This window comes from Gastrolobium bilobum, unplaced genomic scaffold (genome assembly GCF_033153095.1).
Source record: "Gastrolobium bilobum isolate Gb01-03AN ecotype WA unplaced genomic scaffold, APGP_CSIRO_Gbil_v1 utg1533, whole genome shotgun sequence".
NCBI lineage: Eukaryota > Viridiplantae > Streptophyta > Magnoliopsida > Fabales > Fabaceae > Gastrolobium > Gastrolobium bilobum.
In genome coordinates, this window is record NW_026897265.1 from 251,429 (window position 1) to 306,046 (window position 54,618).

Here is a 54,618-nt window from a genome sequence, read left to right on the forward strand (position 1 = left end):
GACTTTGCCAAAGTCACCCTACCAGCAAGAGATAAATTTGATTGCTTCCAAGAATTTAATCTTCTGTTAATTCTATCCAACACATAGCTAAAAGACCTTTTCCCAATTATTTTATGCTAGTGTTTGTATTCTTAAAACCCAAGATTAAGAGGCTATCAAAAAAAAAAGCCAAGATTAAGTACTTGAAAAATGTTGCTTATTTTATATTATATATTTTTAAATAATTAAAAATTTAAATTAAGGGAAGACGTGACTCTTTATAAGATTTGAAAAAAAATTGCTTAAAAAAAAAAAGATTTGAAAAAAATCAACAATCTATGAATTTCATATTAAATTCTTAAAATACAACATAATGTTTGGAAAAGTTAATTTGTTAAGCGAGTTTATTTTTTGAGTTAAATAACATTTTAGTTAATGGAAGTAGTTATGATCAGTTTGAAAATTGGGGTTTACTAATCTCATGTTACATGAGATAGTACTCTCATGTGAGTGATACAAATATGTGGGGTCCATAATTTAAAAAAAAAAAGAAAAGAAAAGAAAAAATTGGCACAAAATTATATGGATCTATGACATGAGATAAATATCTTTTTTTTTGGAAATAATAGGAAATTAAAACAAAAACACAACAAAAAGAAACTAGGCACAAAGCCTAGACCAGTGAACACCTATAGTGTCACCATACAGACTATCAATACAACCTGACGGTGGACAATCAAATTCCTGAATTACCCAAGAGAAACCATAAGAGTAAGAGGCTAGAAAGTCCGCTACTCTATTTCCTTCACGGTGAATGTGAGACATATAAATCTGCCAATCTCGCTGCATCAAATTTCGAATACGATTCACCAAATTAGCCGCAGGGTAATCATGGTGGCACCCATTTGTAATGAGCTGTTGAGCTGAAAGAGAATCTCCTTCGAGCCAAACTTGCCTAAAACCTCTATCCCAAGCTAGCTCCAATCCAACCAAGCAAGCCCATAACTCAGCATGCAAAACTGTACCTGAGCCTAAATTTTTACAGAATCCGACGATCCAAGTTCCTGAGGCATCGCGAAAAACTCCTCCACACCCAGTCCTAGTACCATTAGCATCACATGCACCATCAACATTAAGCTTAACCCAATCCACATGAGGACAACACCAAGCAACCAATCTCTCTATTCGATTCCTTGGTTGATTGCCCGCTCCAAAAATAGGGTTAGCTACAAGAGCGACACTATCTCTGAAACCAATTGCTGAACGGATAAGTGAATAAGCATTCTGGCGATCACCTTCAAAAACCCAAGAATTCCTACATTTCCAAATTTTCCAGGCTAAGATTCCAAATAAAAGAGGCCAGTCCGACCCCATCCCCCAATCCTTCGAGCTGTCTAAATTAGAAATGATCCAATTGTGCAGGTTGAGGTTGAAAAATTCACGCTGATTTATATGAGGCATTATCATGCACCATACTTCCTTTGATTGTGGACAGTCGCGAATAGTATGAAGGATAGTTTCACTAGACTGATTACATCTAGGACACAGATCTGAAAGAGCCATATGACGGCGGAGTCTACAAACATTAGTCATCAGCTTCTCCCCTGCCATTAACCAAAGAAAAAAGCGAATTCTTTCTGGCCCCTGCCATCTCCAAACACTTTCCCAAGGAAACTGTTGAATTGTAGTATCTTTGATGGCTAATATTGCATATGCTGACTTAACAGTAAACTTGCCATCTGTCGTTCCATTCCAAAATAAATGATCCTGGCCATCTTGACTAGAAGGAGGAAGAAAATTCATAAATCGATGCAGCACAGAATCTGGAAGCAATTGTCGAAGAGAATTCCATTTCCATTGCCCCAATTCATCCACGTAGTCCACCACCTTCTGAAGAGTATCACTAATAGAAAACTGAGAACCTGCATATGAGATCAAAGGACCACAATCGGGCAGCCAGCTATCAAGCCAGAACAAAGTGGACTGACCATTGCCTAACTGCACCCGACTATGATCCATTATAATATTCCAATGACGCGTAATTCCCTTCCAAAGCTGGGAGCTGCTGTTTGGAGCATGAATAATTGGTGTCATGCCTGCCTCCACATTGTACTTAGCACGTAAGAACTTTGACCACAAGGCATCTGGATGACATGAGATAGATATCTTATACAACATAAGACTATCATTTCCCTTGAAAATTTTAAAACATGTTATCATTTATGTTATTTTTGAATTTATTAATTGATTCATTGATTATTCTACTTAATCCGAATATGTTGGACCCGAGTAATTCCCCCAATATAATTTTTTCCATTCGCATAAATCAAACTCAAAACCTGAAAAAACAACTTACCCCTAGAAATTCATCATCATCATTCTTCATTTTTTTTAGGTAAACATTATTCTCATTTTCACATTCGTGTTAAATGGATTAATGAGAGGGATAATTGAAATATGACCACTAGGAAACGATGGTTATAAATATTTAGGAAATATCCTAAACTCAAAAGGAATTTATTTCTATCAAAACAATAGTCTTAATTATGTTGGAAATTATATTTACAGGTGAATTATATTCGTGGCACATAAAGAATTTAACGTACAACACTTTCGTTAAAAAAATCTTACTTATTTACGGATTAACATGTTTAACAGATTATTATTTTAGGATTTGATGTTGAGTTTTAAAAATTTAGAAGAAATTAATGTAAAATGAGTAAAAAAAATTTAAATTTAAAACAATTATTTCAAAAAAAGATGGTACCGAGGTTTTATTTAAGGGGTTTAGTATTTGTCCTTTTAAAGGACATAGAATTATGTCATTTAAATAATAAAAAGGCACAAGTAATAAAAATTATAGGAGAAAAAGTAAGTTATTTTTTTAAAATTTAAATAAAAAATATTAAGTTGTGTCTTTCTCTTTCTTAAAATGACACATACGTCATTTAAAAGGACAAATATTTTTCTCATTCTTTAATGGGTTATACTTATCTCATTTTGCATAAGAAAAATAACTTTCCTACATATACAAATAAGGGGTGGGTCCCACTTCTTTTTTTTCTCTCCTCTTACTTGTGGGTCCCACTTATAGTTTTGTTTCTACAACATGAGATAATCATTTTCCTGTTACATAAGAAAATTATTTCTCTTTTTTAAAAATGAGAGGTTATACTTACTGTCTCTTTTTCTTACTATCTCTTACTTTCAAATATTAACCATTAATTTCATCCCAACAAATTACAACTGTTAGATTAACGAAAATCAATGATTAAGATTTAGTAATTAGAGATAGTAAGAAATAGAGGTAATAACTATTACCTCCCTCTCTAAAAATCTGAAATCAATAAATGAAAAAAAATTAAGGCCTAAATGACGTTTTATTATTAAAACAGCGTTTTGTAGTTAGGCATCAATGTTTCCGTTGATTTTAGCATGAAGGGGACGTTTGACAGAGGAAAAAAAAATTATTCGAAAATCTCGATTTTCAGAAATATGATGAAAATATTCCGTTTACGATAATATTCGAAAATTAAAAATTTAGAAAAATTTAATTTCTCGAAAATCATGAAAAATACCTTGTACCAAACGCTCCCGCGAGTCAAGTAAGCAGTCATGAATGAGATAACGAGAAAAAGAGGCAAAAAAATTAAAATATTACACTTTTAATAATTAATTACGAATAGGTAGCAGTTTGGAAACTATATTCGAATTTACTGCAGTCATTCACGCCCAAATTAGGCGTGACTATTCACGCCTAAGTTAGGCGTGACTCCCTAGGCATTCACGCCAAATTTAGGAACCATAAAACTTTGAAAAGTCATAACTTTTGACTCGGGTATCCAAATGAGTAATTTTTTTTTTGATTCCACATAACTTTTCGAGATCTACGCAATGACATCTCATTTGATATATTTTATCTCTCACAAACACAATTCAAATTTGCAATAATTGTATTATATAGTGTATTACCAAAAAAAAATTAAAAAATTATTATTAATAAGAAAAACAAAATAAAGATTTAATGTGTGATTTAAACTCAAAAATCAATTTGAAAAATCTGTATTAATAAATAAAATAATTAAATAATATTACGAATATATTGCCGTTTTAATAAATAATTACGAATAAGTAGCCATTTTGAACCTAATTACGAATATATTGCACTCATTCACGTTCAATAAGGGTACTATAACATTAAATTCAAAATTCAAAATTCAAATAACCTCCAATAAGTTGATTGCATTTTGTATTTAATAGGAGCTGATTGCGTTGTAATTTTATGAGTTGGTTACATATTGTCGTCAATTCAAATAAATTTGCTGGTGGTTATTTGAATTTTGAATTTAATGTTATAGGAGTTGATTGCGTTTTGTATTAATAGGAGCTGATTGCGTTTTGTATTTAATAGGAAATTTGGTGCCATCTTTGTAGTATCATTGTTGTAAATTTGAATTGTGTTTGTGAGAGATAAAATATATCAAATGAGATGTCATTGGGTAGATCTCGAAAATTTATGTGGAATCAAAAAAAGAATTACCTCATTCGGATATCCAAGTCAAAAGTTATGGCTTTATAAAGTTTTACGGTTAAATTATTAATTTTGTGTGCACGGTGTCAACATCAGACGAGTCACGCATAACTTAGGCGTGAATAGTCACGCCTATTTTGAGCGTGAATGACTGCAATAAATTTGAATATAATTTTCAAACTGTTATCTATTCGGAATTAATTATTAAAAGTGTAATATTTTAATTTTTTTGGTGAGAAAAAAGAGGGGATGGGAAAACAAGAATGAAAAGCTACTAAGAAACTCGGCAAAACGATGTCGGGTAGGGACAATTGGCGGTTTAATGTGGATCGGACGAGTGAGTTCCAGACTGAGTCACAACGGCCTCTCGACTCACTCAGTGAGCGAGTCAAGTTATGTCTCTCTGGCTGGTGACTCGTTTTCACTTTCTCTCCCTCTGCGTTGAGCGTTCATCACTCACGGTTACATTGACATTCCCTTCTCTCTCTCTCTCTCTGACTCTGTTTGTGGTGCCCTTTTTCGTCTTTTCGCTCAAATCACGATCAGACGGCTCTTCTCCTTCCAAGTCATCATCTCCGTCTTCTTCATCCCTGCGACCTTTCCTTTCTGTCTCACCCCTCTTTTTTGTCTCTATATAATTTCACCACTGCTTCATTTACCCTAATTAGGGTTTCTGAGATTCGCACAGCCTCATACTTATTCTCCATCGCGCTGCGTAACAATCATGCTCTCAAACCTTCATTTTTCCACCTCGTATTCGTCTTCGTCCTTTCCTCCTCAATTTTATCACTGCGATCCATTCAGGTATTCCATTCCCAAATCTCAGAACTTTTGATTTTTCTTTTCTAATATTTCTCGATTTTCTAAAATTTGGTTTTTTTATTTTTTTTTTAAATGCGTTACTGGGTTTAGTTTTTTTTTTTTGTTTCCCTTATGGGGATTGAAATTGTTAGGTTATGATATTATTTTGTTTTTGTCGGGTGTTGGTTAGGGTATTGGATTGAGATTGATTTGGCGGGGGTTCAAATTGTTTGAAGTTTTTTGGCGGCACTTGGATGGCGATTGAGAAGAACAACTTGAAGGTGTCGAGGGTTATTTCCGAGTTCTCGCCCCAAAGTAGGGACACTATGTCTAGCGATGAGGGCGAAGTTCAGCGGCGTAACACTGGTATGGAATCTGATGAGGATGATGATTTTGATGATGCAGATTCTGGGGCAGGGTCTGATGACTTTGATTTGCTGGAATTGGGTGAGACCGTGGCTGAGTTTTGCCAGATTGGGAATCAGACTTGCAGCATTCCCTTGGAACTGTATGATCTTCAGGGTCTCGAAGATGTACTATCTTTGGATGTGTGGAATGAGTGTTTGAGTGAGGAGGAGCGATTTGAACTTGCTAAGTATCTGCCTGACATGGACCAAGAGGCTTTTGTTTTAACGTTGAAAGAGCTTTTTAATGGTTGTAACTTGCATTTTGGGAGTCCCATGAAGAGGTTATTTGATATGCTTAAGGGTGGCTTGTGTGAGCCAAGAGTTGCCCTTTACAGGGAGGGTATGAATTTTTTTCAGAAGCGACAGCACTATCATCTATTGAGGAGGCATCAGAACGACATGGTTAACAGTCTTTGTCAGATAAGGGATGCTTGGCTTAATTGTAGGGGATACAGCATCCAAGAAAGGCTTCGTGTTTTGAACATTATGAGAAGTCAAAAAAGTTTGATGCACGAGAAGATGGAAGATTTGGAGGTTGATTTGTCAGGTGAAGAGTCCGGTGAAGGTTTATGGAGTAGGAAGAAAAAGGATAAGAAAGTCATGCGGAAAATGGGTCGTTATTCCTCCCATGGGGTGAGTACAGGCTTAGAAGTCCGTTCACGAGGACAATCAGTAGTTTTGGAACCAGAGAAGTATGGAAAGCCAAACCCAAAGGGTATACTCAAGCTGGCTGGTTCAAAGACACCATCAGCGAAGGATCCAGCAGGTCATTTGTCTTCTGTTTACCATGCTTTGGATCCTGGGATGAATGGTTCAGATACTGCTCTTTTCCGGCGGAATAAGTCAGTGGGGTATGATTCAGGGTCAATGCTTAGGATGAGGGATCAGCTGAGGAATGGTGAGGATGATGAGGAACAGACATATGGACATAGTGTCCAACGAAATCGTAATGTATTACGTGGTAACCTGACGGACAAGTCCGGTGTTCTGAAAGTGGGGAAGAGGCTGAGAGGTGATGAAATAGATACTGACAATTTGATGGGTCTATCTCTGTCTTCAAAGGTTGATCTGCATACATACACTAGGAATCCAAACCAATCTTCAGATATGAAAATGTTAACAGCAAAGCCCTCCTCTTCTATGAGAGGTTCCAATGATTTTTCTAGAAAGGCTAAGTATCCTGAAAATGCTCAGCAATTTTTTAGTGGTGATCAGATGAAATCTAGACTGAGGGGCTCACATTTACCGCATAAAGGAAATCTGGTTGGTTCATCAGATCTTAATGAACTTTTCGGCAACAACAAAACACTGAGAGAGGAATTTGCTATGGATTCACCATTCAAATATAATGATTGGAATCTAAAGAGCAAGAAATGGAAGACAGGGAGGGAGTCTCCTGATCTCAATTACATGGCTTATAGGTCTTCCTCACCACAGGTGAGTGATAGACTTCTATCCTCTGACTTCGGAACAAAATCATTGCAAGAGAAGATCAAAGGTAATTTAATACAGAATGGAGGACAAGAGACAATGACTCTGAGGGGTAACAGGATGCTTCTTAGAAGTGAAGAAACTGAATCAGACTCATCAGAGCAATTGAATGACGATGACAATGACAATCCTTTGTTGCATAGCAAATTTTCTTACTTGATGGCTACTGCTGATGGTTCTCACATGACATCATTGAAGTCTCACCCAGCTCCTAAGAAGTCCAAAAAGAAGGGCAGCTTTGGAGAGCAGGGGCATATGCCTCGGGTTGAAAATTACCTTTCAAAAGCCAGGCAGAAGGGTAAAGTAAGCAATGGTGGTCGTTTGCATGATTCAGCTGATAAAATTATGGAAGAGAGCTATCCCTCAGGTTCGGATAAGCTTAATGATGGTGATGATGATTGGAGTGAGGTATACATGATGGGCCGGAATGGCCAGGAACCTGTTGAAGGGTTAGACATGCCCTACTTGAATTCATATAATACAGAGCGAAAGAAGAGAGGGAGAACTGGCCTTGATCATTCCATTCCCAGGTCAAAATACTTGCATGATTATGCGGGTGATGAGGAAGATGACTCTCTTGGGAAACGGTTGCTGGTGGATGGTAATGGAGTTGGGCAGAGTAGGTTTGGGAAAAAAGGGAAAAAATATGGTGCATATAATGGTGATCAAAATAAAAGGTCTAGGACACCGTTACTGGGTTGCAACTCAACAGTGAAGAAGCGGAAAGTGAAGGATGATGTGGGAGATCTTGATGGAAGAGGTGAAGGTGCTGATCTTCTGTCTAACTTTCTTCCCCAAACTGATGATTCTAGTTCCTTGAGGAGAAAATCAAAGAAAAAAACAGGAGCATTGACGGTTGGTTCGCATATGGAAAATTCTGAGCCACTAGTTACTGATATGGGAGTGGCAGACATGGAGCCGGAATCTAAGCCACAGAAAAAACCATTTACTTTGATCACCCCTACTGTTCATACTGGATTCTCATTTTCCATTATACATCTTCTTTCAGCAGTCCGCATGGCAATGATTAGCCAAGTTGGAGAAGACAGTTTAGAGGTGGGGAAGCCTCGAGAAGAGCATAACAAAGCACAGGAAGGCAGTGTCAGTTGTGTTCTTTCAAATGAGAAGGTTGTTTCCAATTGTGAGCATGCTGACCAACTGAATATGCCATGTCTGACTGTTCAGGAGATTGTTAATCGTGTGAGATCAAACCCTGGTGATCCTTGTATTCTTGAGACACAAGAGCCTTTGCAGGATTTAGTCAGAGGTGTTCTGAAGATATTCTCTTCAAAAACAGCACCTTTAGGAGCAAAGGGTTGGAAGGTGTTAGCAGTTTATGAAAAATCTACAAGAAGTTGGTCATGGACCGGCCCAGTTTCTGATAATTCACCTGACCATGACACCATTGAGGAGGTGACATCTCCTGAAGCTTGGGATCTTCCTTATAAGATGCTTGTCAAATTGGTTGATTCCTTTGCCCAGTGGCTAAAATGTGGTCAAGAAACTCTTCAACAAATTGGAAGTCTTCCTGCACCACCTTTGGCTTTGATGCAAGTCAAACTTGATGAGAAAGAGAGGTTTAGGGACCTTAGAGCCCAAAAGAGTCTTAACACTATAAGCCCAAGTTCTGAGGAAGTGAGGGACTATTTCCGAAAGGAGGAAGTTCTCAGGTACTCGATTCCTGACAGAGCCTTCTCTTATACTGCAGCTGACGGTAAAAAATCTATTGTTGCACCCTTGAGAAGGTGTGGTGGTAAGCCAACATCAAAAGCCAGAGACCATTTTATGTTGAAACGTGATCGACCACCACATGTTACAATTCTTTGTCTTGTCAGAGATGCAGCTGCCAGGTTGCCTGGAAGTATTGGTACTAGAGCAGATGTTTGTACATTAATTAGAGATTCTCAATATATTGTTGAAGATGTATCTGATGCCCAAATTAACCAAGTAGTTAGTGGGGCCTTGGATCGATTACATTATGAACGCGATCCTTGTGTACAATTTGATGGTGAAAGGAAATTGTGGGTTTATTTGCATAGAGAAAGAGAAGAGGAAGATTTTGAGGATGATGGCACTTCATCTACAAAGAAATGGAAAAGGCAGAAAAAAGATGCGGCAGATCAATCTGACCAAGGAACAGTAACTGTTGCTTGTAATGGAACTGGGGAGCAAAGTGGATATGATTTGTGCTCAGATCTCAATGTGGATCCATCAAGCATTGATGATGATAAGGGAATGGAACTTATTTCTAATAATACAAGGCTAAATGCGGAGGACAATGTTGATGTCCATCATGCTTCCAAGCAAGCCAATGTATGTGAGGGTAATTCAATGGTTTGGAATGCTCCTTGCTTAAATCCCACTCAAGAGAATAAATTGTTATGCCAAGAAAATTCGACAAATGAAGATTTTGATGATGAATCATTTGGGCGAGAAAGGCCTGTTGAACTACTGAGTGCAAGCTTATTGTGATGAATTCTCCAGGTGGTTCTTAACATCATGGCATTATTCTGATTGCAATTTCACTTTGATGTTTGAATTTCCTTTTATATATTATATTACCTTTGTTTGTGAGACTATGTAACTAAAAAAGAAAGAGACCTGCTGGGGTGGTTTTGAGAAGTATCTTTGAATTAAGATCTTTATGCACAGTCTCTGTTATATAAAAGAGGGGGGGGGGTGTCTTCATTTTCCCTTTGTTATTAGAGGTGGCAAAGTGAGCGGTCCGCCCTACCCTGCCATTAACCCGCCAAAAAATGAGTCAGTCCGCCCCGCCCCGCTTTTGAAAGTGGACTGAAAAACTCAGCCCGCCCCGCCCCGTTTGGTGGGTTGGGCGGGTTGGCCCGCCAGCCCGAGCCTATTTTACACTGACCCGCCTCGACCCGCTTATGTCCGCCAAAAAATGAGCCCGCCCCGCTTTTGAGATGGGTTGAAAAACTCAGCCCGTTGGGCGGGTTGGCCTGCCGAGCCGAGCCCGTTTTGCCGCCTCTACTTGTTATTCCCTTTATTTGTAAAATTCTACCAATTGGTTTCAACTTGTGACTGAAGAATGACAGACGTGTTTCTGCAGGTTTTGGTCTGTCAGCATTCAAGAGCTCAGTTATACTGGTTGTAGCTGTGCTAGTATATATTCCGGGCACAGTATTCTTGTATATTGATTTGATCGGAAAGATAGAATAGAATGTAATCATGTTGAAGTTCATGGAATTTGGTTAAGATCCCGTCTTTATGATTTTGCCCAATAAATAATTCCTTTTTGGTCAAAATATATAGTGATCTCAAGTATAGCTCCTTGTGTACATTGAGAATCAAGGAGCTAAATATGGCGTTGTTGTGCTGCATCTCAATATTCTTTTTTTATCTGTATATATGGTTCAATTCAATTTGGATCAAGATTTTAGTACATCTAGTTGAATGACGCCCAAATAAAAAACATAATTAAATATTTTTTAACCCTTGAGTTAAAATGGTCACCGAAACTATTAAAGTTAGCCTAGTGGTGTGGGATGTGTGTAGTGTTCAATTCCCATTATAATCCAAAAAAATAAATAAATAATGGTAGACCCAGATTACGCGACTAAGAAAAAATTCTTATTATTTCTTGATTGATATTTTTATGCTGGGGTGTTTTACAAGTCTCTACAATGATGAGTGGCATATTGAACTACAGTTAATGGGTGCTGCTATACTGTTAAGAGTTAGGTGTAGGTTTATAACTGTTAGCTGTCTTCTTTGTTTTGTTATCTTAGAGATTCGTTTGTGGAAATTCAACAGCTAATAACAAGGTGACTCGTTTTACACGTGGTTGACTATATTTTGAGACTGCTGAGCTTGTTGGATGTAGCAAGTTGCAACTTAAAACGTACCTCCAAGCAAGAGCAACGATCACAGTCTCGAGATGTGCTCGGCCATGTTCCTTTTTGAAACATTTTGATTGCGAAATCAACAGAAATCTTATTTACACTCTGGAATTTCACATAGAATCTTTACAAATTTACATTTATCAAACTATTAAAAAGATTCAACCACTTAATTACTTACAATCAATCACTTGTTATTGAAGTAATAGTAGGTAGTTGATTAATCATTCGTCAAAAATATTTAATCAATTGTCTACACAACTTAAAAGGAATTGGCAAAAAAAAAAGCGTAGTTTAAATTTGTTGATAGTTGTTGTAATTATTATTAATTTTTTTTTTGTGGACGTTGTAATTAAATTTATTCATAGTTTATAATGCAAATCTGTGAAGGTTCTGAAAACCTTGTGTGAGTGACATTTATGGGTAATCAATTGAGAAATGATAACAAACAATTTGAATGTCCACAACAATAAAAAAATAAAATAAAAAACCAAAAACAAACAAACAATTCGAATCATCTTAAGTTACTAAGGCATCTATTAACATTGCCTTGCTATCACTTGCTTTAATTGACCCCATTATTGCACTTGAGAGTAATAATCTCCACAGTTCACACTAATGTAAATTTTATTATATGACATTTTAAATTTAATTTTAATGGCATATATTCATATTCTGTTTTTATGTATCATTTTTAGTGGACTGATATAATACTCAGGTATATAAAAATATCTCTCAATTACTTGGAAATGATTTCAGAAACTTTATGTATTATATTGAATGAAATGTAGGTGATTAGTTTACTGGAAGAAACCAATGAACTTTTATACTTCAGGCCACTTAATACCCTCCCTTATCTCTCTCATTTGCCGCGATAATAAAATTGTTCAGGAACGCTTGAGATTCAATACAAACCCGCCACAATCATAATATGATCCAATTTCAGTTGACATCAATAATAGATGTACACGGAAGCAAAAAAGGTAACCTTTACATATTTCTGCCTTCCCAAACAGTATCCTTTTTATTTTCCTTCTTTTTTGCTCTCTATCCAAAAAAAAGCAAAATGAATACTTCACTTCTATAGGATTATATCTGAACAATATGCTATTTACAGAGTTTCGGCTGTCCTAGTTAATAGCAATGAGAGGAACTCTGGAATCTCCAACTGATTGAGAAGCTTCATATGCCCCAATGTATTTAACATCACCATTTGCATGTTTTGGAGATTTAGCATCCCAGAATGAATTCAGTAATTCCTCAAATGATGGGGTTCTTAGTTCTTCTATGGATGAAACACTGGGTAAATTGAAGGATCTCTTTCTTGGAGTTGAACAGGATGATTCATCTACCTGTATTTCGCATGGTAGTTTCAAATTAAAAAAAATTAGAGTCCAGAAGCCAAAGATAACTCCCATTTCGTGGAGCACAAAAATAGGTGCTTCATGTGAAATACTTCATGCTCTACATGTTAAAAATAGTTGCTTTTCTCTAACTACTTGGCTGAAAAGATGAGGATTGTTTGACACCCGAATATATATATATATACACATAGGAAAGTATTCGTTTATAATTTTTTTTTTACAAATTACACTAAGTAACCGATCATACACTCTTGATTGAAGTATAACCGATCATACTTAGTGTAGTTTGTAAACAAAAAGTTTGTAAATATAATCTTCTCTAATATATAGAGGAAGGATATTCTTACTACTAAAATCTTCTACTATCAACTTACTACCTATCTAATCATCATTTTCTCTTTTTTCAAAAACTTTTTAGCATTCTTTCTCTTTGATTCAATGGTGATTAGACAGGTAGTAAGTTAGTAGTATAAAATTTTAGTAGTAAGAATATCCTTCCTCATATATATATATATATATATGGAAATGCATTTGTCATGTTACATGACAAATGAATAGTTGTTATGTTAAGAAAAAAACAAGTTAAATTCATTGAATAATGTGCCCTATTACTTTTTTCATATTATATAATTTGTCTTTTTCTTAACATAACAACTATTCATTTGTCATGCAACATGAGAAATGCATTTTCAATATATATATCCACGGAATTAGTGCGTGAAGTCTCTTACCACATATTCACAAAGAAGACATTTCCCTGCATTTTCAGTTATCTCTACAATTCTGTCGTGATGACCACCCTTCAATTCTCTTAAGTCACCAAAACATGGGTTAATCATATAGTTCAGATTCCAACAAGCTTCATGATCAAGTTGCAACGAATCTGCAAGTGTAAATAACTTTTTAATTGGTATTTATGGTATGATTAAACCAAGGCATTTATGATGCATAGGTATGAGACTAAATCCTGACATTCAATGGATGAGTTCATATCCTTGTTTGCTGTTTCTGCATCTTCAAGTGTAGTTGACACAGCACTTGAGAATCGGGCTCGTAGGACTTTATTAGCTTCCATTCCTCCCCTGATCGAAAGCAATTGGGGAAAAAAATGAACCAAATATATAGACAGTTTTGATCCCAACAGAATATGAAAAACCTACCGAACAATAGTATCCACGGAAGCAGCATTTCTCTTCTCTAGACTAAGCATGGACTCTTGAGCATTTCTCCATTGTTGCGCACCTACTTCGGCCTTGCTGAGGCTGCAATGTTTGTTCAGAGTAGGGCTCAGTGAACAGAAGAGAATACAGCAGAGGATAAAGTTTGCATTATCCCAGTACGTTCATACCAGTTCTGAAGAACCTCCACGAGGTCTTTCTTTCCAGATTCTACTGCAGAAGTATCCTCATGATAGTTGGATTCTGTTTTTTCCACGTGAACTCTCCACTCTGCTTTAACAGAAGAAGTGGAATCTTGCATGCTTAATGTTTCTTGCCGCAGTTTACTGATATTACTGTTTGTATTCTCCCGAAGATCATCAACTGCCAGTTGAACCTAATAGGCAAGAAAAGAATAGTAAGACCTTACACTAAGGTAGTTATGGAAGCTACTGTAGGTAAGCTTAGAATGTCTAAAAGCAACAGCTACCAGTTTTTTCTTCCTGGCATTTGAGCTTGCTAGCATTTCTGCCAACTTCTCCAATAGTTGCTTTTCTTCATGCGCAGTACATTCCTACGCCCAGTGAAGAATGAAATTTGTCGAAGTTAAAAAAGTGGTACAATAAACATCCAATCATGATTTTTGCAGTTCTGAAATAAAGCACTGCAGTCACCTCAAACTTCTTTTGAAGTTCACACAATTTTTTATCATTGGCAAATTGTGCTTCTTCCACAATTTGGGTCAGATTGAATGCATGCATGTCTAATGTCTCAAAGAAGTTCACGGTTATTTTAGATACTGCTCGTGTGGTCTCCACTGCTCTGGCATGTGCCTACATGCAAATTGCAATAGCAGAAAATTTAGTATCTCTAAGTAGTGCTGGTAAAATGGATCAGGTGGGCCAGGGCCATAAAGCCTGCAGGGCCAAATGAACTTTAATAATAAAAATCTGCACAGGTCAAAAACCCTATGGGTTAGCGTCAGCACGCGTGTCATTCAAAATTATAATTTCATAAATTTTTTTTATCATATTTAATCAACATCAACAACACTTTTAACCCAAGCTACTTGGGGTCGGTGGTAGATGAACCCAATGATAAATATTTTATCATATTCAATACATTAAAAAATATTTTAACAAATAAATATTTAAAACTTTCTTTACATATTTTATACAAATTATAATTTTTTTAATAAAATAATATTTGTACACAAATATACAAGTGAAAATGTAAACAAAACTTTAATATGAGTGAAATTTTAGTTACTACCTTTACTAAATTCATTATTAAAGGATGCCATCAAATAACGATTTTCTCACTAAGGAGTCATAATTGAATACAACAACTCTAGTGGAAAACTAAAAGTAACGATGGAAAAATGATTTTAATATCAGTATTGAATAACTGCTCTTGGTATGCTATATATTTGAAAGTAAAACTATTGAATAATTGAATATGTTTTAATACAGATTTGGATATATAACATGCTTAGATGTCAATAGAAAAGTTTATTTTTATTGATGCACAGATGAAATTATCTGTTGAAACATATTACTGCTGAAAAATTCATTTTTGTTGTAAAATATTATGTATGACCTTTCACATGGTTCATAACATTACTTTTTGTTTTTCATGACCTTTGATGTATTTTATAATCATCACACTAATGATATGTTGAATTAGAATACATCCAAGGGGAGCGTTGTAAAATATTATGGATAACCTTTCACATAGTTCATAAGATGTAACTCTTTGTTTTCCATGACCTTTGATGTATTCTATAACCATCATACTAATAGTGTATTGAATTGTAGAATACATCAAAGGGGAGTGTTGTAAAATATTATGGATGACCTTTCATATGGTTCATAACATGTGACTCTTTGTTTTTCATTACCTTTGATGTATTCTATAACTATCACACTATGTGTTGAATTGTAGAATGCATCCAAGGGAGAATGTTATAATATATTATGGATTACCTTTTACATGGTTCATAACATGTGACTCTCTTTTTTTTATAACCCTTGATATATTATACAACTATCACACTAATGGTGTTAGGGGTGTTTGCGGTATGGATTGGATCGGTTTTGGAAGCAAAAATCATCTGATCCAATACCTTTAGTTTGATCATTTAATCATCCATTCGATTTGGATTTTTTTTCAAATCCAATCCGATCCAATCCAAATTTTTTGGTTTGGATTGAATCGGTTTTCGGTTTTTTGAAAATCCTAAAATTTGTTTCATGATTATTGTGCAAATAATATCTTTTGCATATATTAGCTTTGTAAAAAAAATAATTTTGAAATACAAAAGCTTCAGTAAACGATAATATAGTTTTTTCTTTTGGCAATGAGATATGAAGCTCTACACAGATGAAATTTTATTGATGAGATGTGATTAGATTTTTTCTTATGTGTAGTTGATGGGCTAACATGTCTTAGGTTTAGAAATTTTTGGGCTATGATTGGGGAAAAGTCCAAGTAGGTAGAGAAAAATTAATATATTAGATCAGTTTTCATCAACCCATCCGAAAACCGATCCAATCCAATTAAAATTTGCGATTTTTTTCGGTTTTTGATTTTTCGGTTTTCGGTTTATTCGGTTATCGGTTTTTTGGTCCGGTCACTGCGGTTTGGATCAGTTGATGAACACCCCTAAATGGTGTGTTGAATTGTAATTATTCCCCTAATTATGTTTAGAGTCTTGTATAAACACATATCTTAGATGAAAAAAGTGGTACTTGATGAATTCAGAATATAATAATATTTCCTTACCTTGCTCATACTTGTTTTTATCTTGTTGAGATATATAGTCCCACATTGGTTGTATGTGCAACTAATGTGGAGTTTATAAGGTCTTAGGCACTCCCACCCTTTGAGCTAGCTTTTAGGGTGATGTATCCCAAGGTTCTTAACATGGTATCAGAGTCTCGTGTCCCGGGTTCGATCCTCGCCGCCCCCACTTTCTCTTGTGGAATTTCTTAGCACAAGTAGGCTGGGCCTATTGCATCATACACTCTTCAAGCCCAATGGGCTCTCGTGTGAGGGGGTGTGTTGAGATATATAGTCCCACATTGGTTGTATGTGCAACTAATGTGGAGTTTATAAGGTCTTGGGCACTCCCACCCTTTGAGCTCTCGTGTGAGGGGGTGTGTTGAGATATATAGTCCCACATTGGTTGTATGTGCAACTAATGTGGAGTTTATAAGGTCTTGGGCACTCCCACCCTTTGAACTAGCTTTTGGGGTGATGTATCCCAAAGTTCTTAACATATCTTATTCTTTCTTTGATTTTCTTACTACAGTTCATTTTCTTTCTTTCATATTTCACTTTCTCTTATATTCTCTATCAAATTCACAAATTTTTTTACTTATATTATGTTTATAATTTATTTTATATTTATAAATATTTAAGTTTATATAATTTTTAGTTTTTTAAATAATGAAAAATTTGATAAAGGAAAGAGTTTGGCCCGTGAGCCACCCAACCCTAACCCAACCTGCTAAATTATGAAGTTTTGAGGATTAGGATTAAAAAAGGCCCTAATGAGTTAGGGCCAAATATACAACTTTGCGAGCTGGCCCACGGGTTTTAACCCAGCACCTCTATCTCAAACTCAAAAAGTTCACCCAAGAAACAATAAATCATGCACCTCTCGTTGTTGACGAGCATAAGCAGTTAACTTGGCCTCTTGCTTGTGGAGACTACTTTGAAGATCATTTAGTAACGATTCAGCTTCTAAGGCAATTCCTTTAAAATGCTGAAGCACAAAAATTACGTTAAACACATCAAGAAAGCTCAAATAGAATCAATTTATAGAGACTAAGGGACACTTACATCCTCCAAGGCAGATGAATGCTTGGCTACTTCAGAATTCAAGTCTTCGAGAGTTAACTGATTACTCCCTTTAAGCTCCTCAGCTAAATTATCCAAAGCTTCAATGCCAGAACCATACATATTTTTAAATTTTCCTAGCCGTACTCTAAGATCTCCGGTAGCCTTCAAGAAGCATACAAAAACAAAGTTCGTTAATCTAATTATACAAGTAACAAGCATAGTTGCCTCGTATGGAAAACCACCTCTGCCTTTGTTGATACAAAAGAGTGCATATCTTCCTCCATTTCCTTCAGTTGCTGCTCTTGTTGCATTACAGATGCTGCAACTATCTTGTGCAAATCTTCAAGCTGTTGAGCTAACTGAGACTGGAATTTCTGAATAATCATTCTATTTCCTTCTTCAATTTTGTCCTTCCGCTCTAAGGTTTAAAAACACAATTTATGAGCAAACATATCCTTCATGGCAGAGAGCCATGTATTCCTCCCTTCCATTGACAGTACACGAGAAAAATCACTAGAGAATAATACTAACCAATTTTAGAAAACAGGTTTGACACATCTGACGCAGCACTTTCGAGCTCTTCTCTTAGCTCAATTGCATGCTCCACTAGTGCTTTTTCTGGAAAAAGCATGAATTAGAGAACAAAATCAATAAATCAAACAAAGTACAAAGTACTACATACTACTTTGGAATGACAAGAGTAATGATTTTGAACAACCAACCAACTCATAAAAAGTATGGTAAAAGGAATACCCAAACAACAAGAGAAATGATTTTGAATAAATGGTATGATTACAAAAGTCTAACCAGATTTCAGTAGATTTGATATCAGAAATTCCTTTTCCTTAATTGTTGCATTTGCTTGTTGGTGCCTTTCCTCAAGATCAAACAAAGACCGCTCAGTTTCTTCCAGACTTTTCTGAGATAGCATACGCCAAAAGTAAATTTAACTCTTGAACAAGATCAGAAGCTCACAACAAAAGAAAAATCAGTAAGGTATGGCCACCTCTTACGAACTTTTTACCTCGGTTATTTCAAGTTTGTCACTTAATTCAGCAGTCAAAAGTTGCTGACAATTGTAGAGTTCTTGAAGTTCCATCAGTTGCTTCTCACAAGTTATGTGACGTATTTCAATACCCAAACAAGCAATCATAATAACTATATTGGAATAATTTATGATTGAATATACCTTGTCCTTGGACTCTCCTTCTAGTTCCATGCGTTCTATCTTTTCAGCCATGGCCTAGAGAACATAGATTTAGTAATAGCAATGATTCAAAAGTATAACTGTATTCCCAATTCATATTAAAATAGGGTAAAGAAACCTTCTTCTCCGCTTCTTCATGAAGATAACGATCACGTGGCATATAGATTCCGTTCTTCTCTCTTGTAGCATACACCTCTGTACAGCATATGTGAAAAATACAACATTTAGCACTGAACTTGAAAGGAAAAATAGTTTATCCACATGATGCTATTTTCTCTCTCTTCAGAGAAAAAGTGAAAGAGGGAGAATGCGAAGTGACTGAGTAATAGAAACTATCTTAATCTGTTAAACAGTTAAAAACCTTGCTTCAGTCTGTCAATTTCAGAGTACAAATCCTTAATCAGTGCAGATTTCACCATCTTCTGATTTACCTAACAAAGTAATCAACTTCAAACTATTAGATATGTTGCACAGCAGATCCGAGATACATAAAGCACGGTAAGGTTGACCAAAAAAGAATAGGAACTATAAAAGTCACCTCTGGTTTGTTCTTGATATTTTTGGCACGGTTTGCATAATCCAGGGTACTAAGAGTTTCTTCCAGACAGTGAATAGAAGGCGATATTGTGGCAATAATGCATGTCTTGGTTTTACCGCCCAAGGAATCCCTTAGAAGTCTTGTTAATTTGCTATCCCTGATATAATGAGACATCATAATACAAAAAGCATTATCTCCAGGTTTGAAAACAGAATCAAAAAATGCCAATGAGAATTAACCAGATGAATTGCAGCTATTCATACCTATAAGGAACATGACCGGAGTGCTCAACTAGAGCATTAATCACTCGACCTAGTGTAAGCAAGCTTTTATTTATCTCCCCTGCTTCCCTTGCTCTACCCTGCAAGTATTTTCTTTCCAGTGAAGCTCAAAAAAGCTAAAACATTTCAATCTTTTCAGACAAATGTAGCAGAATAAGTCAGAGTGAGATAATACCTGAACTGTAGAGGACTAAATAGACAAGGGGTAATTTGATTTTTATAATGGAGTAAGGGGTATAATTTTTACAATATCGATAATCTTGCAATTAGATTAAATTAGTCTTCCATAACACAAAACAAGAAGGCTGTCATACTATTCCAAATTACACCATTTAAATGTACACCGACCAAACTTGAAAACTAGCATAGTCATTTGATACCTCTCTTGCACCGGAACGTGAAATATTCTCAGAGCCAGCGAGGTCGACGAGGTTTAGCTTTCCACATTTAATCATTTCTTCACCTTCTGGAGTACACTCCTTAATGTGAATTGTGACAGAAAATATGGAGTGAGAGCGGCTACTTTGTTTGTTAAGAAGAGTCTCAGCTGTTCGCCTTTTTGCAGAACCCTTTTCCAATATCTTGTAAATTTCATTTGCAGTGCAAACAATCTCTTCTTCTAAACCTCTGACAAAAACACCCCCCTTCCCGTCCTCCATAAGAGCTATAGGTTTCTTAGATTTGTCATCCACTGATTTTGAAGTCTCCTCAAGGGCCAAAAGATCCGTTATCTCCTCATTGTAAAGCTCTAGAAACGTAACTTTCATGCTATACTCAGCATTCTGAGCTTCTAACATATCAAAAATCTCTTTCACAGCTCTAGGGATGACACCAGCATCACTCGGAAATTCTCCATTCTACAGAAGAAAATTAAAAAAAAAACACGCAGAGAGGAATGTACTCAAAACAAAGCAATAAGAAATACTATAAAGAGTGACTCAGGCTAAATGAACTAACCTTCTTTCTTGCACCTCCTTCCATTGTGTATGTCTTCCCTGTCCCTGTTTGACCATACGCAAAAATGGTGCAGTTATAGCCCTCAAGCACTTCATTCACAATGGGAGACACTGCCTGCTCATAAAGTTCTTTCTGCTGCGAATTAGGACCAAAAACCTATAACAAAAATGTTGAAGATTATGTTTGATAGTGAATGAAGCTGAGTGAGTGAGAATACTTCACATTCAATTCAAGAATCTTATTATTTTCTGGAAATCAGAATGCAGAAATCATAAAATCATATAAGAAAGCAAAAACAAGCAAAGAACCTTGTCAAATGCGAAGGTTCTATCGATCTGCTTATTGGCTATATTCTGTACAGCGAAAACCTCTCTTCTACCTTCGTTACACGAAATCACCACCGGTGTATGCAACCTCGCTTCATCTTCGCTCAATGGCCTAAACGACAACAAAACCAAAAAAAACAAAAAAACAAAGCAAAACGCAATCAGTTAATTTTGGCGAGTCGTAAACAAACTAAACTCAATGAAGTGAACTAGGAGTTTGACTCAGTGACCTGCAACGAACAAGGACCTGCACATTGACGCCTTTGTCCTTATCATACTTGTTACTACTCGAATTAGAATCCGCAGATCGCAGATCTCGCGCCGGCTTGTCGCCGGAGCGCGGCGTTTGCGACGGCGACAACGGCACCAATCCACCTCTCCTCTGCTGAGCCTCCATTTCACAAAACAATATAAAACAGTTCAAACCGTGTTCAACAATAGAATCTGCCGCGATCCGCCATTTTTTCTGTGTGAATGTGAGTGACAATGAGATCGAAATTAAAAAAAGAACAGAAAAATCAGTGTGGAATTGAAATCCGAACTTACGGTGGAAAAAGAACAGAGAATGAATTGCCGATGTTTGAATGAGTTTATAGTGTTTGATTCAGATGGAATTTGCAGTGAGAGAATCGAAGAGTCTCAGATACTTCATTTCAGAACCATTTGTTTTAGTTTATTTATTTAATGGTTAATCGTTAATCGTTAATATAATATGACTGAGAGAAATAGAGAGAGTGAGTGTGTCTCTGTTGTGGAAGCTGGAAGAAAAGGTAATTGAAGAATAAATGGAAGGCGTTATCGTTATGATGTATGAAAAGTTTGAAAACAATGGGACGGCAATTGACGATGAAGGGCAACGATAACGGCGTTCGTTTAAGTTGGGACGTTTCTGGCTTCATGCGACCGTTACAAACAAGACAAGCACGTAATAGGAAATATCTTTTTCGAACAATGTTTAAACTGAAACACCTTATTAAAATCGGTCCCGTCGAAGATCCGATCGAAGTCGTTGGTCGAATTGTTGCATGATTCGATAATTATATATAAATTTATAATTTATATTAGAAAAATTATAAATATATTCAAATAAATGAAAAAAATAATATAAATTTTAAATATTTTAATATAAAAAATAATAAATTATATGTTATTGTTCAATAAAGGATCAAACAAACGCATAATACTTGTTATATTGGTGTTTCAAGTTCGGTAAACGACATCTTTAACTATCAAATCAAAATTCCTTGCATAGTATATAATTGATATAATATTAAAATTGTAGGTACACAACTTATGTAAGTCAATAAGCAACAGATCACTCAAATATATCTATTACGATTTTTTTTTGAAAAACTTTTTTTTTTTAAATATTTTTAAAAAAAAAAACCTGGGCCAGGTCACCAGTTTTTCACAAACACCGACCAAGTTGCACCAGGTCTGATACACTATCGATCCAATATGATAACTGAACCGATTAGATGACCAGTTCACCGGATTCCGAGTCAACCCAGTCATTCTAGTTCGATTTTCACAACAATGCCGAACACTACACTGTTAGTTCAACAACAACAACAACAATTAATTATATATATATATATATATATATATATATATATATATTTAGGTGATTGGGTTACTATTTTGGATTCTTAATCTGTTAATCACTCTAAAGAGTCAAGAAGCGCATGAAAATGAGGGTTCCTATTATTGAGGAAAAGTGGCCACAAATAGCATGCCAAGGGGCCATTGCAAAATTTGTCACAGCCGGCCCCCAGCTCAATACCCAGCTAGAAAACAAATATGAACATCGATTGGACCTTTTGGTGTTTTACATTACTTACTGGGAAAGATTACCGACTCCTAATATTATTTTAAGCAAAATGCTAATAATATACTCATTCTTAATAAATAAATTTCATGTGAATTTTATTAAACAAGAAGTAAGGTCAAATTATGTAGTGAAATCTAAATAAAATTCATTTAATAATAATAATAAAAAAATGTGAAAAGTGTAATTTTTAAAGTAACAACATTAATTCACATAATAAAAGCACTTGCACGTAATAACACATTAATTCGGTATTTCGGATGGAAAAGTAACATAAACATATTAGAGGGATTGCCTCGAAGTGGAAATAAAAAGTTGAAGGTTCACTAAAGAAGACAGAATGTGGAGTCTACAGTCTACTACAGCATTGGATAAAGAGTGACTGAGGCACATGGTGAATGGCTTTTATAATTCCAACTAATCCATTTTTCTTTTTCTTTTTCTTTTTTTCTTTCTTTTTCTTCTCATTGCTGAATAGTTTAGCTCCTCGATTTTGGTGCATGGCACATCATCATATGGAGTAGGTTTTTTTTTTTTTTTTTATAACATATGGAGTAGGTTTTTGGTGCAATGGGAATACTAAATTCGTTATTTTTTCCAAAAAGAAAGATAATCATAGAAAAATAAAAAAATCATAAAAACAATGATAAATATAAATATGTTATTTTTTTCATTTGATAAAAAATATACTAAATTCGTAATACCGAAAATATTTTTCCTCGTATGACTATAAGATGTTTTAAAATGAATGGATATTTATCCAACTTCACAGCAACTAATATAACTAATTTAGACATATGATTGATTTGCTTTACACTATAGCCTTTAATCTACCTTGATTTTTCTTGGCATTTTATTCCCTTATTATGTTGTTCTGATGTCGTCTTAACGAAAGAATTTGTTAAAAAATAATATAAATTATTAAAAAATTATTACTCAATACCTTAAGATTTTGGATTAAATTGATTCTTTACATGATATAAAGTTTCAGACTTTCAGTTACCACAAGATCACAGGTTCAATCTTTACCGTCCCTCACTTGTGAAATTAAAATAAGCATAAGGTAAACCAAAAGAACAAAAATTGGGTTTATGCAATATTCATGCTTCAAGCCCAAAGAGCTATTGCGTGACGAAGTGTGTTTGAGAATAATATAAATCATTAAAAAGGCCCTTACCCAACATCTTAATGTTTTGAGCCCTCACCCATTATCTTAACTCTTAAAGTTTTGGGTTGAATTGATTCTTTATATGGTATCAGAGCTTCATTGACCACCTATAAAGCATGGACATGCAAATTTCTTTGAAAAATGCGTGTCGGACACTGACATGTTCCGACACATTCCGACACGCTTTTTTGACACACGTTCAATGTTCCAACACGAATTCGACACGTTTTTTTTAAGGTCTAAATTTTATTTTATTAACTAAACATGAAAAAAAATTATAAATCAATTTTTTTTATTATGGAATTTGACATGAAAAATTAATAAGGTACGAAAAATTATTTTTGGTTATATTTATGTTATGAATTTTGAATATTTTATTGATTATATGACTTATTATGGGCTGTTATATGTATTAAATATAAATTATATTATGGGAGTTATACTTCTCATTCAACTGCAAAAAAAAAACTCATTCCCGCTGACCCATCGATCTTTGCGCTTTTATTTTCTTTTTCTTTTTCTTTTTTTTAATCTATGAGACCCGCTCAAACTGAGTCTGCTGGAGAATTGTAAACTTTTGCGGTTAAAGGAGAATTATAAATCCCTTATACTATATATATTAAAAATATTATTTAATATCAAAACATGTCCTAACGTGTAGAAAATATGATATTTTTTAGAAATAACGTGTCAGCGTGTCGTGTCGTATCTCATATCTCGTGTCAGTGTCGGTGCAACATAGGTGACCACAAGGTTACGAGTTCAATCCTCACCACCCCACTTTCTTTTATGGAGCATCAGTGACAGGTTCAATTTTCATCATCCCTGATTTTTTCATGTGAAGAGATGTGTTAGAGATAAATAATTAATATAACCTTACTCAATAACTTAAATTTTTGGATCGAATTAATTCGGATTAAAATAGCATTGTCATATCTGAGTTGTATTAATTGTTTGAACTAAGGTATAAGGCGCGTTTCCCTCGAGACATCCAAGAAAACCGGGAATTTAATTGAAGAGTATGAAAATTATATTTTAAGTTGTATTTTTTATTCTTATAGAGTGAAGGTATAATTTTAAGTTGTTAATTAAAAATTTAATAGAGAAAATTTTAACAATTTTATGATTTATAATATACATTTTTGTCACAATTTTAATTATTATTATTATTTTAATCAAACGGTTATATAATTCCAATGTTTTTCTTAAAGTACACTAAAACCCAAATTCCTTTAAGTTATGCAAAGCATTTATACTGAAAGGAACTTTGTTAAGATCACAAAACCCACTTATTGTCCCAAAACAAAAAAAAATTCACAACCACCCAGATCCCAAAGATGACTTCAAGTTCACTTTAATAAGTAAATGACAATATATGGTTAGTTTGAAAACTGTGGTCGTGTTCTTTTCAAGGATATCTCCGTGTGCTTGTTTGCATAAGCCTAATTTGTATAATAATGGTTAATTTGTATGATAATGATAAGGCTGTAGATGGACTCTACTTTCCAAAAATTTTGGACTGCAGCACCAAAATAGTACTTAACTCTATATAGAATAATAAGTTGACCGATCAAGTACATTAGGGATGGCCGTGGGGAATTTCCATTTTAATTAAAAAAAAAATTAAGTAACCTAAATTGGCTACCTGATAACGATAAAAGAGTATATTCAATTTATGATTGCTATGTTAATTATTATTCTTTTGGATATAGCATGACATTTAATGTAATTTGTGTGATTAAGATTAAAAAAGACACATTTCCCGTGAAAGTTAAACAAAAGTAAATGTTTCTTCTTTCTTATCTAAAACCAAAGCCACCTAAGAATTATTGGTCTAGTCACGACCTAATTAAACATTTGGATTTGACTTGCCCTTAAGAAATAGTAATTCTTGATGAGAGTGGTGAAACACGAACTTGAAACCGCTGGGTCCATTAGAACTTCGGACACTGGTTGATATTAAAAAAAAAACAATTAAACTTGATAAGATCAACTTTCTCATAAATATTATAATGCACTTAATTACGCATTTCCAACATTTTGTATTACATTATGTCACAAAAAAATTCTATCATCCAAATGACAAAAGAATCTAAAATGATATATTCAGTTGCTGAAAATATACATTCATGACTCCACGCCCTAATCTTCATTGTTATGTGAATTCCCTTTAGGGTCTGTTTGGTACATTGTAATAAAAGGGATATCTAAGAATTTGGTAGTGGGAATTATTTATATTTATATTTGGTACAAAGAAAATATAAATTATGCCTTGGATTATTTTGTGACTAGGTATCTATTTAACACTGCCAACACGCCAAAAAAATACGTAATTCAACATGGTAATTTTTTATACCTACCTATTGGATATCCATTTACTTTTTTTGCAGACAAATATACTCTTGTTGCCTTCGTTTTGTGTTGTTTCACAAATCTGTAACCAGATCTATTACGAGGGAGGGTAGTTTCGTAAAAGTTACATATTTTTTCAGTAATATTTTAACATCAACCAAACACCCGTGCAGTGAAGTTAATAAATATTCCTGGTAATATTTTGGTTTACCAAACACTTTTTTCGTATTATTCCCGGTCACCTTTTTTTCCAACTATATTTCCAATAATCGTGATACCCAGGTACTAAAAAATTACTACACGTACCCTTAAATTACTATTACTTGGAACACACTTTTCATTTAGTATATTATGCTAATGCTGCGTATGCTTCACTATTCTTCACTCTATTGTTTTTCTCAACAGATGACCCCTCTTCTCTGACATTTACCCATGACGAGGTTCTGATTCTTTTTCCACTACTTACCCTTTTCGCCCAAGTCTTGAGCAAAGGCAAATTTGTTTATTTTGTTCCCCAAAAGGTTGCAACTTATAATAAAGAAAGACAATGCTGGACTCACTAGTCACTCAAGGTTTGTTGAGATGTGCAATCAAAAAACCAACACTTTCATCCTTCCCCGCTTATTCCCTGACTAAATTATGGTGACTCTGTGATCCCAACTAGGAGTAGGATTAGTTACAACATGATGGTTATTTATGTTCTTACTCAAAAATTGCCATAGATGAAGTGCCATGTGAATACAACAAACAAAGTAAAATATAGAGATTGGTCTGATTTTGCTTTCAGGGTAGTTGATGAAGTTCCAAGCATGCATTCCGGGTCATAAATAATGGTTCCCCCACCTAAATAAATAAATAAATAAAAACCTAGCATAGTGCCATCTTTCCTTGAACTATGGTCCCTAATCCCTATAACGTAGTTTTGTTAATTGCATTTTTTTTTTTATTAATATTAATGGGTTTTATTTCTCAGTTCAGAGGGAAGCAATGTCCGTAGAAGTGTAATATGGAGAATTGAGTTATATTTTTAAATGAAACTCGGTACAGGAAACATGAACAAGTGTTAGTGGTTAATTGATCGAGTTTGATTGAAATAGATATTATTCACGGGCAATATTCCCCCAGTTATTAAGTAGAAAGGACGGTTCGAAAAAAAAAAACTTAATTTAAGTTCTACCATCAATCTCATAACCCTGACATATGAACAAGTCATCAAAGATAAAGATGTGATGGAAAACCTAATTTTAATTTGTAACTTATCAATTCTCGAATTCCGTGGCAAATATTATCAAACTAGTTGGACAGCTCGTAAGTGTAAATAGAAGTGCCCAACTATACAAGGAACAACCTTTATAAGTAGTTATTATTTTTTCTGAATAAACTGTTAAAATATTAAATGTAATCACCCGTACTTAATATATATATATATATATATATATATATATATATATATATATATAGGGAAGGATCCTTTTACAATTTTTTTTTACAAATTTATGCAAATTGCACTATGTTCTCCCGGGAAAAGATAGTGTAATTAGTGTTCTTCCAGAAGAAGATAGTATAATTTGTAAGAGTTTGTAAACAAAAAAGTTTGTAAATATAACTTGCCCCTATATATATATATATAAAAGTAAAATTATTTTTATAGTCGTTTTACTTACAGCAATGACAAGTATATGGTTATGATTCCTCACATTTAATGTTTTCATCTTTTGTAAACTCTGGCTGCTTGACGTCCAGCAATCAAATAGTTACCATATACATAGGTGAAAGCATTAAGAGTCTGTTTGGATCCTCTTATTTTTAAGCTAGAAGCTACTTATAAGTTAAAGCTAAAAAAAAAAGCTAAAAGCTGTTTGAAAATTACATAAAAAATTTAGCTTAAAAATTACTTAAAAGCACATATTTCAAGAAAATTATCTCTCTCTATCTTTATCACTCTTCATTTAAAAAAAAGCACACAATTCAAGAAAAACAAATAAGAGCTTAAAAAAAAGCTCCTCCTAGGAGCTTTTAGTTTTCAGCTTTTTTCTTCATTATAAAAAAAGATCTTTTCACTATAAGAGCTTTTCCTAAAACCTGTTTGACCTAACTTATGTTTATAAGTAGCTTCTAACTTAAAAAAGAGAGGATCCAAACAGGCACTAAATGTAAGGAATCATAGTCGTAACTGTCATTGTTGGACGTTAAGCGGTTGGAGAAATGATTTTATCAATATATATATATATATATATAAATATATATATATATATATATATATGGGTAAAACACTTTTTCTGCCACATAAGAAGAAGTTTTTTTATAGCCATAGACTCATCACAATTTATGTCATATTAATTTTAATTTTATTTTTCAACAAATATGGTGGGTCCCATATTTGTTTCTTTCTGTTGTAAAATCTGATCCTCTGCATTACCAATAGAGGTATAAAGCCCTATATATATATATATAAAGGAAAATATTTTTTATGTTGTAGGATAATTGTTTTCTCCTATCAGTGACCCATTGATTTTCGTGCAGCATTTTCTTTTGCTTTTAAGGGGGCGAACCAGAGCAGTGGTAAAGTTGTTCCTTCATGACTGAAAGGTCATGGGTTCGAATTCAGGAAACAGCCTCTTTGCAATTATGCAAGGGTAAGGCTGCGTACAAGGATTACCTCCACCCCACACTCACTAGTCAGGTTTAACGGGGAGTGGTTTTTTTTTTCTTTTGCTTTTATATTCTTTTAATAGATGTGGACTCCACCAGTGGCGGACCCAGGAAAAAAATATTATATCCGCGCCCGAGATTTTTTTTGTAAAGAAAGTTTAAATCAACGCTTAAACCCGCAGCTTTCATAACAAGCTGCAGGCAATAGTTTGACCAATTAATTCCCCCTAAATCTTCCCATACATCATCATTCTATTTCATACTGGTGAATAAAAAAGTCAACATTACTAATACGTAAGGCAAGCAAAATCACAGTGAAGGCCTCGTCTTTAGATATTACCTATTTTGAGAATGTCATACCTACAATCAATCATCTCTTTTTATAAAAATGAAAAAGAAAACAAAGGATGAAGAGAGCATCAGAATGGGTACGTGACAAGGGAGGAAGAATAAGTTTTCTCTCTAATCAATTTGCGCTGCTACGTTGTTTTAATCATCTCCGTACGTCCCTAACAAAAAATTTGGTCCCCACTTTAGTCTATTATAAAAAAAATTAGTCACCTCGTCCCTATGAAATTCAAAGTGGATCAATTTTGGTCTTTTTGAGGGACTAATGTAGGTCTTTTTTGAATTTGTGAAGGACCACGATTTTAACTAAATTGATTCACTTTAAAATTTTTAGGGACCTCGAGATTAATTTTTTTTTTAAGAGATTAAAATGGAGATCATGTTTTTTGCTAGAAACTTAAAAGAATATTTACTCTTAATATATATATTGAATTAAAAGACTAATAAAGACCTGCAACTAAAAAAAAAATTGAAATTAATTTTTTTATGACCGCACTTGCGGGCATTTGCCAGCAAGTGGGTCCACCACTGGACTCCACATAAGATGTGTCTATAGTATGAAAAAAAAATTATTGCATGAGAAAAATAAAACTCATATATATATGGGTTTTATTAATATTATGTTACATAACTTAAGTTTTGTTTCCAACACACACAACAAAGGGGAGAGAAAGTGGAATGATGAAAGAGAAAGAAAAACATATGGACTCCATCTCTTTAATATGTGTGTAGGAAAGTGAAGTCATGTTATGTTACATGATAAACATAAAACCTTATATATATATATATATATATATATATATATAAGGAGAGACGCGGAGCCTAACAAATGCTAATAAGAAAGAGGTACAAATCCGAAATCACATTAATTGGGTCCATTAGAACTACTTCGGACACGATTCGTTTAAAATTTATGGTATAATATATAGGGAAAAGATATTGTAACAACTAAGTTGTGTTACTACCAAGGTCCTACCAATCAATTTCACTGTTAGATCGTTTATGTTGTTCCAACAGTTATATTTATTTTTATCTTTGTATGATTATGATTTCCCAAATTTAATACTTTATATTTATTTCCACCTTTGTATGGTTATGATTTCTCATATTTAATGCTTTCACTTTAAATATGGGGAATCATAACCATACAAAGATGAAAATAAATATAACCGTTGGATCAACATAATCGATCTAACGGTGAGATTGATTGGTAGTAACACAACTTGGTTGTTACAATATCATTCCCCTAATATATAATAAAAAATGTTGTCATGCGGATCAGAGAGAAAACAATCATCAATGGGCTAAACTAGATCAATCATATTAAATGGGTCAAATATCTTGTCTTAATTCAGAATTTAGGAGGCGTTTGGTAGGGAAGAAATTTTTTTTTATCCAGAAATCACAATTTTTAGGAATATGATCGGAAAATGAGTTTTCCGTGAATGTTACCAAAAAATTGTTTGGTAGGCTAATATATTTCCGGGTATATTGAGTTAATTTTTTTGATACTATATTTGGTTGTATTAAAATTTTTCTTGTCATAGAAATCCTAGAATACCACCCCGTAAGTGATATTCTTGGATGATATTTTCAAAAAAATTATAAACAAAATAAAATCCTGGAAAAATCAGATTTTCAGAAAAAATTTAAAAATCTTATACCAAACGTGGATAAATAAGATTATCACCTTCAGTTTCTTGGAAATCCTAAAAAAAACTTTGTACCAAACGACTTAGTCCATTACTAAATAATATGAAGGGAAATAGTTTTCTCATTTTATATGAGAAAATTTTCTCATGCTACACTCACAATACATGAGTGGATCCTATCTTGACTTTTTTGTCTTATCACCTTTTTGTGGACCCCACTCATGTATTGTATGTGCAACATGAGAAAATTTTCTCATGTAAAATGAGAAAATTAATTCTCTAATATGAAACTCCATCGTACTTGAATATCCCAACAAATATATTAAAAGGGTTTGATTCCTTTAAAGAGTAATACACTTTAGAGAGAAGTGAAGAGGTATAACTGTTGATTAAAAATTTAGTGAAGCAAATTTTAACAATTCAATTGCTTATCATACATGTACATATATTTTATCACAATATTAAGCGTTGATTTTCCAATTAATGGTAATAACTTTAATTTTTATTGTTATTTTTAGATATTATTTATTGGTTTTTGTAAGACCATGTGGCGGCAAAACTCTCCTAATCAATTTTAACTTTATATTTTTCTTTTTCGAAAAGTTTAAGATCATCTTGAGATTATGCAGTATTATTCTAATGATAGCTGAATAAGGAGAGACTGTTGGGCTTTAAAAGGAGAACAAGGCAATTGGGTTGGGCTGTGCTTTCAGAAATTAAGGTGGGTCTATTCCCTTCATTTTATTGATCTTCGGTTGACATTGCTTCTCCATCAGACCACCACCCTTAGACGTCGAGTCTTCTATTTTGGCACACTGTCAAGTAACTTTGTTGCCAATAAAAAACGACACACTTCCTGAGCTACCTGATAATGATAAAAGAGTATATTCAATTTATGATTGATTTTTTTTTTTTTTAATATAGCATGACGTTTAATGTAATTTGTATGATTAAGATTAAAAAAGACACACTTCCTGAGCAAGTTAACTAAAACTAAATATTTCTTCTTTCTTTTCTAAGCCAATTAAGCCTGATAATAGCAACTTTCTTATAAAAATTTTAAGGGTTTTATAATTCTCATGCTGAATAAGAATTGAAATCTTATGTTTTAGAGACAAAAAACATGTGAGATCCATATGTTAAAAAAAATTATATGTAGGATCTATATCAACACGAAAATCATCGAAGGATGGGTAGGAAAATTTTAATTATGTGAGAATTATAAAACCCAAATTTTAATGCACTTAACTACACATTTCTTAGCATTTTATATTACATTATGACCCCTCTTCTCTGACATTTACTCATGACGAGGTTCTGATTCTTTTTCCACCACTTGCCCTTTTAGCCCAAGTTTTGAGCAAAGGCAAATTTGTTTATTTTGCTCCCCAAAAGGTTGCAACTTATATTAAAGAAAGACAAATGTTCCGTGGCAAAGATAAAGATGTGATGGCAAACCTAATTTTAATTTGTAACTTATCAATTCTCAAATTCCGTGGCAAATATTATCAAACTAGTTGGACAGCTCGTAAATGAATAAAAGTGTCCAAATATACAAGTAACTACATTATAAATAGTTCCTTTTCTGAATAAAAAGATAAAAGAAATTAAATGTAATCACCTGTACTTAATTCATTCATGTATTTTTCTTTTTGATAAGTTGAGATATTAAGCAAAGAAATGCTAATAATACACTAGTCTCTCTTCAACACTCTTTAATATTATTATTGGGTGAATTTTATGTGGGTCATGTTAGGTGATTCAATAGGAACAACATTAAATTTACCCAGTAATATATAATAGAGAGTATTGATAATTGTCAAAGACACTATATTTTTAATATCAAAAATAATTTAAATAATAATTAATATGATTAAGAACATAGTGTTAATTAATAAATCTCAAAAGATATTAAAATTCCAACAACTAGATAAGATTTTAATCCCTTTTTCATATTGTTTCAAGTTTAAAATAACAAATCAATAATCTAATGAGCAAAGACAGTTGGAATTAGTTGGGAATATAAAAATCAAGAAAATAAAAAATTAATAAAAATTAATTCTTACTCGCTTTGCGCCAGAGGAGGTTCAAGCCCTTTCTCTAGCGCCAAATGTTATGATATTAGCCCAGTAGTAGGTGGTCCAAAAAAAAAGGAACAAAAATAAAATCCAGTCCAAATGGATGAATGGTTTTTTTATATGAGCATTAGTTGTGAGCTAAGGGTGGAGAAGTTAGCATTACTGTCAGTCTGTTAGGCAATTATTGTGGGTAGTAAATTCTGTTATTGCTTTTGGTTACTGATACTTGCTTGTATTCATTTTCGTCTTTCTGTTATTTTTCTCCATTTTTTCTGTTGTTGATAGCTTGGTGGGTGTATAAAATGATGGTTTTACTGATAATGAATACATAAGAAATATTTCAATCTTTGTTTGGTTTAGGAGGTACTCTCCCTCGAAAGAGGTCTTTTCATGTTTTTGTTTTTGTTCATTTTTCTTTTTTAACAATTTTAAGATCGATCCAACTTTAATCGCATTGATAAGTTAGTGATTGATAATCAGTTCTCGTGAGAATGATAACCCCACTCTTTTACACTATATTACTTGTACGACCGGTGCACTCGCCGAAGTCGCCACAAATATGTTAAAAGAGTTTGAGTTATACAAAAAAGAAAAAAGAGTTTGACTTCTTTAAAGAGGATACACTTTATAAAGAAAAGCGCATATTTATAACCGTTGATTAAAAAATTAATGAAGGAAATTTTAACATTTCCATTGCTTATCATACATGTACATTTATTTTATCACAATATCAAGTGTTGATTTTCCAATTAATCGTGATAATTTACATTTTTCTTTTTCCAAAAGTTTAAGATCACCTTGAGATTATGCGGTATTATTATTCTAATGATAGCTGAATAAGGAGAGACTGTTGGGCTTTAAAAGGAGAACAAGACAATTGGGTTGGGCTGTGATTTCAGACACTAAGGTGGGCCTATTCCCTTCATTCATTGAACTTCAGTTGACATTGCTTTTCTATTAGACCACCACCCTTAGACCAGTCTTTTATTTTGGCACATTCTCAAGTAACTTCGTTGCCAATAAAATAAAGTTTCCCCCCTAAATAATATTAAGAGAAAGTAGGTCAATTCAGAATTGAGACGCTTTGCCTTCCAAGACAATTAGCTTACAAGTAAGGATTGCCGTACCAAAAACCTCAGGTCTTTTAACTTGTTTCTATGGGCCGTTGTACTGTTTGTTTCTCACTTCTTTTCTTCTTCTGCATATATTTTTATTGAAAAAAATTATTCTCATGTTATATGATATTAGTTTTTTTTTCTACACATCTTTCGATAATTATATATTTTTTCTTTAGATGGTGGGATCCACATATTTGTTTCTATAACATGAGATAAACTTATCTTCTTTAACATGAGATTAATAACACTCATCTTTATTAGCCTAAACCTACCCATTTCTATTTATTTTTTTGTTTTACTCCTTCTCTTAATTCACTTGAATTCATATTAATTTTATTTTTTAAGGATATGATAAGTAGAATTTTTGGATAAAAAGTGTAAATGACTTGGTATATATGAGCCCTTGTAAATCAAATCAATTCAATTGAAACTAAATCAGATTATTTTTAATTTTGAATGATTCCAAAGACAAACTCAAGATAATAATTAAGGCATCATGTTTTTAATATCACCCCCACTAACCATAAAATGAATAAAAGTATAAGGAAGTAGGCTACTATCAACGTTCTGTACAATGATCAAAACTAGATCAAAAGGCAGTGGGCAGAAAATTCAGAAGTGGGAGGCGATTGGCTGTGAATGACTGTCTTTCTACTAACAAAAGCAACAAAACAAGATTCAACAAAGGCTAATATAGTTTAATTTTCTGTGGAAAAAGGACGTGTCTTCAATATGTGAAACCAATTTAGTATACAATAAATAAAGGACCAACATATGGTTACGGCATGCATCCAATTTTATATTTGCACTTCATCATCCATAAACTATGTTACATTACTATATAAACTCATCAAAGCAATGCTTGATTACCTCGTAGCATAGCACTATAAACATTAGTGGGATGACAATGGAACTTCCCATTCCCAACCTTTGCTTTACCATTTTCACCCTTAAAACTTTCTTCTTTTTCTTCTTCTTGCTCCTTACATCAACCCATGCTGGAGAATCACCCTCATCAAGCTCTAACATATTCAGAGAATACATTGGAGCTGAGTTCAACAATGTCAAATTTTCAGATGTCCCTGTCAACCCAAATGTCCAATTCCACTTCATTCTCTCCTTCGCTATAGACTATGACACATCATCATCTTCCCCTTCTCCAACCAACGGAAAATTTAACATCTTTTGGGACACTCAAAACCTTAGCCCCTCCCAAGTTTCTTCCATCAAGAGTAAGAATTCAAATGTTAAGGTGGCACTTAGTCTTGGAGGGGACAGTGTTGGAGGTGGCTCTGCTTACTTTGATCCATCTTCAATTGATTCATGGGTTTCCAATGCAGTTTCTTCACTCACAAACATAATCAAGGACTATAATTTGGATGGAATTGACATTGACTATGAGCATTTCAAGTCAGACCCTGATACCTTTGCTGAGTGTGTGGGGAAACTAATCAAAACTCTCAAAACAAATGGGGTCATAACTTTTGCTTCTATTGCTCCATTTGATGATGATCAAGTTCAGAGTCACTACATGGCCTTGTGGAAGAGTTACGGGCACCTCATAGATTACGTTAACTTCCAGTTTTATGCATATGACAAAGGCACAAGTGTGTCACAGTTTATTGATTACTTCAACATACAAAGTTCAAATTACAATGGTGGGAAGGTCTTAGTGAGCTTCATTAGTGATGGGAGTGGTGGGTTGTCCCCAGATAATGGATTCTTCACAGCCTGTCATAGGCTCAAAATTCAGAAAAAACTTCATGGTATTTTTGTGTGGTCTGCTGATGATTCCAAGGCAAATGGTTTCCGCTATGAGAAGCAATCCCAAGCCCTTTTGGCTATACCCCAGTAAATTAAAAATGGTATACTGAAGATCAATTTTAATGTATTAGTACTCGCGACTTGATATATATTTGTGTATTATTATACATGTATGATATATGTATCCTAAACCTTTTCTATCATATACAATCATGCATTTTGTTTTGCCTGGTTTACCCTATATATTTTGGACTTGCAACTTCTGATGTTGCATGATAAGTTGGAGCTTTACTACGTAGAGAAACAAGAAAAAGTGGGACCTACCTTAAAAAAATATAGAAAATAAAAAAATGATTGATACGGATATCGAAGTGATGATTTTTCCTATATATTTTTGAAAAAATAATTTATCTTGTTAAAGGATATAACTTATGTCTTTTTACCAATTTATAACTATGTATTAAGTGTAGTAAATAGTTATAATATTAAAATTATACTTTTTTCTCTCTCTTCACACTGTTTGCTGATATGGAAAGTGAAAAAAAATACAACTTTAATATTATAATCATGTATTATTCTTAGTACATAGTTATAAATTGTTAAAAGTATATTAGTCGCATCTTAACCCTATATTTTTTCATCCAATCCGTCTAAATACCATTTTCTCCAATTCCATAACTCGAATTTGGAACTCTGCTACTTGAACCTGTTGATCGATAAGTTAATATTTTGGTGAAGAAGTGATCTAACAATTGAGGTAGAAACATGTATCTCATGAATCAGCCAGCTAAAGACTTTTAGACCCAAAAATATTTTTGACTGACATTGGGCCAATCTTTAGAAAATAATGGAGGCCCAATTTCTCTTCATTAACAAGTAATAACTACTGGGCTACATTTGATTCTTTCACATCTAACCTGCGTTAGTATTAGCAAAAAAATAAATGTGAAGTAGTAATGTATCATTAAATGTAATTCACTAACGCTATGTAAACTCATAGCTCCTATTGTAACAGAAACAATAAATGACAAGGTCCTTGAACTGAATATATAGTGGAATATGAATTCTGGGAACAGAAAGCATCAGAACAAGATAATTTCTAACCATGAACAACTTCCACTTAACAATTGCCATTGTGCTGTCATTGCTGTTTACATGTTGGGATTCAGGCATGTGTTCTCCTTCCAAAATGTATGTATACAATACCCAGGCAAAAGGAAACATCTATGTTAAATGTTCAGGTAACAAGGTCTATGAGGTATCAAAACTTGTTACTCCTAAAAATGAAACTGAGATTACTCTGCCTCCTTATGGTCATAGAAAAAATATATGGCCACCAGTGACATGCATTGGAAGAGTTAGTGAATTCTCCTCCAAAGAATACCTCCTTTACATATCTACATCAAATGACAGAGCCAAAAGATGTGAGGAATCTTGCTTCTTTGTAGTAACTAACGATCTTTTATTCTATCGTTGGGATCAAGAAAATAAAACATGGGTAATTGTCCCACCTATAATATGGTATCACTAGGCATGCAATGTTTTACCACAAAAGTTTTAATCTAAAACAAAAAGAATCTATTTACTTAAAAAAAAAAAAAAGAATCTGCAATTTTTATTTTTATTTTTATTTTTGGGTTGCCATATTGCAAGTTGTTTGTTGAAATTAATACACGTCAATGATTAATAATGGCATTATTTGTCGCAATTACAACACCAATAAGCACATAGAAGTTGTATGCAGCGACCCGTAGTTGCAAAAGTGTGCTGGTAAATTGTGATTTAACAATTCCCTGTCAGCCAAGGTCCTTTTTGACTCAACATTCCACAATGGTGTGTTATAATGAGTGGTTAATTGAAGCCTTAATGTCTTGTTGAAAAGATTGAGTTGACGTATGCTCATCCAATATCTTCAATGCCACAATAATCCCCATTCCAGATTTCATTAACCAAAAAGCCTATTTTTAAGGAGATTCGGGTCTTTTAGATGAATATGCACTTACTTACATACGAATAGGATGTAATGCTTGTCAATCCATTGCTATTGCTATCATATATCACATTTGCGCACACAACTTTGTGTTCATGAATCATTATAATCATTTGTCAACCGTCCACCAATTTAATAAAGAGTATGGGATATAGCTGCCAACTTGAATGTTCTCAACCGAAAATGTTGGGGCCAAGAAGTGAAGGCTTGAAGCCCCGTTAAGGTCCAATTTGAAATGACATATCGAAACATAGATATAACCCATTAAAGTTACTTATCTATGACAAGTGAAAAAGTTGTGGCTTCAAAGATGACAGTTTCAATAAAATGATTTATATTCGTTTCCTCTTTTATATTCGATTCATCACTTTCTATCTCACTTTGCTATTTTAATAATTACAATAGACATTGAAGCGAACCTCTTAATAGTGACAAAGGTATCTATCTAATTATATTACATGATATAACGCATTAAGAACAATCGGAGCTCAGTTTTACAAGTGCATGCATCATTTTCTAAAGAATTTAGCTAGCTGATGTTACTCTTTGATGTGTGTCTAGCTAATTGATATTACTGTTTCTCATTCAATTACATCGTGTTCGTATATATGTACATCTATTTTAAAATTTCTATCCCTACATGAAAGTTGAAATTAAACAATGGGGGTGTTCTCTTTTCATTTCTCTTTCTGTTCGTGTTTGAATACCATTTGCTAATGGAGAGATGAAGGAACAAAAAGCACTTCTGTACTAGCCATACAACACATTCTTAATTAGTGGTATTTCTGTTAAATAACAGTTATTTGGTCAATTAAGAAGAGAGTATCAGTAATGAGAGCTTCATAGAATTCAACATAGCTTCATGATTAGAGAATCATATCAGCACCGCCCACGCCCACCCCCCTTTTTTTCTCTCTCTCTCTGTCTGTGGAAAAGGGATGGTATTTTTCCTTTTTGATTTTGATTCCGGGGAAGGGATTGCGCTGGAATTGAGGTATCAAAAAATGCTATTTAGGTATACTTTTAATCTTAAAAAAATATAATATAAAATTATTAATATAATATTAACCTAACAATCACGGACCAGAGGGGCTAGGATGGGCCATCGGCCCCTCCTAAAATTTGAAAAAAATTCAATGATTAATAGGTTGGTGCCTGACTTAGATTTTTTCTAACTTAGTCTTTACCTTCAATTTTTCTAGCGTTGTTTCATGAAGTTTAGGTTTTTTGGTTGAGTTCACGGTTCAAACCTGTTACTTCTCTCGTCATGGCAAAATGGAGACAATTGTTTACTCGTAGTTAGGAGGTCAGGTCGGGTCAAATTTTTGTCCGACTCGACCCAACTCAGTTATTTTGACCCGACCTAATTTAATTTGATCCAAGTCAGGTCTGACTTGGTTTGGATTTTGTTGAACTAGTTCAGAACTGGATCATATCTGACCTCACTTAGTTTCTGAAGTGAGTCTGACTTGATTTCTGAAGTGGGTCAAATCTGACCTGACCCGTTTTTGACTTGGTTTCCTCACAAAATTTCGTCAAAATTTTTACATTGCAAATGACGAGAATTTCGTCACAAAATTATTTTTTCGTCGGAATACTTTTTGTCGAAAACCAATGAAATTTTTTCTCTAATGAAATTTTTTTCAAAAATAAATTTTCTATCAAAATTTAGTTTCTGTCAAAAGTTTTGACAAAAATGATTTCTTCCATCAAATGTTTTAAACGAAAAAAAAAATTCTATCAAAAATTTTGATGGATGTTTTTCGTTCAAAATTTCGATGGGAATGTGTTCTGACGAAAATTGTTTCGAAAAAAATGTTTCATTCGAAACTTTCGACGAAATTTAGATTCTTTAAAGAATTTTGACAGAATATTTTTTCTGTCAAAAATTTTATCGAAATTTTTTTTTACAGAAATGTGTTCCGTAGAAATTTTTGATGAAAATATTTTTTATCAAAAAACTTGAGGAAAATATTTAGTTGAAAATTTTCGATGGAAATGTGTTTCGCTAAAAATTTTGACGAAATTTTTTTTTTTTGTCAAAAAGTTTAACGAAAATTTTTCCGTCGAAAACTTTCGCCAAAATTTGAAATCAGTAAACAATTTTGATGAAATTTTTTTCCGTCAAATTTTTTTGATGGAAATGTGTTTTGTCCAAATTTTCGATGGAAATTGGTTTGAGGGAAATGTTTCATTCGAAACTTTCGACGAAATTTAGATTCTCTAAAGAATTTTGACAGAATATTTTTTCCGTCAAAATTTTTATCGAAATTATTTTACAAAAATGTGTTCCGTTGAAAATTTTGATGGAATATTTTTTATCAAAAAAACTTGACAAAATATTTAGTCGAAAATTTTCGATAGAAATGTGTTTCGCTAAAAATTTTGACAAAATTTTTAATGAAAATGTTGCCGTCGAAAACTTTCGCCGAAATTCGAAATCTGTAAAGAATTTTGATGAAATTTTTTTCCGTCAAAAAATTTCGATGGAAATGTGTTTCGTCGAAATTTTTGATGAATATATTTTTTTGTGAAATATTTTGACGAAATTTAGATTCTGTAAAAAAAATTGACAAAAAAATATTCCGTCAAATTTTTTTATATAAATGTTTTTAGTCACAAATTTTGATGAAAATATTTTTCGTTAAAAAATTTTGCGAAAACTTTTTATGGAAATATTTTTCGTTAAACATTTGACATAATTGTTTTACGTTAAAACTTTTTTTTAATGTAATTGTGATTTTCTTTTTTTTCACAAAATGGGTATGGGTCAAGTTTTGGGTCAATGGGTCAATATTAAAACAAGTCAGGTCTAAAACTGACCCAAATAAAAGTGGGTCAGTATTTAAACCAGTTCAAAAAATATAGGTATTTATGGGTCAGGTCAAGGTCGAATCAAGGGCAGGACAAGTGAACCAGTTTTTTTGCACACCTCAGTTCCATCAATTTGTTGAAATTAACATAGCCACCAAAAAACTTAATTTTTCTAGAAGCAGTTTTTTAACTTACTATAGTCCTCATGCACCATTACATCCTCAATTTTTTAAATTAGTGAAATTAAAATTTAATATATGCACTAATGATTTAAACATTGGTTTATCCCTTCAGGGATTTATTTCTAAATTTGAAATATTTTTATCATATGATAGATGAATTGGTGCTATTTGATTTTTGATCCTGCAACAAAAGTTGCAAATAATATGATCTATCATATATGTAATCACATAAAAAATATAGGATATGTATTTTAATTTTTTTAATTACGAGCAAAGCATGTCTTAAATTAGCTACATATATCAAAGGTCAAAATTTATGAAAAAGATTAGTGCACATAACAAATTGTTCATACCATTCAAACTTGGGACAACTTCATAAAGGAATTGAAAACTAATCAAGTGGATTCACATTAAAGCAATATGAACCCAAATTTGTTCATTGACTCCAACTATACTGAGTCACCAATCCTCCAATGGCACGATTCTCCATCTTTTTCATTTTTCCTAACCACACAGATGAAATAATGATCGGAATCTTCAAGTGCATATGCAATTTCAACAAGCTAAGAATAAAGGAACTTGTTCATGCTCCCAAAACTCATATAAAGAACAAAGCTCTTTGATTTTTTGCACCCAAAAAAAAATCCTGAGTCTGTACCAGCTGGCAACTGAAATTAATTTTTTATATGTTATCATAGAAATATAATAACCTTCACCAAACAATTTAGACCTTTAGTTGAATTACACTTTGCATATACACATCTTAGCTCATATTTTTTTATCATTTAATTATAATTGATTGCATATATATTTTTACTCTGTCACCTCACTTGATGAGTCTTAGAAGTTGTGCACCAAACATTATTAAAAAAATAAAGTAATGATATCAAGCACAACTACTACATTTACTCCTCATTAGTTTATCGATATCACGTCGTCAATCTACATCAGAGGCCAGTGAATTATAACTGATATAAAAAGAACAACGGAAACGATGACAACGAATAAGTGATAGTAGTGGAGAAACTGCTTATACTGTTGAAAAGAGGCCACAAACCTCTAGGAAGGACCTTGTTGGGTCATAAGATGAGTTTCATTGTCTGGTATATATTGGCAAGATAAAACTTTCCATATAAGCAGAAACCCCACCCCATTTCTTCATTGGCAAAAGTTCAACTTTCCATATAAGCAGAACCCCACTCTATTTTTCCCGTGTCCCACAAATTAAACATAGCACATTATTGCATGATAGGATTCTGGCTTGCATTATTCTCACCTAGCCACCACAAGTTGGACCGATACTCAAAATATGCTTTTCTTTACTTCAACATATACGAGTGAATTTCAACGGAATAACAAATACACATAAATTAAAATAAAATAAAATAAAGAATTGGTTTACATTGATGGAACACTTAACATTCTTAACATTTTATAAAAGATACTTTTTACACCATTTAATAACTTTGTATAAGATGTTCTTTTTATCAATAATTATAGGGAAAAAATGTGTTATTTTAAATGAAACAAGTTGTATCATTTCATAAACACAAAAAGATGAGACGCACATCTTTAATTTTATTTTTTTATCAAGACTGGCATCTCTTTGTGTCTATGAAATAACACATCTTGATTCATTTAAAATAACACATTTTTCCCATAATTATAACTACCTATTATCTTGTTTGTTTGTGTCAAATTATATTAAATTGAAAAAAATATAAATATTATCAAATGGTTTTTATTTTTATATATTTAAAAAATATATATTACGTTAAACTTCAGATATAACTTTAAGGGAAATATAGTTATGTTGATATTGTAAAAAAAAAAAATGCAGCAACACATAGAAAATCTTGGCTTTTTTTTTTTTAAAAAAAAAACGAGTAAGTCCCACTTTTTCTATGTGTCTAATTTTAATGGGTTATACTAACGTAAAACCAAGTTTGTAAATGCAGATGTAGGATGCGCCTTGTGTAATGTGTAAGTAGCTTAGAAGAAAATGATTATGTACGCAGAAGGTGCAGTGTGGGAACTACGAAGTGGTGACAAAGATGTATCAAAGTTGGTGTAACATGGAATATGCAAAATGCAATCAATTGATCTTATTGCAATTGTCTCAGCCTGGGTTCGACATGGTTATGGACAGTGGCGGAGCCACACCAAAAGTTTAGGTGGTGCCAAAAATTTTTAACATATTAAATTATCAAGATATTTATCGTAATTATACAAATTAATCAAAAAAAATTATTATGAATTCTAGCATAGTTATTTAAATTATGTATTAAATAATATCAGAAAACATTGAAAATTCAAATGAACAATCGTTAATGATTATGGGTTCGCTTTTTCTGCGGTCATTGTAGATAAGTTATCTGCAGCAAGCCCAATACGACGTCGTTTTGGGACGAAAATCATGGTGTTTTTGTAATTTTAATTTATTCTAGGATTATTATAGTCTTTATAATTATAATTTTTTAATTTTTCAATCTCAAAACGACATTATTTTGAGAGTAAATGCAGATAACTTATATGCATTAAGTGCAGAAATATTTTTCTAAATGATTATATATCAAAGCAAACATATAAAAAGACACTAACATTTTGGGTAAACATTTCAAACATAAGAATTTCACTTTCCTCCCATAGCATGATAAGTAATGAACCAAGCATTGTCATAAGGATATGAAAACACACAAATATAATACTTTTCTATAAATTTCACTTTATAATTGAGATATTAACTATAAATTAAAGCATAAAGACAACATTTAGAGTCAAAGGGATTCTCCTTCATTATACTTTTCTATTTACAAAATATATTTTTGTTTAATTCTTCCATCTTTTCATTTTGTAAGCCATTGCTATTTCAATCGAAGTTTCGCAGAGCTAGCAAGTTGTGCAACAAGTCAGATGAAAAAAGGAGAAAGAGAGAGAAATCTGATTGCAATTGTAAGTCACAAATTAGAACTTTGAAAGTAATTTTAATTTATGGGTCACGTAAAAAGATTTGGGTATTGAGTTTTTTTTTCTAATTGAAAAACATAAATATAATTATATTTATTTAGGTGTTGCCAAATTATAAATTTAATCTTTGTTAATTATATATTTACATATAATAAATAAATTTTTTTTAAACCAAGCAGGTGCCTTGGCACCTGCTGGCATAGGAGTGGCTCCGCCACTGCAGTTAGTTACTTTTGGATCTTTATATATGCATTCAGCTTATCAGCTATTCCAAGTCTCGATGGCAATTGATTTTGTCACTTTTTTTTTTCAACGAAACGCATGCTAAATTTTGACTTGAAATAGATGATTCTATTGGACCTACATTGATGTAAGGTGCTACTTGGGGTCCCCACCCTTCCTTGATTCATGTATGTTCTCAATGAAGTTGAGGGGGGAAAATTCAAATTTTTCAATAAATCATAAAGCTATCAACTATAAGATCAGAAAACCCAAGTTGCACAAACCTTTGCTTAGACTCATTTAGGACTAGCTTCTGTTTAAGGTAAATTGAGTATATCATTTATTAAATGTGACACAAAAATAACATTTTTATATTACCTCTACCTATTTCCCACCCATGAAGGACGACAGAGGTACTTACTTCGTGAACAGAGCTCTACCCAAAATAGAAAAATTCCTTAGCATCATTTGTAACAAGCCCAAATTACGAGATTTCAAAAGTTCCATTCTAATATCGGCCCAATACGCTATGGGTTGCTGCAATAAAATGAGGAGTTGTAGTAGTTCTCACAATTTCTTCGAGGCATATTTGTCTAGAAATATAACTATTAATACTATTGATTGTTAGGGATTAGCTATTATTAGTCATACTATTGCAGTCATATTATTATATTTCAATTTTTACTTTCAACTACCAAATTTATATTATCATGGATAATTTAAATCAAATAGAAAAGGTATTTAGTGATATTGTAAAATAAAAAGACAATGAGTAAAAATTACTCAATGTATTTTTAAAATATTTTTTGCTTAACATAATTTCATAAGAATAAGATAGTAAATAAATCTCGATTATAGGAATGATTCATGAATTTTTTAGTTTAGCTAAATTATCATTAATAAAATAAACTAATTTAAATATGTACGTCAATGATATTAAAAATGCAACTCATCACTTATAAAACAAGAAGGTAGATATGTAGTTTTCTCTTGATGTATAAAAATAGTCTGAAATAATTTGTGCTATACAAATAAAGTTACTATTTTTATATTATTATGATCTGAATTAATTGTTTAAAATTTCAATTTTTAATAACTTGGATATTAGTATAGCATAAAAGTTTTTTTCTGTGTAAAAAGAATAAAATTAAAGATGAATGAGACTATCTAATTAAATGATAGGACATGTCATAAACGTGTAAACCTGAGTGAGCACCTTACGGTAATATTTATGTAACCTATAAAAAAAAATAAAAATTATTGACAACGAAAATCAAAGGTAAGCCTCACAAGCCACAAACAGGGTACAAGGTACTTCAATTCATACAAGCTTCGCAAATCCTATTGTGGTATATATACCTTATATGATTGTTATAAACGTGGTCAAATATGGTACATTAAACAATCAATTTACTTCTTTCAAGGAACTTTAAGAATTTAATTTAGTCTAGTAGGTACTAAATGTAAAAAGTTTAATACTAATTCATTTCTTGTTTTGGCAATAACATGCTATCTAACGCAGCACACAATCAGTAAATTTACAATGTTGTGAATATTCTAATGACGATCGTGATGAAAATAATGACCTCCGATGTTTAAAATCCTAAATATTTACCATCCTAGGAATACTTTGTCTCAACATAATGATGATTGTTAAGGATCTAAACATTTCCGGCTTAATTAATTTATTAATGTGAGCTGCATATGTGTGTCTCTATCTTTTGACCTATAGGTGGCAAAACATTTCGGTGTGTTGTGTTAAGATCTGATTTGTGGGTCAAAGTATCCAATCCGAATACGACAAATTTTTTTTATGGGTTAAAAATTGAAACTGAACACAACTCACCGCTAGTCGTCGGTCACACGGGTAGACCCGCAATAATTAAAAGATTAATCTAAAAATTAAAAAAGAAAGGAAAATTGAGTAAAATATGCTGATTGACCTTTAACTCGTAACGAGTTGCGACAAAATTATCAAAATTTCAATATTTTATATTATTTTTGGACAAGAAAATTTGCAGATTGACACGGAAGTTATGTGGGTCACCCTCAACACGATACAATAATAATTTATGTCATTAATTCAAACTCGTACACGAACTATTTTATCATATAATTCGCATTTTGACTTATTGTGTTGTGAATTGACCCGCAAGTTATGGTACATTTTGTCATCTCTGCTTTTGACACGGAGTGATTTAGAAAATTACATTTTCATGGGAATTGTTTCAATTTAATTAATAGTTTCAAGTTCAAATCCCATTTTTAAATATGTAATTATGTTAAAAACTTAATAACAAAAACTTTATCGTGGTTATGATTAGCTTAACGAATTGTTTGCCCCAAAAAAAAATGAATTCGCCACGTAATTAATAAATTGGTGGAAATAGAAAAAAAAAATTCCTATGTGAAGTAAGTGGTGGGATATGATGCAAGTTGGGTACGTGATTTGATAACATTAAGAAGGCAATATTTTCATATTGGCACAAAGTTAGGACCACGTAGGAAAGTAGTCAAAGTACTACTCCTCAAACTCAGTTCTTCCTTTGACCTTTGTGAGTGAGCTCCGAAATCCAAATTGGTTTACAGAATTTATAATTATTGAAAAGAATACGTAGAAGATACGGTGACATCAAGCCGTCATCTTGTTTGTGTCTTGTTTTGCTACTAGGTCATAGCACCATGTGCACCCCCACCCAGCCTTCTGGATTCTTTTATACTTCATGGTTTTTTTTTTTAATACAAGTGAGAATTAAATACGTAATTTAATGGAGTCTATACAAATTTCTTATCATTAGATAAAACTTAGTAGCTAAGACCCACTTTCTGAAAATTATTGGCTCTGTTTGATTGTTGTTTTTAAAAATAATTTTTTAGTTTTCAAAACAAAAAAACTAGAAAACTCACTTGGTAAGACTTATTTTGTAAAAAATGTTTTGAAAACTATAACTATTATTTTGTTTTTAGAATCAAATTTTAGAGAATATATGTCTTAGTTGTTTTTGTTTTCTGTTTTGGTTTTTAACTTTCAAAAATTAAAAAATATAAAAAATAACTGTTTTCATAACTATTTTACAAAACAGTTTTAAGAACAAAAAAATCAGAACACAATCAAACAGACCCATTATCTTGCTCCATTTGTTTTTTGTTTTTTGACTAACTTGACGGATTATGGCATTAAAAAAGTCTACCAGCATTTATAAATTATAAAAGAAACGTTATATCATATCTAACAAGAAAAAATAAATACGAACAACAGTTTATACTCTAAATTAAAATTTAGAAGAAAGTGCTTACCAAAAAAAAATTAGAAGAAAGTTTTGTTTTTCATTAAAAAATTATCGATAACTGTATCGCATCATTTCCCAAAATAGATTTGAATATGTCCCATATTAGCAAGAACCAGGAACCACAAATCTATTTATTTGAGAAACTATCCCAACAAGAAAAGGGAAAAAAACCAAAAAGACGATATATCTCTTAAAAGAAGACAAATATGTGTAAAAATAACTCAAATATATTAAATCTGAACGAATTATTAAAAAGAAAAAATTTAAAACATAAAGAGAGAAAAGGAAAGAACACAAACAAAACATAAATAAAAAAGGAGGATAATTGAATTGGGTTAAAAGAATTTTAAAATAATATCATCTATTTATAATGGGTAAATGATTTTTCCCGTCAATGGAGATAACTTATCTCTGGTGAGCACAAAACGACGTCGTTTTGTGGTGAAAATCAATGTGTTTATGTAATTTTAATATATTGCAGGGTTATATTAGTCTTTATAATTAAATTTTTTAATCTTATAATCCCAAAACGACGTCATTTTGCATTTACTGAAGATAACTTTACTTTTCCCATTTATAATAGAGGAAGGTTATACTTACAATTTTTTTTTTTACAACCTCTTACAACCATATCTTAACACCGTTGATTTTCGCCAATCAACGGTTATCATTTATTGTAAATTAATAATTAATTAATGAGTTTAATTTGCGAAAATCATAACCGTTGATTGACGGAATCAACGGTGTTAAGATATGGTTGTAAGAGGTTGTAAAAAAAAATTGTAAGTATAACATTTCTCTTTATAATATAATAAAAGAATTTTTCATTTTAATATTTATTTTGGATCGATTATACGGCCCAATTAAAATCCTTGTAACTATATTTTGTAGACTGGTGCCTCCAACAAGTTACCTCATAAGGTTATAATTCTATTCTCAAGCGTAGAAGCTCATATGTCCCCGCAACAACAAATTTAACCTATCTATAAATATCGGATTATTGCCCTCAGTCCATCTTTCTGTAACGCAAACAACGGAAACAATGAGTTAGAGAGTTTAATCAATTTATTTAATTGAATTATGACTCAAAAATCTGAGTAGTAGGATCTCAATTTTCCTTTTAAAATATAAGTTAAAGCTCATTTAGCGCTCTCCGTTTTGTAAGTTGGCTTTTTAAGCTTAAATTGGATTTATATATTTATTTTTGCATAAATTACATGTCCTATCTTACCCACAAATATTAACAAACTTACTGCTTAGAAACTGTACCCATTACCTGAATAGAAACAAAGACCACTTGAAATGGAACGCCTAATGGGATATTTTTACAATGTTTCCCATTATTCACACTGTCTTAATTTGTCCTTTATACATGTCCTGCTGCATTAATGATTAAACTATTCAAGGCACAAAACGATGTCAAAACCCTGCTTTATGTTAATAATATGCAGAAATGCTAAACCATAGTTTTATAACTTGAATAGCATTACCATCTGATCAAAGAGTCGGTCACTAATCGGACGGTTGGTGAAGCGATTAAACTAACACATTTTAAAAAAACATTATATAAAACATAGTTCATAGTTTAAAGAATGTGGATTTGCCTACCAAAAAAAAAATGTGGATTTGGGTGTGTCAAGTCCATCTAGGGATCTACCATGCATTGACAACACACAAAACACGCTCATACTATTGAAGCAAGCTCAAGTCATGTATAAGAAAGAAGTACCTACTTCCATTGTATGAGAAAATGTGCTCCTGAAGCTGAATGACAATAGTAAATACAGCGTAGATCCTCTCGTATATAAATTTAATGATCTACTCATGTATAAATTTTATGTCTACCTCTTTTTTTAGCATATGTAAAGAATGTTGGGATACACCACCTCAAAAGCTAGCTCAAAGGGTGGGAGTGCCCAAGGACTTATAAACTCCACATTAGTTGTTCATACAACCAATATGGGACTATATATATCTCAACACGCCCCCTCACACGAGAGCCATTTGAGCTTGAAGATGTTGGATATATGCTCTTTTGGTCACTAAAGTCCTATTGGGCTTCAGTGACACTTGAGCCCATGAGGCTTAGGGTTGAGTTATTCTAAGACCTAAGCGTATATATTCATAGTTTTCTCCTCTTGTGCCTCCAAGGTGAACAAATCATCAGAAACAAACCCAAGAGGCAGATGTTCATCATCTGAACGGTTGCCCACACAACCATCTCATCCTCCTCGAGAGATAGTCTGGAAGATCGATCATAGAGGGAACAACTATTGTTCGTGGTCACATAACTACGCCCTTCCAGGTAATCAAAATGATGAAGGTTAATCTTTTCCCTCGTCGTGTCGGTTCGATGCGCTTCCGCATTTCTGGTGAGATTCCTACAATTGGTATCAGAGCCGGATCGCGATGAGGAAAAGAACCAGTTTTGAAATAAATTCATGTGATTGTTTTTGAAAATTATTTTTTGAAAATATGGCATCTTTTTCTATATTTGTTATTTATTTCATGGTGATCATTCGTTTATAATTCTTATTCGATATTGCTTTTAATTTTAATCGGTTAATCGCTTTAATCCATGGTTAGATTCTCTCGTGTATTTCTTAATTTGTAACAAGAAGGCTAATCCCATATGATTAGGTTTCCTCCTTGCTGTTTTTTGTTTTTTTTTTTGGAATTTCTATGTATTTTTCGAATTTCTGTAAAAATTGGAGATCAAGAAACTGCGAAGAACATGAGGATTCAACACTGTCCGAGACTTTTCGTGGACCTCTGGACCTCAGAATTGGACGATCCATATATGGTTGGAAAGAGGACGGAAAGACGATCAAAATGACGGGTGGATCGCGGCCGGTAGAGCCTCCACGCGCCGCCACTCGCCACCACAAGTGGCTAAGAGTGGGCTTCACTCTCCGGGAAAGATACGGCGCGTGGAAGTGCGTGCCACACCCTTTTTGGGTGGTTCCGGCGGCCGTGTTCTCGTCTCCCCGTGGCGGTCCTTCCCCTGGATTTTCTTGTTGAGATGACTTCGGCTGACGGCGCGGCAAAACAGTTGGCTAAGGTTCCTTTTTGTCTCCTAGGGTTTCTAGCAAAGGATTGGGTCTTTGGGCTTGTGGGCCCATAGATACCCTAAAGGGAAATGAGACAGATACTAGGGGCTGGACTGAAAAGGAATTTCAAAGTTGTAATTTTATTTATTTATTGATTATTATAGGAAAGCCATGGATTAAAGTTATTTATTTATTATTTAATGCTTTAATTGAATTGTATGAATTATATGTGCGATTAAACATGATCTATGAAATAACATGTCATATAGAATAGGAAGATGCCATATTGTTGCATGATCACATGTCATTACTGCATAGTAGCTATTATGTCTTGAATCGACTAGTCTGATAGTTAGTATGCGTGATTATTTAGGTTGTCCATTGGATTAATTAATTATGGATTTAAAATCTAGATAAATAATCCAGTTAATTTCCTAAGAGAAAATTGTTTTTTTGAGAAAATAAATTTTTGTGGGTTTTCTGAAATGGTCACAGAGTAACACGTGTTGACGCAAAGTGACCGGATTTCTAAAATCAAACAAAAAAAATTTTGAATTAAACATTTCTTGGAAATTAAAAAATTCTAAATTTTAAAATATTGAATGAGTGAAGGCTTTAAATTAAATATTTAATTATAAAACCTACGGGCTCCAATTGTGGGTTTATTAGTGAAATGATTATCGCTGAAGCCCCATCGGATAAGGATAATCGAATTTCGCTAGATTAAACCTTAATATCTTCAAAATTTTGGTAAAGTTTTGTACGACCCATCGTCGGCAACACTTAGATACTAAAGATACTTTTGACAGTAAACAATGGTTAAATACATTCAATTTTAATAAAATTGTTATCCCTCCCATCGAGGCTCTGGCAATGGAACTGAAGGCCCAAAATAACAATATTAGTTTTACAAGTATCTTGCCCATCGTAAGCCTTGTAAAGATAGCTAATGGATTATTAAACAATAAACGAATAGTAGTTATTAGAATCTACTAGCGCTATATCTGTTTGTTGTTTTTTTCGAGTTTGTAAATAATGTGTGTAATTTTATTTTCAGAAAAATGTCTTCATTCAATCCTTTAGCTACTATTTTGAGTCAAAAACCAATGGATGGTACAAACTACAAACAATGGAAAACAAATCTGGATATTGTTCTTCAATATGAAAAGCTCAATTTTGTTCTGACCACCCCTATACCAGCGCAGCCTGCTGAAGATGCGCCTGAGGCAATAAAGGCCCAATTTCAGCAGGAGAAGGAGAAATAGGAGAAGGCAAATGTGGCAGTTCGCTGTTACATTTTAGCCAGTCTTGCCAATCACCTTCAGGAGCAGGTAAGCATGGTTGAGAATGGAGCAGCTATGCTCCAGACTCTTGATGGCATGTTTGCTACATCTAGCAGCTCTACTAGGCAGATTGCGCTGAATGCTGTCACTAAGACAGTAATGTCTGGAGGAAGTGTGCGGGATCATTGTTTGTCAATGATTGCAAACTTCAAGAAGGCTGAGGATCATGGGGTCAAGTTTGAACAAGAAGTAAAAGTTGACCTTCTCTTGCAATCACTGCCTGAATACTTCACTCAATTCAAGATGAATTATAATATGAATAAGATGAATCTTAATCTTACTCAACTAATGCACGAGCTTGAGAGTGCTGAACAGTCTCTAGTCAAGCAGGGCAGTGCATTTTATGCTGGTGAAAGTTCTGTGAAACCTAAGGGGAAACCCAAGGGGAAGAACAAGAACAAGAAAAAGAAGAAATCAGGTATTCCAGTTGCCAAACCAGTTGCAATAAAGCAGCCGAAAGGTAAGTGTTTCAAGTGCGGACAAAAGGGGCATTGGAAGAAAAATTGCCCACGCATGAATCAACCAGGTATGGGTAATTTACATGTGATTGAGGCTTGTTTAGTGGAGAATTACAATGATAAATGGATCATTGATTCAGGAGCCACTAACCATGTTTGTTACTCTTTGCAGTGGTTCAAACATAGCTTGCCTTTAAGTGAAGGACAAAGAGTTTTGAAGCTTGGAAATGGGGAGCTTGTGTCTGCACTAGCAGTGGGACAAGTTATTTTATCTTTTAATAATTGCAGAACTTTGGTTTTAGAAGACTGTTTATTTATTCCGGATTTTAAGAGAAATTTAATTTCTGTTAGTTGTTTGATTAAACATGGTTTAACAGTTCGGTTTAATTCCTCAGTTTCAATAAGGAGTTCGTCTTCTTTTATTTGTTCGGCGTAATGTTTAATGGTCTTTATTTCCTTAGTCATGTACCCTGTGAAGTTTATCATGTTGAATTAAGAGATGTTGAGTATATCAACTCATCAAAGAAAAGAAAAGTTTCCAATGAAACTTATCTTTGGCATTTGAGGTTGGGTCACATTAACTCAAACAGGATACACGATTTGGTCAAAAGTGGGATCTTAAAATCCCTGAACTTTGAACCAATACCAGTATGTGAATCTTGTTTAGAGGGTAAAATGACTAAGAGATCTTTCAAGGCCAAGGGAAATCGTGCCACACATCAACTGGAATTGGTACATACTGATGTATGTGGACTAATAAATGTCCAGGCCAGAGGCGGGTATCAGTATTTCATCACATTTACTGATAATTACTCTAGATTTAGACATGTGTACCTGATGCGTCATAAGTCTGAAGCTTTTGGAAAATTCCAAGAGTTCAAGGCTGAGGCAGAAAAACATCTTGGTGTTCAAATTAAGACTCTTCGGTCTGATCGAGGGGGTGAATACCTATCTGGAGAGTTCAGGTCTTACCTGACCCAAGAGGGGATAGTTTCACAATTATCTTCTCCAGGGACACCCCAGCAGAATGGAGTTGCTGAAAGGAGAAATAGAACCCTTTTAGAAATGACAAGATCTATGCTCAGTTATACATCTCTTTCTGATTCATTCTGGGGATATGCCTTAGAAACTGCTATGTATCTATTGAACTTAGCTCCGTCCAAGTCGGTTTCAAAGACACCAATAGAATTGTGGAAAGGCTGTAAACCCACCTTGAATCACATTCGGATTTGGGGTGCTCCAGCACATGTCTTGCAACAGAAGCCCGATAAGATGGACTCGCGTACAGAAGTATGCATGATTATAGGCTATCCTAAAGGAACCAGAGGTTGGTTGTTTTATAGTCCAAAAGAAAAGAAGGTCATAGTGAGCACTCACGCGACTTTCTTAGAAGAGGACTATATAGCAAATTATAAACCAAGAAGTAAGGTTATTCTTGATGAGCTAGTCTCAGATCAAGTTTCACCACAACCTCATGCAGTTTCAACTTTTATTCTTGTGGTTGTTCAAAGAGGGGAAAATATGCATGTAGTTGAACATACGCAGGAACCAGAGACAGAACCAGAAGTTCAGCATGATAATCAACAAGTGGAGTTACCACTTGTAGAAGAACAAAATCATGAAATGGTTTATCCAGAAATAAATGAGGGTCCTCCTCAAATTTTTAACCCACCAGACTTGAATCATCCTGTAGATGCTCAGCAACAAGTGCAGCACAGTCGTAGTGGGAGATTGATTCGTAAACCAGCAAGATGTCTCTTGTTGGGTGAATCGAGTCAGGATGTCATCATTGAGAATGATGATGATCCCACTAGTTATGACAAGGCACTAGAAGATGTTGATGCTCAGGAATGGCTTGAGGCTATGAGTCGTGAAATGGATTCTATGTATTCTAACTCAGTTTGGTCTCTTGTAGATGCACCAAAAGGGGTAAGACCCATTGGGTGTAAGTGGATTTACAAGAGAAAGAGAGGATCAGACGGGAAGGTTGAAACCTTCAAAGCTAGATTGGTGGCGAAAGGGTACACCCAAATAGAAGGTGTGGATTATGAAGAAACCTTTTCGCCGGTTGCCATGCTCAAGTCTATCCGGATTCTCTTATTTGTTGCAGCAAATCTTAATTATGAGATTTGGCAAATGGATGTCAAAACTGCTTTTCTAAATGGAAATTTAGAAGAGGAAATCTATATGCAGCAACCAAAAGGGTCAGATCATGGAACATCAAGTTTGATCAAGCCATTAAGTCTTATGGTTTTGAGAAAAGTCCTGATGAACCGTGTGTGTATAAAAGGATTCAAGGTAATGCAGTATCTTTTCTGGTACTTTATGTGGATGATATACTCCTTATCGAAAATGATACAGAGGTATTGTTAGGCATAAAGACCTGGCTGAGCAAGCATTTTGATATGAAAGATCTGGGGGAAGCCAATTATATTCTTGGTATTAAACTTTTGCGAGACCAGAAGAATAGGGTTTTGGCATTATCCCAGGTTAATTACATCGACAAAATACTTGCCAGGTTCAACATGGAGAATTCCAATAGGGGAATTTTACCTTTTAAACATATACTCAAGTACCTACGAAGAACGAGAGATTAT

At 33.4% G+C, this 54,618-nt stretch overlaps 3 protein-coding genes across 3 annotated transcripts; 2 read left to right on the top strand and 1 right to left on the bottom strand.

The window, feature by feature from the left end:
• The first annotated feature begins 4,984 nt into the window (after positions 1–4,984).
• On the top strand, positions 4,985–10,465 carry LOC133305597 (uncharacterized). The gene is made up of 3 exons (XM_061505850.1): positions 4,985–5,314; positions 5,502–9,693; positions 10,280–10,465. Exon 2 carries the CDS (start codon positions 5,566–5,568, stop codon positions 9,679–9,681), a length of 4,116 nt encoding a protein of 1,371 aa, XP_061361834.1. The 5' UTR covers positions 4,985–5,314; positions 5,502–5,565; the 3' UTR covers positions 9,682–9,693; positions 10,280–10,465.
• A 1,641-nt stretch (positions 10,466–12,106) lies between these two features.
• On the bottom strand, positions 12,107–21,142 carry LOC133305600 (kinesin-like protein KIN-5D). The gene is made up of 22 exons (XM_061505853.1): positions 20,976–21,142; positions 20,728–20,857; positions 20,420–20,575; positions 19,843–20,319; positions 19,445–19,542; positions 19,182–19,338; positions 19,005–19,074; positions 18,762–18,838; positions 18,626–18,679; positions 18,461–18,541; positions 18,244–18,355; positions 17,968–18,054; positions 17,679–17,854; positions 17,437–17,598; positions 17,252–17,359; positions 14,265–14,423; positions 14,081–14,164; positions 13,782–13,987; positions 13,594–13,695; positions 13,406–13,515; positions 13,165–13,316; positions 12,107–12,421 (listed from the first exon to the last, which is right to left on the bottom strand). The coding sequence occupies exons 1-22, from the start codon at positions 21,140–21,142 to the stop codon at positions 12,200–12,202; spliced, it is 3,147 nt and encodes a 1,048-aa protein (XP_061361837.1). The 3' UTR covers positions 12,107–12,199.
• Positions 21,143–34,848: 13,706 nt separating this feature from the next.
• On the top strand, positions 34,849–35,796 carry LOC133305596 (chitinase 2-like). Its single transcript, XM_061505849.1, has one exon. The coding sequence runs from the start codon at positions 34,849–34,851 to the stop codon at positions 35,794–35,796; it is 948 nt and encodes a 315-aa protein (XP_061361833.1).
• The last annotated feature ends 18,822 nt before the right edge of the window (positions 35,797–54,618 follow it).

Coding starts and splice junctions, on each gene's coding strand:
- LOC133305596 (XM_061505849.1), top strand. CDS start 34,849: ATGGAACTTCCCATTCCCAACCTTTGCTTTACCATTTTCACCCTTAAA.
- LOC133305600 (XM_061505853.1), bottom strand. CDS start 21,142: ATGGAGGCTCAGCAGAGGAGAGGTGGATTGGTGCCGTTGTCGCCGTCG. Junction 18,680..18,761: donor ATGAAGAAGCGGAGAAGAAG/GTTTCTTTACCC, acceptor TATGTTCTCTAG/GCCATGGCTGAAAAGATAGA. Junction 17,855..17,967: donor AAACCTGTTTTCTAAAATTG/GTTAGTATTATT, acceptor TTTAAACCTTAG/AGCGGAAGGACAAAATTGAA.
- LOC133305597 (XM_061505850.1), top strand. CDS start 5,566: ATGGCGATTGAGAAGAACAACTTGAAGGTGTCGAGGGTTATTTCCGAG.